This window comes from Macaca mulatta, chromosome 3 (genome assembly GCF_049350105.2).
Source record: "Macaca mulatta isolate MMU2019108-1 chromosome 3, T2T-MMU8v2.0, whole genome shotgun sequence".
Classification (NCBI taxonomy): domain Eukaryota; kingdom Metazoa; phylum Chordata; class Mammalia; order Primates; family Cercopithecidae; genus Macaca; species Macaca mulatta.
In genome coordinates this window covers 118,774,374-118,846,462 of record NC_133408.1, presented here as the reverse complement: position 1 = coordinate 118,846,462, position 72,089 = coordinate 118,774,374, and the positions used below count along the sequence as shown (strand labels likewise).

At 33.7% G+C, this 72,089-nt stretch overlaps 1 pseudogene; it reads left to right on the top strand.

Annotated features, from left to right (window-relative positions):
* The first annotated feature begins 33,707 nt into the window (after window positions 1-33,707).
* Window positions 33,708-34,693, top strand: LOC100426578 (glyceraldehyde-3-phosphate dehydrogenase pseudogene; annotated as a pseudogene).
* The last annotated feature ends 37,396 nt before the right edge of the window (window positions 34,694-72,089 follow it).

Sequence of the window (72,089 nt, the reverse complement as noted above, 5' to 3'; positions counted from 1 at the left end):
AACTAATAACTAATAAATGAATGTAGTTGAGATCTCTTTACGGAATACACTCTGGATCATTTAAATTTGATTTTGAAAATATAAGCAATGTGAAATATTTTATTAATGCAAAGTTTAGTGAGAAATTAATTCCAAATGGTTTTCATAAATGAAGTAGATTAAGAAAACATTGTCCCTGAGAAGCAGATGACACAGTCCCTTACTTTATTTCATTCTGAGTCAGGGAACATGGCCTTTATAAGCACTGTTATCAATGAATTTGAAATGACTCCAAAGTTCAAACATCAGTGAAGCATCACATCGTATGTTCAGATCAGATGACTGTTTAGCTAGGCAAATGCCATTTATATTTCAGAAGACATCCATGTTATAATCAAAAATGAATTAGCAGACATGGAAACTTCAAGCACCATTTGTCATCTGGAACTCATGTGCATTAATATGCCTCATATCTGTGACTCTGAGAAAAGCTAAGTCAATTCCAGAATTACCATAACATTCAAAACTAAACAGTAATGCATTTTAAAGTGAATGTATTGAAAATTGAATGCCAACTGAAAATAAATGATGGCACCTTTTAAAATTAAATTACAAAAGGCTTTTTCTTTGTCCTTTACCCTATTGTCATCCTCAGTTAGCATAACTGTCACATTTCTACCACTTATATCCTATAACAAAAATGGTTTAGAATATAAAATGAGATAAAACACATGCCTAATTCTACTCAAGTGAATCTGTGATAAATATGCTTTGTTTCTTATAAAGGAAAAATTCAACGTTATTCTACTAATTGATTGTGTCTTCTACATAAGATTCTGTTAGTAACTTACCTGAGTTTATTTATATCATTATTACTTTTAATATACAATGTTCTCTGAATATATTTGCACTTCAATAAGGAGAGACAGAAAGAAACAAACCATTAATGTGTTAAAATGTTATATATACTAAAGGATAACATAATATTTATGGTAAAAATAAAGTTATAAAGTATTTTTTGCCCTTCCTAATAAGCCCTAAAAAATGAACCCATAAAATTGAATTACGTTTGAAGCCTAAAAGCAAATACAAATCAAACAAAAGACAGCTGAAGCTTTGTTTTGCTGATAGATTACTCTCTCTTTGTATATGGGTATGTGTATGTGTACTGTTACAATGAACACTCTGCCAGAAAACATGAATCATTCTAATTATCTAGGAGGGAAACTGCAAAACAGAACATAAAATCCTAACCATCAAATACTATTAACTAAAACTAATTTACAGAATTCCTCAATTTTTATGAACTAAATGGATAATATCCAAGCTTCCAAATGCAGTAATTGCAGGAACAATTTAACTATATCAAAACACTTTATTAGAGCACTTCAGTCATAGTACAGCACTATATATATAGTTTTACACATGTACTTTTATTTATTTGTTAATTACAAATTACATATACAAACAAAACATCATTTACAACCAATAAGAACTGAAGCCCCAAGAACTTGAACATAATAGATAAAATTGATAAAAATCATGCATTGATTGATTAAATAATGAAAACAGACATAGTAACCATAATAAGATTAGCAGCCTCATTTTTTAAGTTCATTTGTGTGTAAAATTTTAAAAACCCAACCAATTGAATTTAGAGAATTAAAATATATTTTAAATTATGAATTTATTGGCAGTACTATTTGGCAGTATAATCACAGCTGAAGAGATAGTGAAATGAAAGAGAGGTATGAAACCTTACCCAGAATGAAGTACAGAAAATTAAAGATAATAAGTTAAGACATGTGGATTATAGAGTGAAATGATCCAATAAATGTATATTCAGAATTCAGAAAATTGAGTCTCCAGACAATTGAAGACAAAATGGCTGTAACTTTTTCCATAACTGAAGTAAAAAGATGAATCCACAAATCAAACTTATCGGAAATGTGTGTCTGTATGTATTGTTACATATATATCTGTGTGATGTCTGTGTTGATATATATTATGTACACGTAAATGCATGTTATGGACAGAATGTTTTTGTCCCCCAACATTAACATGTTGCCAATATTAATGTTAACATGTCAACAATGTATGTGATGGTATTAAGAGGTTTAGAGGGTAATACGTCATGGCCATTGGAGTCCTCATAAATAAGATTAGTGCTGCTATAGGAAGAGTCATGAGATCTTGCTCTCTCACTCTCTCTGCTCTTCACGATGTGAGGATACAATGAGAAGATGGCTATCTGTATGTCATTAAGCAGTTCCTCAGCAGTCACTGAATCTGTAAGCACCTTGGTCTTGGACTTTCTAATCTTCAGAACTATGAGAAATATATGTTTAAGTCACACACTCTATAGTAATTTGTTATAGCAGTGCAAACTGACTAAAATGCTGTATGCATAAATTAGGAGATAATTGCATGATGACTTAAAAAAATTACTAGCATTCTAATTTGGTACATGAACACTTTCCAGAAATGATATTGGTTACTATCAAGTACAGTTAGTTCAAAATATTTCAATTGTGAGTATGACATCATAAATTTCGTGAAGAACTAACATTAAGTGTTATGTGGATAAAAGAATAAATTATAAATTTAATGAATATATTTTTAATAAGTTCACATTATCATTTGACTAAAACGTGGCTTATATACCACATAAAATATATTCATTAATTCTAGAAAATTGAATAAATCACTATTTTTTAAAATAGCTGTATCTATTATAAACATTAACCTATCCATTTATTGATTAGTCAATATTCATGACTTGCATACTGTAATATATATGTTTATACATAGATACATACTGTGTGTATATACATGTATGTGTGTGTGTATTTACTCTTACAACCATTGTGATGCCATATCTCATAATATGTTATATGAATATCCTACTTGTTCGAACTTGAACTAGGCTTTCAAAGAGTTATAACTCAAATATTAGTGCAGTTGATTTGATTTTTCAGTAAGTTGCTTTTGATTAATATCTCAGATGAAAATGACATTTGGAGTCTATTACACATTTTTAGGTAAAACACTAGACACTGTTGCAATATCATTGTCATGTCCCTCAACTTGTATTTTAGTGTCCAAACAGTAAAAATTATGTGCCTACACCCACGGTGAGAAAGTTTTAGTAGACAAGTTCATTTTCTCCAATTACTGATGCCACTTTTGTAAAGAAGTTGTATTTGTTTTCAGGTTTCTTTTTTTACACAATTAGTGACATTATTATTTATGATCAAGCATTTTACACTTCAGAGTGCATGACATGTTTGAGAGTAATAGGGTTCCCGCTTTGAGGGGATTCTAATTCATCATCCTTTAATTGCCTGCTTGGAGCAAAGTCAAACCAATTCCCTTCTTGCCTGACCAAAGCAGCATTCCTTTTGGCCTTGAACACCTGACTCTCACTTCTCTTTATAACAAAACTCATGTCAATTTGAGAAACGTTCACCATAAAAAGAGGGTGAGGAAATAAAATATGTTGAAATGATTTTTATTGATGTCATTGTTACCACCATTTTCAGGGTTGTGATATGTGACAAAATAAGACCTCATAGTGTCCTCGGATATCCTTAAAGCCCTGCATGCAGAACTCAAGTTAGAATAGACTTGGGCATGAAATAACGTTCAAGTAATGAATAGCAGAATATAGTACATAGGAAAATAATTTTTCCACGACAAAATTCTACAAGTTTCAACTATGTCACCATTTTTTCTATAGATCAACCATCTTTAATTTTTATGCGCCAAAAATATATATTTTTAAATTTGTTTGTTTTGCTTATAGGATACCTGAAAGAGGACTCTGGTAATTTTAGAGTATTTTGTTTTATCCAAATATATCACTTCATGAAGAGTTGGAGGAATAAAATAAGTGAAATGTAAAATATAATTTTATAGAAAAGTAAAAAGTTGAAGAAATTGTATGCATGTTCATACTCAACAAAGCTGATTCTCTTATGTTATTTGTCTTTTATTCTCCATCTACTTCCTTCCATCCTTCTCCTGTGACTATGCTCCTGCTTAAATAACAAGGATCTATATTAATTTTTCATGGTTCTTAGGAGCTCGCAATCTTATAACATGTCAGTTAGGAGAGCAGCTCTACAATTATCACGATCTCCACTCCAGTGCTCCAAATGTTATTTTACAAATGTAATATTTTACTACACTGTGCAAAACCATTTATCAACTTTTTGCCTTGTGGAATTTGTTAAGTTGATTCAGGTTGGAATACTTTTTACCATTGTAGAAATATATCATGGTATGTTATTTCCATTTTATATATATATTAATTGTTGTGGGTACATAGTACTTGTATATAAAATCAACAAAGAGAAGAGACAATTCACAGAATGGGAGAAAATATTTGTAAACTACCCACCTGACAAGGAATTAATAACCAAATGAGATTTTTCAACTATAACATCTGGATTTCTGCATTTCATAAGGAGTAAGCTGTGTACTAATGTCATTCATTTATTCAAGATTGGCAGACTGTTATATATTTCTGAAGTTATTATATTGGGAATAGCTACGTGAATGTTCCTCAAATCATCTGACATAGATAGTCACATGTCAAGTATATACAGATGTTGGCACTTATTTGAAGTTCTCTCCACAAGCTCTGGTATAGTGTTTCTGTGAAATGTATGGCAATATAAAAAGTAATGCAAAAGATGAGCACTCAGAATGCTAAAGAGTCAGTTCTGGCACATCAGGTTCACTGCTTCTACACATTCGCCCAACCTGTTCTCCAAAGTATTTGCCACGAACAAGGCTGGCTTATAAAACACAAGGTTGGCAAACCACAGTTGACGGGCCAAATCTGGCTTGGGGCTTATGTTTGTAAAGTCTGAAAGATAAAAGATTTTTTTTTAACACTTGTGAAAGGTGGTAAGAAAGAATATAATACGGATAATGTAAGTGACTCAAGAGATTAAAATATTTACTTCCTTGCTCTTTCTTTAGAAAAAATTTTTGCCAAGCCTTGCCTTATAAAATAATAAGATCCAAAACCAAAACCTAAATCAACAGCAATAGATGGAAAACTGATTTATTACATCAGAGCACATCAGATTTTTAATTACACAAAAGACATTTAAACATGAAATATCTTCCTTTTTGATGATACATAACCAACAAGCATTAATCTACTATTATAAACCAACTAATACAAACACACATGGCACTGAAAAGAGCATATTATTTCTTGTTTTGTGCTCAAATATAAAACATAACAGTTAGCATGTCCTCTTGTTACCTATTGTTAATAAAACAAGAGACCCAACATTCTTCATGTTCACCAGAATTTCCTTTATGCCAAATGTATACAGGTGAGTCATGTGTTTATAATAAATCAACACATGTTTTAAACAAGCTTTAAATGTTTGACAAACATTCAATGAATGATAAAGGAATAATAAATCCCTTGCTACTCAGAATAACTTTATTGATATACCTTATAAGTTTATATTTTAATATACAGGTAGATTGTACTTAATAACAGAATGACAGAATAATTTTAGTATTCTGTCTATGAATTTTAGAATTCTGTGCTATGAAAGAGGGACAAGTTAGAGATGCCAGTAAATCAGATAGATTGACCAAGTGACATTTAAATTAAAGTCAGAGATGTCCAAAAAGTAGACCACTTTATAGATGCCTACTATATAGACTTGTTTTGCAGGACATAGGAACTCTACCACTACCACACAACTTAACCTTGTGTAAATAAATGGATGTTGCTGGGTTACAATAAAACTTTATTTACAAAGACAGGTAGCATGCTGAATTTGGCTCTAGGAAAGTAATATGCCAAATCCTGATATGGATTACATCCTGGATCTTCCTAATTTCTAAGTCTCTGTAACTGTAGATCTATAGAAAGTAATCAGAAAAATGAAAAAAAAAAAAAACATATTTAACACACTATCTTCTTTTTTTTTTTTTTTTTTTTTTGAGACGGAGTCTCGCACTGTTGCCCAGGCTAGAGTTCAGTGGCATGATCTTGGCTCACTGCAATCTCTGCCTCCCAGATTCAAGAGATTCTCCTGCCTTAGTCTCCTGAGTAGCTGGGATTACAGGTGCCTGCCACTATGCCTGGCTAATTTTTTGTATTTTTAGTGAAAACGGAGTTTCACCATGTTGGTCAGGCTGGTCTCGAACTCCTGACCTCGTGATTCACCTGCCTCAGTCTCCCAAAGTGCTGGGATTACAGGCGTGAGCCACTGCGCCTGGCCTAATACACTATTTTCTTAGTTATCAAATGAAAATAAATTACCCCTAAAATATCCCCCACATACACATGTAATTTTTAATTGATGAAGTTAAATTCATTCTGCTTATGCCTTACTTTATGATAATGGATTGGTACCATCCACTCAGGAATCTGAAAGAAAAAACATGACATAAACATTCTGAGCAACAGAACAAAAGAATGCTATATTTTTTTTAATAGTCTTCCTTTAAGGGAAAGAGGTGTTGTTATATTCATTGTTGTCTTTGGAAGGGAAATTGACAAAAAGACTCATGGAAATCAATGTTATCATAAAAGCAGGTGCTGTGCGAAGGGAAAGTCGATCCACTCATACTGTTAGCAAAGCTTTCTTTTTGTAGTAACACGTCTTATTAGATGGACTGTCTCAACAGACAGCAAGGATTCAAATACCAAACTTGGCAGAAGTTACATGCTTTCTGTTTCTCTTGCCTTCCTGATGAACAGCATTGCCTAAAAAAATCATAACACCATTAGTTACTTTGTCATTATTTACCTGTTTATTTTTTTTGAAGATGTGAAGGTATTTATCCTCAAACACACTTTATTTTATTTTGTTTTCCCTAGGATACATTCCCAAATCAGATTAAAAATGCATTACATGCTAAAAAATCAAATGGGTCCAATAAGAGATCCAACTCTTTATTCTGATTTTTATTTTTTATTTAATTGTATTTAGAACTTTTGAGGAAATTACCCTGCTGAAATGACAAACTACCTTACATTTGTCTTGTTCATATGTTCATCGGATAAAAAAGGTGGGTTTATTTAGGGCAAGTTGTTATCTATTGATATGAACTCTGTTATTTTCTAGTTCCATGACCTTGAAGAACCTTAATTTCTCATCTGAAAAGTATAAATAATTGGACAACCTAGTTTAGAGAGAAAATCATGATGTCTGTTAAATTAAATAATTACTAAAGTACTTTGTACTCTGTCCCTGTCATTTCACACCTGGAAATAACAATTGTCCTCTAACTAGGTTTGTTTTTACTCTTGTTTCTCATTCAGTCTAGTATCTGAATAGTAAAGAAATTCACTTTTTAAAATGTAGATCAAACTATGTATTCCTCTGCTCAACACTTTCTACTGGCTTGTAATCACACTAAAATAAAATCTGAAGTTCTTACTATTACTTGCCAGCCTATTCATGAACTAATTATTTTCCAAATTTTTCTCCACGTTTTGCCTTTAATCATTCTTTTTTTGTTTCCTAAAACACAATAAACTTTTGTCAACTTCATGGCTTTTGCTCTTTTCTTAGTCATTCATTTGACCCTCTCAAGTCTTTCCAGCTTCTACTCAAATGCCACTTTATCAATAGAAGCTTTCCCTGAATATTCTGTCCAAAACAGCTCAATCCCTGTGCATGCTTTGGTCCCTTTCTCTTCTCTACATGCTCTTCTCATCATATCATTTCCCTCCTCTCCAGCCACGATGACCATCTTTTAGTCCTTTTCACAATTGCTTTCAACCATGGGGTGACATGAGGTCAGTCTGAATTTTAACAGATGATAGGAGGCATGGACCTTGTTTAAAATATGATATCTAGGCCGGGCGCGGTGGCTCAAGCCTGTAATCCCAGCACTTTGGGAGGCCGAGGCGGGCGGATCACAAGGTCAGGAGATCGAGACCACAGTGAAACCCCGTCTCTACTAAAAATACAAAAAATTAGCCGGGCGTGGTGGCGGGCTCCTGTAGTCCCAGCTACTCAGGAGGCTGAGGCAGGAGAATGGCGGGAACCCGGGAGGCGGAGCTTGCAGTGAGCCGAGATCGCGCCACTGCACTCTAGCCTGGGCAACAGCGTGAGACTCCGTCTCAAAAAAAAAAAAAAAAAAAAAAAAGTAAAATATGATATCTAGATACTAAAGAAACATTTTTGAAAACAAAATGTCTGGTACCACTAAATTACCAAAATACCATTGTCAATGATAATGTGACTATATATGTATAGCTTGATTTTTAGACAATTATTTTCCTCTTTCGAATTACTTATTTATCCTTTGTCAGTACCACACTCTTGCAGTTACTGCTATCTTACATGAAGAGCCAGCAAACTTTTTCTGTAAAGAGCCACATAATAAATATTTTATGTTTTGTGGGCCACATATGATCTCTGTTTCATATTCTCCTTTGTTTTATATTATTTAAAATGTAAAACCATTGTTAGCTATTAAGTTGTACAAAAAGAAATCATGGTAGGATTTAAACAGGCTATAGATTTTGGACTTCTGATCTATATTAATAATTAAAATCAAGTAACGTAAGTTCTCCAACTGTGTTCTCATTTAAAATCTGTTTACCTATTTTAAGTACTTTATTTTGTATAAAATTTTAGTATTAGTTTAGCAATACCAAACTGTTCTTGGAATTTTGATTGCAATCGTGTTAAATTTATAGATTAATTTTAGGATGAATGATATCTGTATTGATTCAATTCATATAATTAAATGTATATACCAATTAACTTTATGAATACAAGTGATAACGAAATTTAGTATTCAGGCTACTAAGACAGCCCACTGAGGTAATTTGCTCATTTGATAATGTAATAGTTCAGTTTTTTCTTTATTTATTGGTGTAGAGATTAATGTATGATTCCATAACACTGTAAGGTGAAAAGTGTGAAATTTATCCAGTTCCTATCACCAGTTGGAAGTGGCAAAGAGTCTTGCTCAGATCACGTTTACAAAGAAATTGAAGAAAAGAATCAATAAACTGTGGTTATGATCCATAGCTTTTCAAACTAGAAATGACCAATCTTCTGTAACAACAAATTCAGGAACTTGTTGGCTAATTCTGAACCATAAAATAATTGAATTAAAGCAAAGTCAAATCATTCATTTAAATCTAAGTGATAAAAAAAAAATGGCTAAAGAACTCTGACATCTCAAAAATCCAGAGTGTCTCCTTATATCCAAGTCACTGCACTAGTTTCCCAGCAATAGTTCTGAACTAGGCTAAAATGGCTGAAATGATAGAAATAGAATTCAGAATATTGATAAAAATGAAGATCATCAAGCTTCAGGAAAAAGCTGAAACCCAATCCAAAAATTCTAAGGTACACAGTAAAATAATTTTAACAGAAGTTAAAAGAAAAAAATTTCCACTTTAGGTAAGAACCAAACTGACCTTATAGAAGTGAAAAACTCACTTCAAGGATTTCAGAGTGCAATCACAAATATTAACAGCAGGATCGAACAAAATGAAGAAAGCGCCTCAGAGCTCAAAGAATGGCTCTCCAAAATAACTCAGTCTAACAAAACTAAAGAAAAAATACAAAGAAGATTGAACAACCTCCAAGAAATATAGGATTGTGTAAAGGGACTAAATCTATGACACATTGTCATCCCTGAAAGAGAGAGAGAGAAAGTAAGCAACTTTGAAAACGTATTTAAGTATATCATCCATGAAAATTTCTCTTGAGTGGCCAACATTCAAATCCAGGAAATGAAAAAAAAAAAAAAAAACCCTGTGAAATACTAACAAGAACATCATCCCCAAGACACATAATTGTCAGAGTCTCCAATGTCAAAATGAAGGAAAAAAATGTTAAAGGCAGTTAGAGAGGAAAGGCAGGTCACCTACAAAGGGAAGTATATCAGGCTGATAGCAAATCCTCCAGTAGAAACCCAGAAGCCAGAAGAGATAGGGGGTTTGCATTCAGCATTATAAAAGAAAAGAATTTCCATCCAAAAATTTCATATCCAGCCAAACTAAGCTTCATAAACAAAGGTGAAAGAAAATTGTTTTCAGAAAAGCAAATGCTAAAGGAAATTTTTACCACCAGACCTACTTTATAAAAAGTCCTGAAGAGACTGCGATATATGGAAAGGAACAACTGTTGCTGGCTAGTACAAAAACACACTTACATACATAGAATGGAGACACTATAAAGCATTCACACAAGCAAGTCAGAATAATAAACAGCTAACAACACAATGACAGGATCAAATCTGCACATATCAATACTAACCTTGAATATAAATGAGGTAAATGCCATAATTAAAAGGCACAGAGTAGCAATCTGGATAAAGAAGCAAGAACCAATTGTATGTTATCTTCAAGAGACCCACATCACATGCAATGACACCCATAAACTCAAAGTAAAGAGGTGGAGAAGAATTTATGAAGTAAGCAGAAAACAATGAAAAGTAGAATTTGGTATTAATTTTACACAAAATAGACTTTAAAACAACAAAGATAAAAACAAAGAAGGACATTCTATAATGGTAAAAAGCTCAATTCAACAAGAAGACCTAACTATCCTAAGTATATATGCACTCAACACAGGAGTACCCAGATTCATGAAGTCCTTAGAGACTTATGATGAGACTTAGATAAGCACAGAATAATAACGATAGAATTCAACACACTGCTGAGAGAATTATACAGATTATCAAGACAGAAAAAAAGCAGATATTTGGGACCTGAACCCAAGAGTTGAACAAATGGATGTAATAGACATCTACAGAACTCTATACCCAAAAAAATCAGAGTACATATTCTTTGCATGTGCACATGACACATACTCTAAAATTGATCACACAATCGGGCATAAAATGATCCTCATCAAATTAAAAAAAAAAAAAAACTGAAATCATACCAACCACTCTGTCAGACCGCAGTGCAGTGAAAACACAAATGAATGCTAAGAAAATTGCTCAAAACCATAAAATTATATGGATATGAAACAACCTGCTCCTGAATAACATCTGGATAAATAATTACATTAAGGCATAAATCTAGAAATTTTTGAAACTAATGAGAACAGAGACACAACATACCAGAATCTCTGGGACTAAATCAGTGTTAAGTGGGAAGTTTACAGCACTAAATGCCTACACCAAAAAGTTGGAAAGATTTTACATTAACAACCTAACATTACAACAAGAGAAACTAGAGAAAGAAAAGCAAACCAATCCCAAAGCTAGTAGAAGGTAAGAAATTACTAAAATGAGAGCTAAACAGAAGGAAATTGAGAAACAAAAAACATACAAAATATCAAAAAGTGATCAAAGATAGAAAAACACACAAAAGATCAACAAACCCAGCAATTGGCTTATTGAAAAACTCAATAAGATAGGTAGACTGCTAGCTAGACTAATAAAGACAAAAGAAAGAAGATCCAAATAAACACAGTTAGAAATGATAAAAGGGATATTATCACTGATGCCACAGAAATAAAAAAAAAAACTGTCAAATATAAAGTCAAACTATTCATTTTTGTAGACGATATAATTCTTTTTTTTATATTACTTTAAGTTCTGGGGTACATGTGCAGAATGTACATGTTTGTTACATAGGTATACACGTGCCATGGTGGTTTGCTGCACCCATCAACCCGTCATCTACATTAGGTATTTCTCCTAACGCTATCTCTCCCCTAGCCCCCTGCCCCCAGACAGGCCCCTGTGTGTGATGTTCCCCGCTCTGCATCCATGTGTTCTCATTGTTCAATTCCCACTTATGAGTGAGATAATTCTATACCTCGAAAAGTCAAAAATCTCTGTCCAGAAACTCTTCGATCTCATAAACAACTTTAGCAAAATTTCAGTATACAAATTCCATGTAAAAAAATCAGTAGCATTCCTATACACCAACAACATCTAAGCTGAGAGCAAAATCACAAACAAAATCCCATTCACAATAGCCAAAAATATGAAACACCTAGGAATACAGTTAACCTGGGAAGTGAAAGATCTCTACAATAAGAATTACAAAACACTGCTAAAAGAAATCAAAGATTACACAAGCAAATGAGAAAACATGCCATGCTCATGGATTGGAAGATCAATATTGTTAAAATGGCCATATTGTCCAAAGCAATTTACAGATTCAATGTTATACCTATCAAACTACAAGTGACATTCTTCACAGAATTAGAAAAAAAATATTTTAAAATTTGTGTGAAACTAAAAGGAGCCCACATAGCCAAGGCAATCCTAAGCAAAAAGAATAAACTTGGAGGCATCACATTACCTGACTTCAAACTATACTACAAGGTTATAGTAACCAAAACAACATGGTACCAGTACAAAAACAGACACATAGACCAATAGATCAGAAAAGAGAGAACAGAAGTAATGCTGCACACTTACAGCCATTTGATCTTTGGCAAAATTGACATAAACAAGCAATGGGGAAAATAAACAGTCCTGGGATAACTGGGCAGCCATATGCAGAAGATTGAAAGTAAAACCCTTCCTTTCACCCTATATGAAAATCAATTCAAGATGGATTAAAGACTTAAATGTAAAACCTAAAAATATAAAAACCCTGGAAGATAACCTAAGAATTACTATCCCGGACATAAGACTGCGCAAAGATTTCGTGACAAAGATGCCAAGAGCTGTTGCAACTAAAACAAAAATTGACAAACGGGACCCAACTAAAGACATTCCACTTCACAAAACAATCTATCTTCGGAGTAAACAGACAACTTTCAGAATGGGAGAAAATATTTGCAAACTGTGCTTCCAACAAAGGTCTGATGTCCAGAATCTCTAAGGAAGTTGAACAAATTAACAAGCAAAAAAAACAAACAACTCCATTACAAAGTGGACAAAGGACATGAACAGACATTTTTCAAAAGAAGACATATACACAGCCAAGTATATGAAAAAATGCTCAACATCAGTGCTCATTAGAAAAATGGAAATCAAAATCCCAGTGAAATACTATCTCATACCAGCTGGAATAGCTATTATTAAAAAGTCAAAATATAACAGTTGTTGGCAAGTTTGTGGAGTAAAGGGAATGCTTATGTACTTCTGGTGGTTCTGTAAATTAGTTCCCTCACTGTGGAAAGCAGTTTGGAGATTTCTCAAATAACCAGAATTACTCTGCCACCTAGCAACTCATTATTGAGTATATACTCAGAGGAATATAACTCTTTCTACTGTAAAAACACATGCACGTGTATGTTCATGGCAGTACTATTCATAATAGCAAATATATGAAATCAGCCTTAATGCCCATTCATGGTAGACTGAAGGAAAAAATGTGTTAAATGTACACTGTGGACTACTAAGTATCTATTAAAAAGAATGAGATTATGTCCTTTGCAGCAATGTGGACGAAGCTAGAGGCCATTATCCTAAGCACACTAACACAAGAAGAGAAAATCAAATATGGTATGTTCTCACTTATAAGTGGGAGCTAAATATTGAGTATATATGGACACAAGGAATAGAGCAAGAGACACTTGAGCCTACTTGAGTGTGGAGGGTGGGAGGAGGGAGATGATCTATAAGCTACCCGTGGGATACTATGCTAATTACCTGGGTGACAAAATAGTCTGTACATCAAATCTCCATGACATGCAATTTACCATTATAATAAACTTGCAGCAGTACCACTGAATCTATAATAAAAGTTAAAAAAAGAGAAGTTCAAATAGCCCTATTGATTACATTGTTCTCAATAATATACTAATCTTCTTACTATAGGATACTAAGGAATTCGTAGTTTCAGAAACATATTCTGACTCAGTTATGGCAAAGATTTGAGAGTAACACAGTAGCTAATTAGAAGTTCTCTTTCACTTTGATGTCAAGTCTTTTCACTATTATATTTGTGTTCCAAATTAACACTTAATAATCATTTGATTTGAAGTATTTTTTTTTTTTTTTTTTTTTTTTTTTTTTTTTTTTTTGAGACGGAGTCTCGCTCTGTCGCCCAGGCTGGAGTGCAGTGGCGCGATCTCGGCTCACTGCAAGCTCCGCCTCCCGGGTTCACGCCATTCTCCTGCCTCAGCCTCCCGAGTAGCTGGGACTACAGGCGCCCACAACCGCGCCCGGCTAATTTTTTGTATTTTTAGTAGAGACGGGGTTTCACCGTGGTCTCGATCTCCTGACCTTGTGATCCGCCCGCCTCGGCCTTCCAAAGTGCTGGGATTACAGGCGTGAGCCACCGCGCCCGGCCCTGATTTGAAGTATTAAGATAGCTATTGCCATCCATGACTTCAATTAGAATCTATGCTTACTTTAATTGTGAAAATAGAAGAAATATCTGCCACTTTTATTTTTAAATAATATTAGATGAATGGGAATTCAAGCATTTATATAGAGGGTATAATTTGAACACTAAAATTCAGACAGAAATTTTTGACAGGTAAGTACTTTAGCTACCACAGTGATAGATTGCCTTAGATAATGAGACACATATAATCAGCACATTAATTGTAATCAAAGACGATTCTGGGAAGGTGTCACTATTCAGAGGAATAGGGATACGAGGGTTGCATCAAACTTTCTGTTGTAGTAGAGATTTCCATCTTGGGTTTTGAATGCTATTTCCCTTTGTCCCCATTGTTTACATTCCAGAGATCTCTCTAAATGTTTGTATGTATATAAAGCTTTAAGGTAAAGCTAACTGCCACACATTGAGCTTTTCTTTCTTCTACGCTTTTAGCAATGATTTGTCAATATGGCCTGTGGATCATTATCCATTATTCATCATGAGCAATTTCTGCAGCAATATTTGCCATCATCACTGACTGCTGTTAAGTATGATTTATTTTTCTCTTTTCCAAATGTTTCCCTTCTTATGAAATCTTCTGTAGTGTATGCTATGGCCAATCACTTTACAATTCCATTTCTGAAGTTTAAGTTAAAACAAATCTGATTTATAATTTCATGACTTAGGAAAATAGAACATCCTTTTGTACATTTTTTTTAATTCAATGCTTCATTTTAGAAAACCAATATATTTGACTTCTTAAGAATTATTTGCAGTTGATGCGACCATATAAAATAAACTACATATTTTGTCTATTGCTAGTCCAAATATTTGTGGTTTATGACACTTTTGTAGACCACTGAATTACGTGGTGTTTGATATAGTTAGGCTTTGTGTCCCCACCCAAATCTCATCTTGAATTGTAATCCCCAGATGTTGAGGGAGGGACCTGATGGGTGGTGATTGGATCACGGGGTGGTTACCCCATGCTGTTTCTCCTAATAGTGAGTGAGTTCTCATGAGATCTGATGGTTTTATAAATGTTTGGTAGTTTCTTCTTGCTCTCTTCTCTCTCCCGCCTCTGTGAAGAGGTGATTTCTGCCATGATTGTAAGTTTCCTGAGGCCTCCCAGACCTGCAGAACTGTGAGTCAATTAAAGCTTTTTTATTTTTCTTTTTTTTCTTTGGTTTATAAATTACCCAGTCTCAGGGAATTCTTTACAGCAGTGTGAAATCAAACTATTATGTTGGTGCAAAAGTAAGTGCAGTTTTTGTCATTAAAAGTAATGGCAAAGAAAGTATGGCAAAAAAAACTGTAATTACTATTGCAACAACCTAATAATACAGGAAATTGGTACCAAGAGTGAGGTATTGCTATAAAGAAATGTAAAAATATGGAAACAACCTTGGATTTGGGTAATAGGCAGAGGTTGGAACAGTTTGGAGGGCGCAAAAGAAGACAGGAAGATGTGAGAAGGTTTGGAACTTCCTAGAGACTTGTTGAATGGTTGTGCCCAAAATGCTGATAGTAATAGGGCTAATGAAGTCTAGGCTGAGGTGGTTGCAGATGGATATGAGGAACACCTTGGGAACTAGAGCAAAGGTCAGTCTTGCTCTGCTTTAGCAAAGAGACTACTGGCATTTTGTCCATGCCCTAGAGATCTGTGGAACTTTGAACTTGAGAGATGATCTGAAATTGGAACTTACATTTAAAAGGAAAGTAGAGCATAAAAGTTTGAAAAATGTGCAGCCTGATGATGTGGTAGAAAAGAAAAACCCATTTTCTGGGGAGAAATTTAAGCATGCTCCAAACATTTGCATAAGTAATGAGGAGCATAATGTCACTTTTCAAGACAAAAACAGGGAAAATGTGTCTAGGGCATGTCAGAGATCTTGATAGCAGCCCTTCCCATCACATGCTCAGAGGGCTAGAATGGAAAAATGGTTGTACGGGCTGGGTCCAGGACCCCTCTATACCGTTCAGCCTTGGGATGTAATGCCCTGTGTCCCAGCTGCTCCAGTTCCAGGAGTGGTTAGACGGGGCCAAGGTACAGCTCAAACTGTTGCTTCAGAAGGTCCAAGCCCCAAACCTTGTCAGCTTACATGTGGTGCTGGGTTGCCTGCAGGTACACCGAAAATAATTGAGGTTTAGGGGGAAGGGAAATGTGGGTTCTGAGCCCCCACAAAGAGTCTCCATGGGGACACTGCCTAGTGGAGCTATGAGAAGAGAGTCACTGTCCTTCAGACCCCAGAATGGCAGATCCACACGCTGACAGCTTGCATCGTGCACCTGGAAAAGCCACAGACACTCAATGCTAGCCCATGGAAGCAGCCTGGAGGGGAGCTGTACCCTGCAAAGCCACAGGGATGGAGCTGCGCAAGACCGTGGGGAGCTCACCTCTTGCATCAGTGTGACCTGGAAATGAGACATAGGGTCAAAAGAGACTATTTATCAGCTTTAAGATGTAATGACTGTCCCCACTGGATTTCAGGCTTTCATGGGACCTGTAGCCCTTTGTTTTGGCCAATTTATCTTATTTGGAATGGAAATATTTACCCAATGCCTGTACCCTCATTCTATCTCGGAAGTCACTAACTTGATTTTTTAATACTGTCTTGATTTTTATTTTACAAACTCATAGACAGAAGTGACTTGCCTTGTCTCAGATGAGACATTGGACTGTGGACTTTTGAGTAATGTGAAGTTAGTTAAGACTTTGGGGGACTGGTGGGAAGGTATGACTGGCTTTGAAATGCGAAAATACATGAGATTTTTGAGGGTCCAGGGGCAGAATCATATGGTTAGGCTTTGTGTCCCCACCCAAATCTCATCTTGAATTGTAATCCCCAGATGTTGAAGGAGAGACCTTGTGGGAGGGGATTGAATTATGGGGGCAGTTTCCCTCATGTTGTTCTCATGATAGTGAGTGAGTTCTTTTGTATAATTTTACAAAATTGATAAAGTTGGTAAAATACACATCAAAAAATCTCCTTCAAGATTTCTAAACACATGTACATTAGAATATTTAATATTTTACCATAGGTCTCTGAAGTTCTGCTGAGTTTAATATTTTTTTCTCCATGTTTAGATTAGATAAATTTTATTAATCTTTCATTGTTTTTCTTCTTTATCTAGTCTGTTGATATATCCATCTAATCTATTTATTACTTTAGATATTATGTGATTCAGTACTAAAGTTTTCATTTGGTTCTTTTTTAGGATTTTAGTTTCTCTGATGAAATTCTCTATCTTTTCCACATTAAGGCCATCTTTTCCTCATGTATACATTAACTAATCCCAACAATTATTTTAAATCTCGGTGTTCAATGTTTTACTTTACTGGGAGTTCCACTTTTTGTTTCTTTGCATGTCTCAGTTTTTTGGTATACTATGCTGGAAAGAACTGAACAGATGCTGGTAGATACTATTTATTTTTAGTAAATAATAACCCCTTTTTATAAGTTATTAAATGTGAAGGCCTTACTTCTACAAATTCATCCAGAGTAGAACTTGTTGTGTGCTATGCTGTACCTTTCGCTAATGCTAATTCACTACTTATTTCAAATTATTTAAAGTCAATTTTAGGTCCCCCTGCTTTCCAAAGGGCTACAATAGAAGCATCACTAGATTCTGGAGAGATTCATCTGCTTTCCAGCCCTGCCTTGACTTCCTGTGTACTGTTGTGTTCTTGATGAAAAGCCAGGGAGAACAAATGTGGAAAAGAAGGACTCTGGTCTCTGCTTCTGGATTTCATCAGAATAAAATCTGTCATTCTTGTCTACAGGTTCTCAGAAACATGGCTCATAACTAATTGGTCAATACTGACATAACCACTATTAAATCAAGGTGATATCATGTGCCTTCTGATGTGATGTATTCTAACAAGTTGCTTAACTTGGGTCTAATCATGAGGAAATATCAGCAAAGGTAAATAAAGAAATATTATGCAAAACAAATAAACACCTGGCCTTACTCTTTAAAAATGTCAACATTAAGGAATACACACACACAAAGACAGAGAAACTATTCTGGGGTAAAGAAAAATAAAGGGACATGAAAATTAAAGGCAATACATAGCACGGACTAGGGAAGAAAAATACTGCAAGGAACATTATTAGAAAAACTGACAAAAATCTGAATATGTACTGTGGGTTAGGTAGTATAATTTTATCAAGGTTAACTATAGAATGGCTATTTTGATTTTGATAATTATACTAATTTTGTTGACTAGACTGTGGTTATTTAATGAAATGTTCATATTCTTAAGAAATTCACACTGGATTATTTCAGGTAAATGCCTCTAATTTACTCTAAAATATTTCAGGAAAAAATACATATGTAAATAGATAGATAGATCAGGAGGAGAGAGAGCAGATGATAAAGCAAATGAAGTAAAATATAAACAAAAGATCAATCTAAGGAGAGACAGAAGTTCTTTGTACTATTATCGCAGGTTTTCTTTAAGTTTGAAAATGTATCATACTAAAAATTTAACAAAATAAAAGTTTTTGCATTTCCCCCCTTACTCCTACAAAATCTCTGTCAGATTTATTTCTCTTTCCACCATATCTCCCTAGGGAAATATAAGGCCATTCATTTTTCTCACCTAATAAGGATTGTACTACTTTGGAATTTTGTTCATTTTTGACTTTATTTTTATCTTCAGCTCTGATGAGTTTAAAAATGCTTATTGAATATTTCCTTATTGTTTAGGTGGATGTGACAGTCTCTTGTCCTTTGTCTCAATTTGAAATGGTTAGTTTTCTACACACACTCTACTTAAAATAACGATTAACTTAGAATAAATGCATATGCTAGTCTAACAAATTAATGTCTTTAGGACTGTAATGTGAGAATTTAGGCATATGGACACTCTATGAAAAATAATAATTTTCTCTATGGCTAACTTTTAACATGTATTCTTTCTCATCATCACTGAAGAATTCTTTTTATTACCTAATAATGATCTTGAGATCAATGGCCTAGCATTTTATTCCTCATACAGTTACACTATTCTATTACATTATTCCTAAACGATTAGGAAAAGATTCATAATGATTTTCATCCTAAAGCCAAATTATAGTTAAAGTGTTTTAAGTTGTATATTTATTTTATATAAACTAAATAAATAACTCTGCAGCAATTCTGTGATGCTGCAATGATGTTTAGATGTTATCCTTTAAGTCATGGCTTCAAAAGTAACCAAGTCTCCTTGAATTTCCTAGAACCAGGGACTTTCTATGAATTCCAAACAAAGATAATTCAAAGAAAAAAAGTTATTTTAAATAAAATTAATATATTAAAGAATATTCATAAAGAATGAATAAACTTTTGTTAACTAATTATTTAATGTCTTACTATGTATCAGGCACTGCTGGGCACACAAAATACACCAGTGATCAAAATATTTTGCTTCCTTTATGGGGTTTACATTCTACCATGGTGGAGTAAAACAACACATATTAAAAAAATCAGTAAGTAAATCATATGGTAAGATAAAAATATACTAGGCGTTATGGGGAAAATAAGAAAATAGAGTAGATTAAATAGGTCAGAAATACTGGCTGTGGGTGCAATTTTAAATAGGGTTACCTGAACTGCACAAAAACCCCAAAAATTGGTAAGTAGGACCTAATTAGATTAAAGAGCTTCTGTACAGCAAAAGAAACTATAAACAGTGAACAGATAATCTACAGAATGGAAAAAAAAAATTGCAAACTATACATTTAACAAAAGTCTAGTATCTAGACTCTACAACGAACTTAATTCAACAAAGAAAATCATATCATCCCATTAAAACAGGTCAAAAAATACGAACAGACACTTCTCAAAAGAAGACATATAAGTAGCCAACAAACATGAAAACATGCTCCATGCTCCATCATCTCTAATCATCAGAGAAATGCAAATCAAAACTATAATAAGGTATCATCTCACACTAGTCAGAATGGCTACTATTAAAAAGTCACAAGATATTGGTAAGGCTGCAGAGAAAAGGGTACACTTATACACTGTTGGTGGGAATGAAATTAATACTGCTACTGTGGAGAGCAGTTTGGAGATGTTGCAAAGAACTAAGTATTGTACTACCCTTCAACTCAGCAATCCCATTACTGATTATATACCCCAAATAAATAATTCTACCAAAAGGATACATGCATCTGTATGTTAAACATGGAGTCAACCCAAGTGCCCATCAATGGCGGGTTAGACAAAGAAAAGATGGTCTATATACACCATGGAATACTATACCGCCATAAAAGACAGTGAAATCATGTCATTTGCAGTAACTTATATACAGCTGGAGGCCATTATCTTAAGTGAAATTAGCAGAAACTGAAAACCATGTATGGCATGTTGTTGCTTATAAGTGGGAGATAAACATTGGGTACACATGGACATAAAGATGGGCACAATCGACACTGGAGACCACGAGAGGGGGCAAGTGGGAGGGGACAGACCAAGGGCTGCAAAGCTACCTATTGGGTACTATGCTCATTTCTTGGATGACAGATTTAGTCATACCCCAAAACTCAGTATCACATAATGTACCTTTGTAATGAACTTGCATAGGTACCCTCATTATAAACTAAAAGTTGAAAAAGAAACAATACTAAATAAATAAATAAATAAAACAATAAATAGGATAATCTAGGAAGGCCTACCAAGAAGGTGACAGTTGAGAAAAAATTGAATGCAAAAACTTGCAAAGGTCGTAAAAGAAGAGTCACCTCTAAGAAATAATTCCTATTAATTGTTTTAGCCTAAGTATTCAGTCTTTTTTCTAAAGATATACATATACACAGATGGTTCTCAACTTATGATGAGGTTATATCTTGATAAACCCATTGTAAGTGTAAAATATCTAAAACCAAAAATGTATTTAATACACCTGACCTACCAACATCATAGCTTAGCTTAGCCTACCTTAAATGTGCCCAGAACATTTACATTAGCCTATATTTGAGCAAAATCGTATAACACAAATATTGTTTAATAATAAAATATTATATATATTTTGTAATTCATTGAATACTTTCATGTGTGTTGAGACACACATATCACTTTTGCATAATCATCATAAAGTCAAAAAAGCGCAAATCAAGCTTTCATAAGTTGGGAACTGTCTGTACATGTTTTTGTTGTTTGTAACTTGTGTTTCATTTGTTGAAGTCACATATTTTGAGTAGATACAGACTTATTAAATAGTGTTCTATAACAGCGATTCACCAATAGAGTTTCATCACGCCCCTGGGTTCCATGGAAGTGCTTCATAGTGCTTTGTGGTAGGGAAAAACGAGTGGCATCCTTAGGTAGAGAATTGAGCACTACAGGCAATTTCATAGGGTGGGGGGAATACAGCGGCTAAGAAGTTTGGGAAACTGCTGTCTTTCATAATTTAAAGTTCGTTATTTATGTTTTGTGATTTTTTGAATCAATTCCATGTGTTTGTGCTTTTAGGTTGTTTATAATTTCCCCATTTTATATATAGATAAATATAATTACCCATTATATGCAAATACATACTATATATACATATATATAATTTTCCACACATTATACACACATACACACACACACACACCACACATCTCCCCTCAATGGATATCACAGCAGTTCTATGGTTGCATATGTTCACAATTATTTTACTAAGATACAGTATATATGGAATTATATATGCAAATGCTACATAAAATTCTAGCATGTTTTATTTATTAAATTACCATACAGTAAGACTACTGTGTACATTTCCACAATCTCTGCTTAAAGGTAGCCATTTATCGGAATCTTTGTTTTTACAATATTTTATTTTTATTTATGCATCTAATGCATGTGATATGATTTGGCTGTGTTCCTACCCAAATATTATCTTGAATTGTAGCTCCCATAATTCCTACGTGTTGTGGGAGGGACCCAGTGGGAAATAATTGAATCATAGGAGAGGTATTTCCCATACTGTTCTCATTGTAGTGAATAAGTCTCATGAGATCTGATGATTTAATAAGGGGTTTCCTCTTTCCCTTGACTCTCATTCTTTCTTCTCTGCCACTGTTGAAGACATCCCTTTCACCTTCTGCCATGATTGTAAGGCCCCCCGAGCCACGTGGAACTGTGAGTCCATTAAGCCTCTTTTCCTAACAGATTATCCAGACTTGGGTATGTCTTTATCAACAGCATAAAAATTGACTAATACAGCATGAAAATGGTATTATTGATATTTTTATATTTCTTGGCTCTCTAAGGGTGTTGATTGGATAATTACACGCACAAAAAAATGTCAATTTAAAAAACAGCAAATTCCCTTCCAAAAGTAAAGAGATATAGAGAAGATATTGCTTTGTTTCAATGAGTTAGTATAACACGGGCCTTGAACTTTCTATTCTGCTATACCTACTTCACTTTCTCATCTATCTTTGTAAATAAGTTAAAAGTTTCTGTCAGAGAGATATGCTGGTGTCCTAAGTTCTAGGGCAGATGCTGAGATTTATCTCTGTGCATATACCAGTCGGTCATTTATAAGATAAAGAGAAAGCTTTTCCTGTAGGACCTTCAATGCTTACACATTGCTGTGTGGGCAAGAGTAAGAAGTTGTAGGAAAAAATTGTGTAGCAACAAATCATACACTACACTTAGAAAGTGCTTGTTTTGCCTTATTAACAAAGATAAATCTATAAAAAAATCATTTGGCTGATTTAGTTGGTTGGGGAATTCATTTGTTCCCAGAGAAGTTACATTAGGATTCCATCCAGTTCCTTATAATGTATCCAGATGCAAGAAATTTAATTTATGTTTTAAATATGGTAAATATTCTAGATTAAGGACTGAGTGCCTGCCAAATTTTAAGCTCAGCTGTTTTATTTTTATTTTTTGCTTAAGATATGAAATAATGTCTTGAACTATTTAAAACCAAGTTATTTACTTCCTAATTTTCTGAATGTGCTGATTTGTATCAAATTTTGAAGTGATCTTGCCAGGCTGAGAGCCTATATATTAAAATGTAGCCCAAAGGATTTGTTTTAAAAAATCAGTTTCTGTGAGATTGAAACTTAACTTACTGCCATGTGCATCTCACTTTGTTTTGTAAAATGCCTTCATTAAGCACTTATACTTTTAATTTGCTCTAATGTACAAAAAAATCAGTGTATCTGACAAATGGAGAAAAGTAAGCGTTTCTTTTCTGTTCTAGTATATTTATACATATGATTAATCTTTTAAATAAAGCATATTCAGTATGGGCATTTCTCATAAAATAAATTGTCTGTGTCATGGCTGTTACCCACCATCTTTTTTTCCTTAATTCTACTTATTTCTTAAATATATTCATGAAAATATAGGTTTCACAGCCTTAGGGGATTTGATGATTTTGTGACTGCCCTTTTTCCATGTAGTCTGGGGCTAAGTTGGATAAGAGTGAAGTGTTTAAATGTCCCCTGACTCATTAAGACAAGATGTAAGATCTCTCTACTGACATTTAGGATATACATAGAGATTTCCTATGCCTTTCAAAGCTCCTCACACTAATGAGAAGCAAATGGAAACAAAGAAATAAAAATAGTTATAAAAAGAACAGTTCCTGTTGTTGTTCCTTGGAGGTTGTCTCTTCATCTCCAAGGTTCAAATAGGAGAAAATCGTGAGAATAACTCCAGAAAATGAAAAGCAAACACATTGACAAAAGAAGCTGACTCAGATAAACAGATAATGACCAGTAGTTGATGGTGTTTTATCATACATTAAATTTTAAAAAGAAAGAGTAACCACATTTTCAGAAAAGTAAGAAACCTCTTACTATTCTCTTGTGAAGGTCTGTGTTACTGAAACATCTCTAATGTTTGAGATGAACCTAACTGAAGTAGGGATTTATTAAAGAAAAAAAAAGGCACTCCATCAGGACACCCACTGCAAGGTATGTGGCTGTTTTCTGTGTTACTTTGGTTTGTTTTTTCATTTAGAATTCATTTTTAACTTTGAAGATAGGACACATTTTTATTTATTTATTTATTTTGACTTGTATTTCATTTTATTTATTTTTTTCTAGCTTTATTGAGGTATAACTGATATATAAGAATTGTATATATTCAAGATGTACTATGTAATGTTTTAGTATACATACATATCATGAATAATTACCAAAAACAAATTAATGAGCAAATCTATAAGTACACATAGTTACAACTGTGGGGTGTGTGTGTGAGTGTGTGTGTGTGGGAACACTAAACATCTACTCCCTTAACAAATTTCAAGTAAACAACACAATATTATTAACTATATTCACAATAAACCCACATGCACTGATGGCAGGAATGTAAATTGATATAACCATTATGAGGTGGTTGTTTTTACTCCTTTTTTGTGTTTGTGTATATAACTTTTTATTCAATGAAAGAAAACAATGTATGATGCATTTGAAAGAAAGCATGACTCCATTGGTCCTTAACAGCTGAATTTTTTTTCCTTTTCCATTTTTATTTTATTTTATTAAGTTCTGGGATATATGTGCAGAACGTGCAGGTTTGTTGCATACGTATTCATGTGCCATGGTCGTTTGCTGCACGTATCCACCCATCATCTAGGTTTTAATCCCTGTATGCATTAGATATTTGTCCTAATACTCTCCCTCCCTTGGCCCCGACTCCCCGACAGGTTCCACTGTGTGACGTTCCCCTCCCTGTGTCCATGCGTTCTCATTCTTCAACTCCTGCTTATAAGTGAAAACATGCGGGGTTTGGTTTTCTGTTCCTGTGTTAGTTTACTGAGAATGATCCCTTCTAACAGCTGGATATTTCTATAAGCCAATGAGGGCCCAAGGAAAAAGAAAAATGTTCTCTTAATGTTTTGTAAACTTTTGCTTAGAAATAGACATTTCTCAAAAGAAGACATGCATACAGCCAACAGGCACATGAAAAAATGCTCATCATCACTGGCCATCAGAGAAATGCAAATCAAAACCACAATGAGATACCATCTCACACCAGTTAGAATGGCGATCATTAAAAAGTCAGGAAACAACAGGTGCTGGAGAGGATGTGGAGAAATAGGAACACTTTTACACTGTTGGTGGGATTGTAAACTGGTTCAACCATTGTGGAAAACAGTATAGCGATTCCTCAAGGATCTAGAACTAGAAACACCATATGACTCAGCCATCCTATTACTGGGTATGGATTATATATCATGCTGCTATAAAGACACATGCACACATATGTTTATGGTGGCACTATTCACAATAGCAAAGACTTGGAATCAACCCAAATGTACATCAGTGACAGACTGGATTAAGAAAATGTGGCACATATACACCATGGAATACTATGCAGCCATAAAAAAAGATGAGTTCATGTCCTCTGTAGGGACATGGATGCAGCTGGAAACCATCATTGTCAACAAGCTATCACAAGAACAGAAAAACAAACACCACAAGTTCTCACTTATAGGTGGGAATTAAACAAGAGATCACTTGGACTCTGGAAGGGGAACATCACACACCGGGGCCTATTATAGGGAGGGGGTAGAGGGGAGGGATGGCATTGGGAGTTATACCTGATGTAAATGACAAGTTGATGGGTGCTGACGAGTTGATGGTTGCAGCACACTAACATGGCACAAGTATACATATGTAACAAACCTGCACCTTGTGCACATGTACCCTAGAACTTAAAAGTATATTAAAAAAATAAATAAATAAGAAAGAAACATCAGCCCACACAGATGAGAAAGAACCAGTGCAAGAACTCTGGCAACTCTAAAAGCCAGAGTGCCCCATTTCTTCTAAATGAACCTGAAGCTCTCCAGAAAAGGTCCTTAAACAAACTGAAATGGCTGAAGAGACAGACATAGAATTCAGAATCTAGATGGCAAGCAAGCTTGACATGCAGAAGGTTGCAGTCAAATTCAAGGAAAAAAGTAAAGTGGTCCAAGAGTTAAAAGATAATATAATCATTTTAAGAAAGAACAAAACTGAACTTCTGAAAATGAAAAATTCACTACACGTATTTCAGAATGCATTTGGAAATATTAATAATAGAATCAATCAAGTTGAAGAATAAAACTCGGCCGGGCGCGGTGGCTCAAGCCTGTAATCCCAGCACTTTGGGAGGCCGAGACAGGCAGATCACAAGGTCAGGAGATCGAGACCATCCTGGCTAACATGGTGAAACCCCGTCTCTACTAAAAATACAAAAAACTAGCCGGGCGAGGTGGCGGGCGCCTGTAGTCCCAGCTACTCCGGAGGCTGAGGCAGGAGAATGGCGTGAACCCGGGAGGCGGAGCTTGCAGTGAGCTGAGACCCGGCCACTGCACTCCAGCCTGGGCGACAGAGCGAGACTCCGTCTCAAAAAAAAAAAAAAAAAAAAAAAAAAAAAAAAAAAAAAGAATAAAACTCAGAGCTTGAAGACTGCTCCTTCAAATCAACACAGGCAGAAAAAAAGACTTTTAAGAAATGAACAAAACCTGCAAGAAATATGAAATTATATAAACAGACTAAACATAAAACTAAATGGCATTCCTGAATGAGATGGAGAGACAGCAAACAATGTGGAAAACATATTTAAAGATATTGTCCATGAAGATTTCCCCAACCTCTTAGAGGTTGACCTCGCTAGAGAAGTCAACATACCAATTCAGGAAATTCAGAGAACCCCTGCAAGATACTATACCTCAAGACACATAGTCATGAGATTGACCATCCTCAAGACACATATTCAACGGGTTCTTCAAAGTCAACACAAAAGAAAATGTCTTAAAGGCAGCTAGAGAGAAGGGGGAGGTCATGTACACAGGGAAGACTATCAGACTAACAGCAGACTTCTCAGCAGAAACCTTGCAAGTTGGAAGAGATTGGGGGCCGATATTCACCATCCTCATAAAAGAGAAATTTCAACCAAGAATTTCACATCCAGCCAAACTAAGCTTATTAGCAATGGAGAAATAAAATTATTTCCAAAGAAGCAAAGGCTAAGGGAATTCATTAACACCAGACTTACCTTAAAAGAAGTCCTTAAGGGAGTAGTAAACATGGAAACAAAAGACCATTACCTGTCAACACAAAAACACACCTAAATACATAGCACACTGACACTATAAAGCAACTATATACAATCAAGTCTACAATACAATCAGCTAACAACATGACGATAGGAAGAAATTCTCACTTATCAATACTTACCTTGACTGTAAATGGGCTGAAGGCCCTACTTAAAAGACACAGAGTACCAAGTTTGATGAAGAAGCAACACTCAATTGTATGCTATCTTCAAGAGACCTATCTCACATACAATGACATCCTTAGGCTCAAAGTAAAGGAAGGAAGAAATATCTGTCAAGCAAACAAAAAAGAAAAATGAGCAGGGGGTTCTAATCTTATTTCAGATAAAACAGACATTAAACCAACAACAATGAAAAAGAACAAAGATGGGTATAACATAATGGTAAAGGGTTCAATTCAACAAGAAGACTTAACATCTTAGGATGCTAAATACATATGCACCCAAATTTGAGCAGCCGGATTCATAAAGCAAGATTCATAAAGAAGATTTATAAGGGCTAGTTGAACTTGCTCATGTGAAGCCCTACTGAAACACACACACGAAAAACAATATGGGTTTTGGTTTATCTGTGTTTCTAGTATTCAAACCAGAAACTGATAATAATAAATAGATAAAAATTTTCATAGGTAATAATATAAATATAATTTGCATTTATACTCATTTGCATGTTGAACTTAAATTAATCTGTGATTTCATGAATTTGGAACTGATATCTCTAGCCATCTCTATGGAGAGGAGCAAATTCTTGGATAAAAATGTATCACTTTATGGTTGTTTCCTTTCAGCAGAGTGAGTACCCATTGCAGTTGTGTTTAATACCTTATCCTAACTTATAGTTAATACTCATGTTTTCTCTTCCACAGATTCATGTAAAAAACATCCACAAATATTCTAGCTAGGATGACTCAAGAGGACAAGGTTGGTCTACAGATGAAAAACCATTCCATCTGAATGCTAGCTTTACACATATCTCTTCAAAGATCTGTATCCCCGAAAGACAAGCTAGCCTACCACAGCCTGTTTTAACTTCTTAAATATTCTACATTCCTCTACTTTTCAGAATTCTAGATACTGCCAAGTAGAAATGAGTTGGGTAGATTAGCTAACAAAATATCTACTATCTAGGTATTTACTCTTTTGTTTAGGATGAACAGATTTATAGCACAAGTGAGAGGATTATAACAAAATAAAAATATTTGTGAACTCTGTAAATCATAACCATATCTCCTTTCTCTTTAAAAAGGTTTTAGATAAGTAAAGCTGAAAAAGGTAGTCCTCCATATTTTTTGTTATTGCTTTTAATTTTTACAAATGTTATTAAAATGTCTTTACACATGCATATGTATGTTTATTGCAGCACTATTCACAATAGCAAAGACTTGGAATCAACCCAAATGTCCATCAGTGACAGATTGGATTAAGAAAATGTGGCACATATACACCATGGAATACTATGCAGCCATAAAAAAGGATGAGTTTGTGTCCTTTGTAGGGACATGGATGCAGCTGGAAACCATCATTCTTAGCAAACTATCACAAGAACAGAAAACCAAACACCGCATGTTCTCACTCATAGGTGGGAACTGAACAATGAGATCACTTGGACTCGGGAAGGGGAACATCACACACGGGGCCTATCATGGGGAGGGGGGAGGGGGGAGGGGGGAGGGATTGCATTGGGAGTTATACCTGATGTAAATTATGAGTTGATTGGTGCTGACGAGTTGATGGGTGCAGCACAGCAACATGGCACAAGTATACATATGTAACAAACCTGCACGTTATGCACACGTACCCTAGAACTTAAAGTATAATAATAATAAAAATAAATAAATAAATAAATTTTAAAAAAAGGAGAGATAAAATACATATTTTTTTAATATCACGACAGCTAATAAACTTAGTAAGAAAACAATTTAGATACTAACTGTATCAGTTAAGTATTGCTAAAAATTGCCAAATCACAAACCATGTTCAAACTAAGTACCTGAAAGCAACATTTGTTTCTGCTCACATATCTCCAAGACAGCTGTGGTTCAATTGGTTAAGGTAGGAGAGAAGGATGGAACTGTTTCTCTTTCACAGCCCTCAGAAGGAACCAATCTTGCCATCACTTTAATTTCAGAATTCCAGACACCAGAATTGTAAGAACATAAATATCCATCATTTAAGTCACCCAGCTTATGGCATTTTGTTACTGCAGCCCCAGAAAACTAATACACATGCTCAGACAAAAAGTCAAGAGGCAAGCTATGATGAACTGTAGGGAAAAGTATGGAAGCATGAAAGGGTAAGGTATTGGCACCAATAATCGAATCTATTACACTCCCAAAATTGTTTTAAATAGATCTCACCCACTACACTGCTGAGTCCAAACAAAATAGGGAATGAGAAACCCAAACTAAAATTCTTCACTCCTGAGAAGCATCAGCATCCCAGCCTAAGCTGTAAGAAATTTTTTTATATGTTTAATTCAACTTCATAAGTGAAAATGTTTAAAATATTGTAAAACATTTATTTAAAGTATAGAAACCATTGCTTTTAACTATACTTAGCATATACAAGGGGGAAAAGAGGAATAACTCAAGAGTATTTTCAAGTCATTTTTAAAAGGGAGCTAGCATTATTCAGAAAATTACAAAAACAATTCTGAAAATACTTCTCTGAGTGAACAGTATGTACATTGGGCAAAATTAACCAATGACTTCAATAAAAGTAGAATATCTATTAAAAACTATCTATAAATTGCAACTTGTTATGGATGTTACAGAAATTTCTTTAGAAAATTTCTTTCTAGCTACTTTGTCTATTAAGCTATTCCATCAATATCTATTTCATCCTCTTTGGATATAAACTGCATAATGCCTAATGTGGATACTAGGAAGAAAAAAATGCTTACTTCATACTCTATACTCTATGCATTTAAGAAATTTCACTCTTGAATATATGCATATGTGTGTGTATGTGTGTGTGTGTAAAAAGGATACCTATAAGCAATAATTCTTTATTGTAAAGATATTTTTCTATGTACAATAAAAATATTTAAACAACCAGCAGTAATGTTTTTTATCACAGACTACAGTAAAACTAATAGCTAGAGACCATTATGAACACTTTTCAAATTCAGACCCAGAAAGATTTACCATGAAAGTATAAACCTTAGTTTTTGGACCCGTCAGTTACATCATCCCCTCCCAAGGCCCCGGGAAGGCCCATGTCAATGTGATTACATGATGACATGCATTTATAAGATTTCAAAACTAAAAAATGAACAACAATAACAAAATATTTAGCCATGATAATATAAAACCATTCTCCCTTTGCACTTTGAATGTCTTGCTACCATCTTTCCCTGCTTGAAGAATGGCTGTGGAGTGTTCATGGACATTTTGGAAGACGAAAGCCAAAGGAAAGTTGAGTTGATACATGTTTCTGTTGGATTTACTTGACCGTACAGGCGAGTTGTTGCTGTTTTTCTGCCATTCACTTTCATCTCTAATTTTGTATTTCTATTGTATAAATTTCAACATGAACAACTTAGAGTTTCAACATTTTTTTCTAATTGGCTTACTAAAAATATCAGTCTATCTGACAAATCGTTGTTAATCAAGAAGGAAGAGAAGCTTGTTATTTCCTCTGTTTCTCTTACTGAAATAGATGATATAATCACTTGAACCAATGACAATTTTTTCCCATTTTTCTATCACACTGTTTGGACAACTATTGAAGCCAACTAAAAGCAGAGAGTGTCTTGAAATTAATTAACCTGTTTTCCTTCCAGTTAGCCCATTTATACAATAATTTTCTTTAACACATGCATGGTATTTTGTATAGAAGGCAACTTTAATCCATACCCTAGGGGTACTCATTATTTGAAGACCCTTTGAAATCCACAGCCCAAGCATTGTTATCCTGAACATTTCAAACATTGTTGTCGTCTATACCAGAGGACAACATTTGCCTGTTCTTTGTTTTGTTATCCTTACACAAATGATAAAAATAATTTCTTTAGCAAAGTGAGAGGTGTTCAAAAGCTTTGATTACCCATAGAGACTGTACAGGTACCACCACCTTTACGTCGAGGTATAAAATTTCAACAAGACCAGGAGCATCAGAGAAGTACTTACATTATCTAATAAAATTATCTTGTCCTCTACATTGCTACCTGGTCCAATGCATCTCATTTTGTGAAAGACTTACCTGGTCCATTTTGGCTGATTCTGCCCTCAGAAAATCATAGCATCAACATTGGGGTGCAGCTCTCTGAGGTCTCTGAATAGAGACCGGATAATTCACCAAAGTTACAAAAAGTGGTTTATGAATGAGTGCCAACCACTAATAAACATTTTATAGAACACTGTTACTTTGTACCACCTGATAGCAAAGTGTTATGAGAGGGCAAGCCAGGAGATGCATATCATTAACTGACCTTTAGCTGTGTGAAGCTACTGACATGTGCTATTTTTTATTAAATGTGTTTCAATTTTCACATAACCCATTACACAGTTACTTGAAAAGCAGTCAAGAAGGTGAATGTGTATGTATGAGAGAGAGAAAGACAGAAAGATAGAGAGCTGAACTTAGTTTATTTAACTTTTTACAAAGGAGTGGAGCAGAGGGAGGGAATTGATTATGTTGTTGTACTTCTACCTTCTCAATTGCAATTTTCTTTTTCAACAAACTTAGTAAATAAGAGCAAAAATTTCTCTTTTATTATATGTTCTGTATTGTCAGTGATAGTGGGAATGCTTTTAAATTAATTTTATTTCTATAAGACCTAATACAACGCCTGGTTCATAATAAACACTCAATAAATGTTGTATCAAAAGTAAATGAATGAAATCACACTTTTTAGCTCTGCAAAATTTATAACATCACTTATTTTTCCCCAGTTATCTCTTATATAAGTAACTCTCCATTTTAGCAGAAAACTACAAATAATATTACCATTATACTATTTTAAGACTAACAGAACACCATGTTTAAGCTTTATGCCTCATTTTTTTCATATTTAAGACAGAGCTAATAAGCGTGTTATACATATTATATGCAGGTAAAGAGCATCAATTTGTGCCAACATACAATATGCATTCAATAAATCTTATCAATTAAAATCAATTTTTGTATAAATATGGTATATATTGTCAAATAAATGGTGAAGTTGTAGTTATTAAGGCTGATTTGTTACATAGTGATTCTAATCTCTTATTTATTTAAGTGTACTGCCAAATTTTCTGTCATGTAAAGCTATGCCATGAATGCAAACATATTTAAGCCTACTAACTTATACAATCAGAATAACATAATTTATATTCTTGATTTTATAGCCATATACTCAAATTTGTAATCTATAAGCTGAGGATATTCTTTAATCTCCAGTGTCTGCAGAACATTTACAAAACTGTATTACTTTGCAGAGCACAAAGAAATTCTAAACAAATTTTAAAAGTAGAAATTTAAAAGAGGTCACACTCTACAACCACCGGTCTATAACACTAAAAATTAACATCTTAAAATTTTTAAAAATGGGTAATACAGAACATTTCCTTAAATATTAGGTTTAAAAGGAAATTAAATTGCAATTATAGTCCATTTAGAAAACAATTACAACAAAAACACTGTACTTTATTTTATGGTGTTCAGCCAATATTGTACTTAGTACAAAATGTGGTGTACCTTGAATATTCACAGTTATGCATGCAAAAAAAAATAATTACTGGAGTGAGTGACTAAAGATATCAGAGAAATAGTGCCAAAGAAAACAAAAAAGCAAAAAGTAGGAATTAAAACTCTAGCTATTAGAAAGTAATCAAATAAGAAAAATGGAAGCTTCACTATTTTTTATAAAGAAATTTAAGATTTACTTAGAAGATACTAATATTATCCACATATACCTAGTAAGTGTAGTCAAGTCAAAAAGAAAACTGCAAAGAGATAATATTGGAAATAAGAAAAGTGTTTTTAAATGAAAAACTATTGAAAAAGAGGAGATAAACAATAATTTTTACAAGATATTTAAAATGTGAGGTAATCAACTTCAAGCCTAGAAAAATATTTAAAAACCTAGAAAAAATAGATGATTTTATGTTAAATATAAAGGAACAAAACTGGCCTATAAATTAAAATACCCGAACACCCTCATAAATGCAGAGGACCTTGAAAATTGCATCAGAGTACTGCCTCCAAAAACAGTGTGTTTTCTTTCAAAAGTCAAAGAACCAAATAACTTTTATTATACTTAAGCATTCCAAAGCCTAGAAAAATATGTATTTTTAAAAATTAACATTTTATACTAATATAACTTAATAAAATTAACATAAAATAGCTCAACATGAAAATAACAGGCTCTCTGCTCCTCCAGTTCAGCAGACAGCTGCATCTTCTTGTGCAGCGCCATCGGCATCCCTGAGACACCACGGTGGAAGTAAAGGCCTGAGTCAATGGATTTGGCCGTATGGGGCACCTGGTCACCAGAACTGCTTTTAACTCTGGGAAAGTGAATATTGTCGCCATCAATGACTCCCTCATTGACTTCTACCACATGGTCTACATGTTCCAGTATGATTCTCCCCATGGCAAATTCCATGGCGGCATCAAGAATGGGAAGCTTGTCATCAATGGAAATGCCATCATCATCTTCCAGGATCAAGATCCCACCAAAATCAAACGGGGTGATGCTGTACTGAGTACAGTGGAGTCCACTAGTTTCTTCACCACCATGGAGAAGGCTGGGGCTCACTTGAAGGGGAGAGCCAAAAGGGTCATCATCTCTGCCCCCTCTGCTGATGCCCCCATGTTCATTGTGGTCATGAACCATGAGAAGTAGGATAACAGCCTCAAGGTTGTCAGCAATGCATCCTGTACCACCAACTGCTTAGCGCCTCTGGCCAAGGTCATCCATAATAACTTTGGTATCATGGAAGGACTCATGTCTGCAGTCCTTGCCATCACTGCCATCCAGAAGACTGTAGATGGCCCCTCTGGGAAACTGTGGCATGACGGTTGTGGACTCTCCAGAACATCATCCCTGCATCTACTGGCTCTACCAAAGGTGTAGGCAAGGTCATCCCTGACCTGAATGGGAAGCTTCATGGCATGGCCTTCCACGTCCCCACTGCCAACGTGTCAGTCATGGACCTGACCTGCCATCTGGAAAAACCTGCCAAATATGGTGACACCAAGTAGGTGATGAAGCAGGCATCAGAAGGCTCCCTCAAGGGCATCCTGGGCTACACTGAGCACCAAGTCATCTCCCCTGATTTTAATAGCGACAATCACTCTTCCACCTTTGATTCTGGGGCTGGCATTGCCCCCAACGACCACTTTGTCAAGCTCATTTCCTGATATGACAATAAATTTGGTTACAGCAACAGGGTGGTGAACCTCATAACCCACATGGCCTCCAAGAAGTAAGACCCCCAGACCACCAGCCCCAATGAGAGTGCAAGAAGAAGAGAGAGGCCTTCAGCTGCTGGGGAGTTCCCTGCTGTTCTCAGTCCCCACCACACTGAGAATCTCCCTTCCTCACAATTTCCATGCAGACCCCCTGAAGAGGGAGGGGCCTAGGGAGCCCCACCTTGTCGGTTACCATCAATAAAGTCCCCTGTGCTCACGTAAAAAACAAAAAACAAAAAAACAAAAAAACAAAAAAAAAAAAGAAAAGTATAGCCAATTTCACTTAAAATAAAGAAACAAAAATTAAAAATAACACACTGCCAAAAATTAATGTAAGACTATACTAAAATCACATTTCATTATACATTGGGGTTATTTTTAAAGTGTGAAGCTTGTTTAATGATTAAATATCTTAAATTAGTTTATTATGTGAAAATATTTTTATTGATAACAATAAGGATGTTACCTAAAAATATAAAAGATACTTCTAAAATTTTCATCAATTTCTAAGAATAATTTTTTAGAAGACTAGAAATAATGGATAGTTTCTTAAAATGCTGTTTTAAATTATCTATTAGAATTCAATGGACAACATTTGTCATAATAATAACCTAGAAGGACTCACGTTAATTTTAGAAACACAAATTGCTAACAATGAGAATACATTCTGAGAAATGCATCATTAGGCAATTTTGTCATTCTGAGAAAGTAACAGAGTGTACTTACACAAACCTAGATGATATAGCCTAGGCTAGATGGTACAGCCCATAGCTTCTAGGGTAAAAACCTGTACAGCATGTCACTGTGCTCAATTATGCAGGCAATTATAACACAATGGTCAGTATTTGTGTGTCTAAACATGGAAAAGACACACTCAAAATATAGTATAAAAGATAAAAATGGTACACCTGTACAGGGCATTTACCATGAATAGAGTTAGAAGGACTGGAGTTGCTCAGGGTGAGTCAGTGAATGGTAAGTGAACATGAAGGCCTGTACACTACTATAGAATTTATCACTGTACAATTAGGATACACCAAATATATAAAAATATTTTTCTTTTTTTCAATAATAAATTAATCTTAGTTTACTATAACTTCTTTATAAGCTTTTTTTTTTTAACTTTTTGACTCTACTGTAACAACACTTAGTTTAAAACACAAACTCATTACACAGATGTACAAAAATATTTTCCGTCTTAATATGCTTATTCTATAAGCTTTCTTCTTCTTTTTTTACTCTAAACTTTTTAATTAAAAACTAGGACACAAATACACACATTAGCCTAGGTCCGCACAGGGTCAGGATCATCAGTATCACTGTTATCCACTTCCGCATCTTGTCCCACTACAAGGTCATCACAGACAATAACACACATGGAGCTGTTATCTATGATAACTGTCATCTATGATAACAGTTCCTTCTTCTGGAACACCTCCTGAAGAATCTGCCTGAGCCTATTCTACCACTAATTTTCTTTTAAGATAAATTTTAAAAGTATGCTCTAAAATCGTGATTAAAAGTATAGCGTACTAAATACATAAGCCATTTACAGTCTTTTATTATCATTATCAAGTACTATGTGCTGCACATAAATTGTATGTGTTGTACTGTTATACCACTGGCAATGCAGTGGGTTTGTTTACACCAGTATCACCACAAATATGTGAGTAACATGTTGCACCACGATGTTACGATGGCTATAATGCCACGATGTCACTAAGTCATAGAAATTTTTCAGCTCTGTTATAAACTTACCAAAATGTTGTTATACAGTGTGTGACCGCATACTAAATGTGGTGTCATTTAATATACTATGTGTTCTGGAAAGGGCAATAATTCAGAAGGTAATACAAATTGCAATGTGTAATAATTGAAAAACTAGTGTCAAGATCATTGTTTCTTGCATTTGATATGATTGAAGACTACATAAACATTGTAATAACTCTTAGAATGTATAAATATTAACATTTACTAAGAAGGCTGATTAAAATAACATAAGAATATAAGAATCCTTATTGGAATACTTAGAATACTTTAGTTTGTAATATAAACTGCCGTGTACATCCTCAACCCTGTATTAAAAGACATTAAAATAATTAGAAATAAAATTTGCCAGATAATTTTTAGAGATCTCTAAAAATCTGACTGAAACACATAAAGGACACTAGGCTCATTGAAAAGATCTACTCTGTTACTTGATAGTGTGAACTATGTATATTGTCCCTCTATTAAGTTATAAATGGATATCAATGTTAATTAAAATTCAATTTTGGTGACTTTAAGACGCATGCATTAATATTTAAATTTCCCATGGGAAAGTAAATGTTCTAAAATAACCATCAATATTTTAAAAAGAAAAAAAGGGTGGCACTGGCTATAAATACTTAATAAGTAAAGTCGAAAGAACTGTCAGATTAGTAGATCTATAATGAGAAAAATTTGGTGAATTTTATGGGGGAAAGCCTACATCCATCTTTTTCATTCATTTTTCTTATTTATTTAAGAGTGTAGGTACTAAATAAAAATTTGCTGAATGAATGAATGAACGAAGTCAGGTTTTGAGATAACAGTAGCCCTGGCTACTTGACTGCAGCCTGGGAGACGCTCACAGCTTGAGGACCTACCTAACCTATGCCTGAATTCCTTGCCCACAGAAACTGTGAGACAATGTTGGTGGCTTTCTGTTGCTATGTTTTGCTGTGTTTTTTATACATAAATAGATAAATAATACTCATGGAAAGATGCAAGAATTAAAACAAGTTGAAGAAAATATATGAGAACATTTGTCTTACATTTCCCAATGGAAGGACTTCCACACATAATGATAACTAAAGACAATACAAAGACTGAAGATTTTACGGCATAAACATATCCAATATACAGGTTGTAAAAACATACAAATATATGACAACCATTTGGGAAATGGCTTATGGTAAATACAAAAGGAAGATGTTTAATATTCTTAATAGGTTGGTGCAAAAGGAATTGTGGCTTTTGCCATTACTTTTGTTACCTTTATTAAGAGCTTTTTCAATTAATAAGAAATAATTAAACATCACAATTTAAAAACGGGAAAAAGGAATAAAAAGTCAGTTTAAAAGTTAAGAAAAAATCAAAATAAGGTTTCACCCTTACTAGTCATTAACAAGCCACAAATTAAAAAAAAAAAAAAATCTACAGAGACAACAGAAAAACAACCTATCACTTTTCTCATTGCTGAAAGACTTGTTCTCTGTTTGCTTTGGCATTAAAATTTCTCCCCATACACGTACAGTTTCAGCAGGGTTATGGGAACTTTCAATTTTGTCTTCTTTATTTTGATTGTATGGTGGGTCCACAGACTTGCCTTCGTATATTTACTTACAATATGTACCTCTTTTCTTGTCCATAGTTTCTATTTTAACTATACAATCGAAAGGTTATCTTTTAATTTGTTCTTTTGAAGCTTAAATAATAGTTCTCTTTTCAAATACCAATTTATTATGTTTTCTCAATTTCTGATTGTGTTTGTCTTTGACAGAATAACCTGGCTGTCAACAGCTTCTGTGAACTAACAATTTTTTTTTCTATAATGAAATCTGCTTCCATTTTAAATCTGCACATTCTTCTTACTAATATCATCTCTATTAAAGTGATGATTTGTTTCTCATTTCCACTGTTGTTCAATCCTTTCTACTTTTTGATCCTTAAAGCCTCCTCTTGGTTTTATTTTTTATTTATTTTCTCCCCAAATCAGTCCCCAAAGAAGTACATACCTCATATTACAGAGATAAATATTGATCTCTTTATTTTTATTAATTTTTTGTGTATGTTATATAAGCAAATATGCATCATTCTTTGGGATTATAACTTTCTCAAATATCCTCAGTCTCTCAACTGTGAGCAAAAAACATAAAAAAGAGTCGAAAAAATCCTTGACCTTTATGGCAAGCTTTTGAACTCTCGCGATTTTGTGCTTTGCATCACTCACAATCACATTTCCCTCCTCCTCCAAGAGTTGTTCAAAATGGAGAAAAATAAACACATGTACATATTTAGATATAAACATGAAATACACAATAATAAATGCATAATGCATATGATTAAAAATGCAATGCATATGAAGTTCAAGACCCCTCCTTTCATGGTAAAGAGCTTCTTTTAAAAATCACTGCTAATATTTCTCACCATTAAAAAGATAATTTTAGTCAAAAATTTAAAAGTTTTAAAAGAAAATAAATGAGACTATCTTGAGATACAAAATACGTTTTGTATCTCAAAGGACACCAGAAGAACAAATAATGAAGGCTGATAAATCAAAATATCTTTATGAGGAAATCTGCCAAAAGAATAAACATCATAAAAATAAAGTCAAAAGACACAATGCAGGATGACTGTGACAGACTACCAGTCTTCCTGAGAAACAAAGGACACTGGATAAATTAGAAAAAGACATTGCTTTGGAGAGCTACCAAGAGAACTGGGATTTGAGGAGGTCAGAGCCCACAGATAATGGCAACACACTAAGGTAAGTCTTATATCTGCCCCTCTTTCTCCTAAAAGCATTTTCTAGCAATATGTGGTAGGAAGTTGTTGGCAGGGAGAACTTGAGCAGAGCGTTAAGCAGTCTTCTAGGACCACAAAAATAATACACACACACACACACACACACACACACACACACACACACACACAAATGGAGTGCAGGCACACTCAGTTGGAACTGCCCCAGTAGACATTGCAGGTTTTTAGTTGGGATACCTGAAAGACTATATCCAGGAATAAGAATGAACTGAAAATATATAAGGACTAATAAAAACTGACACTTAGCCTTGAAGAAACTTAATCCATGGTGATTGATTACAATACTGTCAGTCAGAAGCAAGTGAAAATACTCTCTAAAGGAAGAAACGTACTCTAAAACCTCTAAAATTTTTCATACACAATGTATGGAATTAAATAAAAAATTGGAATATGAATAAGAGAAAAAAATTGGAATAAAAAACATTTAAATGACAGTAGAAACAAACTCACAGGTGATTGCTATATAAAGATTATCATTCACCAACTTTAAAATAAATATGATTTATATATTAGGAAAAATATATCAATATAAAATATTTTACTATAGATTTGGAATCTATAAAAGTATATAATTAATTAATATAATTAATTACAAATTCTAGAAAAGAGAAAAATAACTGATTTAAAGCATGCAATAAATGGGTTCAAGAATAGACTAGATACACCTAAAAATATGATGCATTATCTGAAAAATAGATTAGCAGAATATATTCGGGATAAATCACAGAGAAATAATCAACATGAGAAATACAGAATGAATTAAAATTATACAAATAGACACAGAGAGGGATGATTGAAAGAACAGAATACAGGCAATTTTTGAAGACATATAATAAAGAATTTTCCATAATGAATGAAAGACATCAAACTACAGATTTCAAAGCAGTAAAGCTCAAGAACACTAAATGCAAAGATTATCAAACCTGAGCATATCATAATAAAATTACTAAAAGTCAAAAATAAAGAGAAAAATCATAAACAGCCAGAAGAAAAAAGGCATATATTCTCCAAAGAACCCACTAAAACATTTACAATGTTTTCTTCAACAGAAATATAAGAAACCAGAGGTTAATGAAACAGAATGTGTAAAGTTCTACAACCAACTAATATGGAAATAACAAAAAAGTCCCCTGACCAAAACAAAAAATGAGAAAACTCATCTCTAAAAAATAAACTGTATAAAAAATACTAAAAAAGGTTCTATGGGAAGAAGAAATTTGATCTTATATACAAGAATGGGAAGTTTCAAAGGATTGAAGAACGATGGAAATGAGAAACATATCATCATTCAAATAGAAATGGCATTAGTAAAAGGAAGGTTGTGTGTATTTAAAATGCATGCAGATTTCATTGTAGATATCCGTAGAAAGAAATCCTGGATTTCACAATAACTGACAAAGACTTATATCAAGAATGTATAACAATTCTTTTAAATGTAAATATAGGCCGGGCGCGGTGGCTCAAGCCTGTAATCCCAGCACTTTGGGAGGCCGAGACGGGCGGATCACGAGGTCAGGAGATCGAGACCATCCTGGCTAACACGGTGAAACCTCGTCTCTACTAAAAAAAATACAAAAAACTAGCGGGCGAGGTGGCGGGCGCCTGTAGTCCCAGCTACTCGGGAGGCTGAGGCAGGAGAATGGCGTAAACCCGGGAGGTGAAGCTTGCAGTGAGCTGAGATCCGGCCACTGCACTCCAGCCTGGGCGACAGAGCGAGACTCCGTCTCAAAAAAAAAACAAAACAAAAAAACAAACAAAAAAAAGTAAATATAAATACCAAAGATTACAAAATGGTAATTCATTAAAAAAACATAAAAAAAGAAAACACATCTATATATTTTATGACAATATGACATGTATATGATAGCCATAGGATGCTGTCATACATATGTCATGTTGTCATAAAATATATAAATAAGAACTTGAAGTAAAGCAAAGTTTCATGCTCTGATGGTGGGAGTGGAAATGGAAACTACGATTTTTAAATAACGATTTGGTAGTTTTTTAAATGTTTACATATGAGAAAAGAAAACATATACTATAATGTATGCTGCAACACTTTGAAATATCAAAAATACGTATACAAAACAATGTCTCTCTGCATGAGAATGGACAAATAAAATATGGTATATTTATATAATGAAATATTGTAAAGCAGATAAAATGAGAGAGAACTATAAATAAAACAATGGATACATCTTCAAAATATATTTTTAGCCCAAAAATTGTTGCCAGAGGGTATTTCGAGCATAATTTACATAAAAATTGAAGACATACACAATACTCATATATTATAAATACATAAATATATATGTAAGGATTTAAGAGTGTGTCAGACCAGTTTTAATTCTAGAGGGAACAGAGGAAATTGCAATAAGATAAAAATATACCTTCAGGAACTTAGCTGTAATTATAATGTTCTATGTCTTAAAATAAAAAATATTAAGGAAATATAATTTTCCTGAAATGTAAAGCAACTGATGAGTATAGGAGGCATTCTTTTATTTTGTATACTTGTTTCTTATATTTTTGTAGTAATTTTATAATAAAATGCTTTTTTAAAAAGTCTGTTATGATATGAATAGAACCTGAAAGCAGAAAGCTAGAGGATAAGATAATGGTCCAGGTACAAGATGGTTATGGCTTGAACTTAACCATATGGCTTGGACAGTAGTCATCAAGTGACAAGTGGTTGGATTAAGGATAGTTGTTTTAAATTATGGCTAACAAATTTTCCAAGGATAAGAACTGAGAATCATAAACAACTCATATGTTTTTGGCTTCAGCAATATATTTGATGGAGTAATGTTGAACAAGAAATCAATTTGAGAAGGAATTAAACTGGGAGTTTAAAAGGAGCTATGTCTTTAATATTCAAAGCTATGGCATCTATCAGGTGTTCAACAATATATCAAGTAGGCAACTGAATGTATAAGCTAGAGTCAAGAGTGAGGTCAGGTCCGGGAATATAAATTGGGGAGTTAGCACGAAAATGGTACTTAAGGCCAGGCGCAGTGGCTCACGCCTATAATCCCAGCACTTTGAGAGGCCAAGGCGGGTGGATCACGAGGTCAAGAATTGAGGACCAGCCTGGCCAAGATGGTGAAACCCCGTCTCTACTAAAAATACAAAAATTAGCCGGACGTGGTGACAGGAGCCTGTAATCCCCGCTACTCAGGAGGCTGAGGCAGAGAATTGCTTGAACCCGGGAGGCGGAGGTTGCAGTGAGCTGAGATTGTGACACTGCACTCTAGCCTGGGCCACAGAGCCAGACTCCGTCTCAAGAAAGAAAGAAAAAAAAAGATACTTAAAGCAATGATATTACTTATGGACAGAGTGAAGATGGCGAAAAGAGGGAAGTGTTAAAGACTGTTTCTTGGAACCCTACATAATTAATAGTGCCTAAAAAAAGGTCTAAAAATAAAGAGAGGGCAACTAAGTATGTAAGAAAGAATAACCACTGCATCAAGAAACACGCTCAGGGCTGGGCCTGGTGGCTCACACCTGTAATCCCAGAACTTTGGGAGGCAAAGGTGTGCAGATCACTTGAGGTCAGGAGATACAGAACAGCTTGGCAAACACGGTGAAACCCCATCTCTACTAAAAATACAAAAATTAGCTGGACCTGGTGACACACACCTGTAGTCCCAGCTACTCAGGAGGCTGAGACAGGAGGATGGCTTGAACCCGTGAGGTTGCAGTGAGTTGAGACGGCACCACTGCACTCCAGCCTGGGCAACACAGTGAAACTCTTTCTCAAACAAAAACAAAAACAAAAACAAAAAACAAACAAACAAACAAAAAACACCTCGGAAAGTGTGAGATTCAAATATTTAAAAAGGCTGTCATAAACAGACAAACAATGTAAATGCTAAAGATAACTGTTTAAAGTGCGAGCTGTAGATTGAATTAAAGAATTAAGTAAGATGGATGAGAATTCTGTTTAAGTTTGGGACTGTAATAGTTGCTGTATATTCTAATGGGAATTACCCAATAAGAATATATTGGTGATGGAGAATGGGAAAGGGACATAATCTTGAGCAAAAGGCGTGTATGTAGGGGGCATGAGTGAATCAAGTGCACAGTGCAGTAGTTGTCCTTGGCATAGCCATGCACTGCAACAGAAAGGAAGGAAAACCGTTTGGTACACATGCAGACAGTTGTTAGATGTGCAAGTGGAAAGATGATTCAGTTCTCATCTGATTTCCTCTATTTTCTTGGTGAAATAAGAAGTGTTATGTACAAAATTGTGTACCCCACCCAAAACTCATATGTTGAAGCCCTAACCTCCAATGTGACTACATTTGGAGACAGAGTATATAAGGATGTAATCAAGGTTAAATGAAATTATAAGAGTGGGACCCTGATCTAATAGAATTTCTATCATTAAAAGAAGAGACATCAGAAAGCTCCCTACCCCTCAGGTCCCACACACACACACAAATTATCTGAGCGCCCAGCAAAACGACAGCTGCCTCCAACAGAAGAGAATAGGCTTCCAAATGAAAGCTACCTTTGGCCAAGCAGAATAATACAAGAAACAAGATTATCATCTGAAAGTAGAAAAGGAAAGGGATGATGAAAGTTTTAAAGAGAAGAACTGAGATAATGATCTCAGAGAGTGGGATAGTGAATTAGGGAGAGAAATTTACCTCTGGGCCATACTGAGGACTCCGTAAATATTGATGGAGTGACTGAAATAGAGGAAAGGAAAGAAAATAATTCAGAGAAGCATTTGAGAACAGAGTGAGTGTGGAGTTTGAGGGCACATTAGAAGTGGTAGGGTGATAACGATTTGATGTTCAGAGATATGTGGGACTAAATGAGTGGTGACTGGGAACTTGTAAATCCTAGAATTCTGCACAATATGGAGGAAATGAGCCTGCAAGTTATATGAGGATAAGTACTAATGGTCACTTAAGGGGAGATGGGCAATATTTTGAAATGTAATTGTTCAACTTCTCTTGAAGGGATATATTTATATCCCTTTCGGTTTTAAATGCTGGTAGACCACTTGCACTGCTGCTATTTTTTATAAGCTTCCTCTGTTACTTTTTGATGCAGAGAAAAAATGTTAGTCATTTATTTTAGCTCTCACATTATTTAGAGTTCACCGTTCTTTAATAGCTTTACATCTTCTCTTGCCTTATTTGAAAAATGTCAATTATAGAAATATCTACTTATCTAACTCTGGCTCAGGTTTACCTCCCCACATTCAACTCTTCCAAGTTGAGCCCCACCTGTTAAAATCAGAACTCATTTCCTCTTTGTTAGGTCATTGAATGAATCGAGCCTTCCTTGGACATCTCTACATGCTCTTTTATTTTCAACATTCTCTTCACTCTTTCTTCTTGAATTTAACTATCAAAAGTTTCCCTTCAGAGGTCAATTATTTCTTGACCTCTTGACTTCTCTGTGTTCTTACTTTCGTATCAGATCAGACTGAGGGCTGGCTGTGCTTCTGCAATTCCTGCCCTATCAAGCCCTTATGATGCTATATTTTAATTATTTGTTTATATGATTTACTACTTACTATATCATCACCTCCATGAAAGCAAACAATTTGTACCTTTTGCTTATCAGTACATCCTCCAGACTATAAATTTTTAATTCACATTTCTTGAATAAATGTATGTATGCTTCTTCTCACCCAATATATTAGAAATATTTTAACAATCTTAAAATGTCTACTTTTTATATTTTAACTTGAATATGAGTCCCAGACAGTAGCCATACATTCCACCCAAAATAGCAGTGACGATTATGAAATTATTCATTGAAAACTTTATTTCCTGTGTTATACAGATAATTTCCTAACTTTCTGCTACATTTTAATTGCCTGAATTTGAAGGCCAGCAATATAAGGGAAATTTTATTGGTCAGATTACTATGCTGGATTTATTCAATTTTGTTTTACTTAACTGTGGTATAAAGAGTTTCAATTAGCACACTGGCAGCGATAAAATCCTTTGTCAATACATTATAGCAATATTCTAAGCATGAATGAACTTTAGTGGGGACACAAATCATTAGTAATGAAGTGGTCCTTTGACAGATTAAAAAAAAAAAAAAAAAACACCTTAACACAGCAGAACGAGCTTACATGTATTTTGCTTATCAAGTGGAGACTGGGAATGAGTTGCACTGTCAAGTAGGCTGCAGACTATTAAAGTAAGTAGTTGCTCTAAACTTTTCTGAATATGAAAGCTTGAGTTATCTGATGACATTTTTATTCTTCTTCCCTAGTTTATAAAAATTAAATAATTTTTGTTCAGAAGTAATAAATTAAAATTATAGAAAGTTCAATTATGCATTTTTAGTTGATAATCTTATTAGATGTTAAGGCTAAAACTCAGTGAATGAAGTGATATTCCCAAGGTCTTACGCCTTATACCTTATAAATGACACAAATGTACCTAGTATCCAAATGTTCTGACTCAGTGATTTATATCTAGATTGAAGTCCCTGTTTGGATTATTGGTTCCAGAATGTATGTGCCACACTTCCACATAGAAATTTACAAATTTGTCTTCCTGCTTCTCATCTAATTTATATTTTCCTGAAGAAATACCTGTACTCAGACCCCCATTTCTAATATATATAGGATATTAAACTCAATTGAAAACAGGTAGGCATAGATACCAGATTACAGGTTATGCTTCATTAAAACAGAATGGACCCTTGAATTGTCCATTCTCATGCTGCTAATAAAGACATACCTGACACTGGGTAATTTATAAAGAAAAGAAGTTTGACTCACAGTTCAGCATGGCTGGGGAGGCATCAGGAAACTTACAATCATGGAGAAAGGGGAAGCAAACATATCCCTCTTCAGATGGCAGCAGCATGGAGAAGTGCAGAGCAAAGTGGGGCAACAGCCCCTTAGAAAACCATCAGGTCTCGTGAGAACACACTCACTATCATGAGAACAGTGTGGAGATGACCACCTCCATGATGCAATTACCTCCCACAAGATCCCTCCCACGACACATGGGGATTGTGGGAACTACAATTCAAACTGAGATTTGGGTAGGGACAGAGCCAAACCATGCCATTAAATCTTCATAATATGGGGACTATTCTCCTTTAGGGATAAGAATTATTGCATATTAATCTCATTTAGAATATAAAATATTTGTAACTGTTTTTTTCAGAGTTAATAGAAACCTCACATTATGTATTTTTGAGGAAAAAATGTTGTTTATTTTACTAAACATACATAGAGGAATTGAAACAAATGGATAGAAAAATACAAAGTGGAGGTCCTGACGCAGCAGCTATCATGACCAGAAAATTAACTGAGTACTATTTTATTTTAAAACAAGTTGTTGTACTTGAAAATACCCTATTAAATAAGTTAGACATTTCACCTACAAGCTTATTTAAAAGTTAATTTTCTTAGCAATTCCTATAGTTTAAAAATAGTTTAAAGGTAAGTTTTAACAGAGCCCATTTGCAAATCTTCATGAAATCTTATTTTAAATTAATGAGATTTTACTGTAATAAGAAAGAATTTAAAGTCCTTATTTTTTATTATTGTATTTATGTAGCTTAATCTTGTATTCATTTTCCACTTACCTAAGAAGCAACTTTATGTTATAGTTTTTCTACTCTTGTAAACAGCAGATTCATGCTAGAGATTTTCTCTCTAAACTCAAGAATGTTAAACATAAATGATGATCTACTAATTTCTGACTTTACCAGCTATTCTCATTAACAATAAGTTGTTTAAAGGAATGAGAGATGTAACCACAAGGAGATACAAAATCCTTGTGTGGATGGCTAGTTTGATTTTGCTATACCAGTACCTTAGTCCTCCTAAGTATTTTACATTAAATTCCATTTAAATGAATTTTCTTTTGAGATCTGGGAATGACTTTTTAAATTAAGAGAATTATAGTAGATATTTTTCCTTGAGTTGTACAAATGAGAATACAGCATTGTGATTTGAATGTAATCTGTTCCTTAACATTGCAAAGATTCAAATCACAGTTCAGCTATGTGTTAGTTGTGAGATTTCCACCTATTTACTGCATCACCGTTACATTTCTCCAGGTGTGAATAATGATGCTATTAGAATCTCTCAGGATTAAATAAGATAATCAAATAAAGCAGTTAGGACAGTGACTGACACACAGTATGCACTGAACACCTAACTATTAAAGTTTATCAACTCTTACTTATGATTTGAAAATCAATGACTGAGACAATATTGTCCTTTAAAAATTAATTAAGGTACAAAAATTAATCAAAAGAAAAAAAGCCTCAAAATGTAAGTAAAGTAGCTTTGAATAAAGATGATAGATATTTGTAATCTATTTCACCCCTTGAGCATCACTGAACACAACAAAACAAACGCATAATGAAAAGAATCCAACTCCATAGTCAAAGCAGAAGAAAGTTAATTATCAAAATCTTAACCACCAATCAATAAGAATATATACCCAATAGGGAAATTGGAATAAAACAAGAAGTCGAACTCAGAGCTTGGAGCTCCTCAAAAGGACTGGAAAAAAAAAAAAAAAAAAAGAAAAAGAAAAAAAGAAAAAAAAAAAAGAGCTTTCATCATTGAGTGTCCCTATTATGGCAAGACACTCCCTAATTGGGAAATGCCCCCTGCATCCTCCCACTATACCCAGAAAAGAGCAGCAGATTCCCACTGCATCCTGCCGAGCAGCAAGTGAGGTTTTCGAAAACATGCTCACCAGCTCTCTTTGGCTACTACCGTAAGATTTACAAACTGCAGATATGGAAGAATGGAAAAGGGAGAGAAAAATGAGCACATCATGGAGATCCTGAAATTAAAAGGGGTTGACGGAAGGTATATGATAACTTCATGCTGAGGGGGTATACAAGACTGATAGTTGAATGGAAGAGTAGAACGTTCCTCTTTCCACACATGTCTGCTTCTCCACACAATTCTATAACAATATTTGAATAAACAGCTAGGTCACACTCAACAGTATTACTAGAAAGGAAGGTGTTTGGTGACAAGGTATACATAGGGTTAGAGAAAGAGGAAAATACGGGAAGCAAAAAGCAAATGCATACCTGATGCAAAATGGGAAAACATCCTAAAAAGATAGATATTCTTGAGAGTTTCAAATAAATATACAATTAATGTTTCCAATGATGAGGAAGCTTTGCAGCTTGGAATTTATCCTTTTTTTCACCTGCATTCTTAAATGATAGCTTAACTGTGTATAAAATTATACAGTGAACATATTTAAATTTCACACTTGGATGGTAACAATTTATTTTACATCTGACCTCTAAATATTACTGATGAAAAGTCTGCTAAAAGTCGTGCCATCAGTAACTCTACCACAAAGGAACAAAGTTAAATTTATATATTTTAAGATTTTCCTTTGTCTTTCATGTTCTTTGGTTTCACCACCTAGTTTCTCAGTGAGACTAATTAATATCTTCCAAGTAAAAGCTCCCATTTTCTTTCGGTCTCCTTTTCAGTTTCGGTTTTTGAAAACTATGTTGCCCCATTTATTTTTCCATTTTCCTTTTCTATAAATAGTGTTAAATAAATCTTGAAATTTTCCTAATCTTCTCTATCTCTTGCCTTCTCTTTGATATTTTATGCCTCTCTTTTGAGCTATTTCTTTAGATTATCTCTCAATTCACTAATTTTATTTACAACAATATTAATCTCACTACTTACCATATCTGTCCCACACACCATGCTATACTACTTGTTTATAGATGGTACATTACTGCATTTTTCTCATACTTCTTTTTGTTTGTCGTATAACTTCAGTATCTATTAGCTCTGAAAGTTTCAGTTCCATATACTTATTTTTAAATCTCTTAAGATTATTTTATTCTCTAGTACTGGGGGCTTAAATACTCTGAAATGTTGCATCTATTGGTTCTTTCTCTTTGTGTATTTTGCAGTTTCCCACTGTGAATTTATTCTCTGGGATATCATATTCTATGAAATTAGGTGACCTCGGTTTTGGAGTCTTCTCTAAAGATGAATTTTGCCTTGTCTAAATGTGACTTTATAATTTTTCACCTATTATCTAATAGTTTTTATTGTAAATACTCAGCTCAGGCTTCTGTATAAACAGCATACAGTTGTGTAGATCATATACTGAAAAAGAGGACCCAACTAAGGGGATACCCGTGCCAAAAATTCAGTCTTGTGCATTAATCAAGCCATGTATTCTGGTGTGAAAAGGAAATCATCTGGAAAAAGAGACACTTTTCTTTTCACAATTCATGCAGGGGACTATTATGGGCTGTAATCAGTCCTGCTCCTCATCTACCCATGACCCAAGTAGATTTTTAGTTTACTTATCACTTTCCTCAGCTGCTGGATGCTGTGTTTCCTAGCATATTGAACGAGGATAGCCCTTTGTGGCTGCCAATTTTTCACAGAAATCTCAGTTTTAGTTTATGGGTTTCACAGGCCAGATGATCAGCCAATATTGCATGGACATTTCAACCTTAGCATCCAGTTTTAAGGCCTGTATGTAGACTTTGTACTCTGTTGAGCCACTAATTATCAAATACCACTTACCACTCTGTCTCTGTTACCTCTGGCACTTAGGTATTTCACTTTCTTATGATTTTTTGTTTGCTTCTTATGTTTTATCCAGGAGACTTGTTTGGAAAGGAAAAATGCCAGTCCACCAAATCTAGTAGAAACTTAGTACTTTCTTTTTGAATTCCTTAACATTTTCTTCATGGACATCAACATCTCAATGTTACCCTCACTTCACCGGCTGCTCCTTTTAAATCTCTATTCTGAAAACTATTTTTCCTAATTTGGTTGACTCTTCTACCTTGGTTCTAATCCTCGGTTGTGGATTATTCTGTTGTTAATATGATACATTTTTAAATGTGGACAAATAGTAGGATTATTATAATTATTTTAAAAATTCTACATCCTTAATGATATGACAATTCTTAGTGCTCATTTGTTTCCCGGAAAGAGGTTGTATCTCCAAGAGGGAAGGCATGGAGGAAGTTTGGTGATTATCCAGTCCTTTTCTTTTGATCAAATATCTCCCTGGAGACATAACTTCTATTCAAAGTGCATACCAGTAATTTTACTCTTTTCTTCACATTTTAGTATGTAAGTGTTGTAAAAGTAACATGTTCTCATTGTAAAAAAAAAAATGGAAAAAATATAGAAAAGTTTTTTAAAAAATCAGTTCCATAAAAATAAATAAATGTACAACCACAATTTCCAGCACTTGGTTACTAAATGTTACTGATATTTCTTGACTATCATTTCAATAATCTTTCTATATTCATATTGAAATGAATAAAGAGAGGTACATAATTTTATAGTTATTTTAGTTAAATGATTTTTAAATGCTATATTTAATTAAGTTTAATTTGTATTTGAATTTCAAAGAAGAAAAAGAAACGGAAAGATAGATGCCTAATAGACAGCCAGGACCACCCTAAAAGGCTTTCTTCCCACATAATTACCCTTAATGCAAGTGACTGTCAATATTTTCCATATAACCTTTGAAATTTCTTCATAGACAGATGGATAAACTGTATCTTAATAATACTCAGAAAAGAGGATTAGCTGTGATTCTTTATTATCCAAAGACCTGTAACTACCTGAAACTTAAATCTCCAAAATGAAACTCTTGATCTCTGCCAAACCTTTTCTTCCCACCACCTGCAAATCTCTGAAACAGTAAATTTATTCTGCATAGTATTCAGGCTAAAAATTTTTGGCATTTTTTGTCTCCTTACTTTTCCTTGTACCCCAAATCCAATCCTGCCAGTTTTATTTTCTAAATATATCCATAACCCAAACACTTTTCATAGCAACTTAATTATAATCCTGGTCCAAACCACTATGATCATCCATGAGAAACTATTGAAATAGCATATTTACTGCGATAGCATATATTATTAGCATGTTCTATTTTGTCTGCAGAGCTAGCTGTACTGGCTAATCTCATGGTCTACTAGTAGAGCTGATTATATGTACCATGAGTAAAAATTTCTAAGAGATTTCCTGGAAATATGTAAAAGAAGAAATACATCTACAAGAATGTAGATAATTAATTGTCAGTGTACGATGACTAATAACTTTCTCTAATCATATAGTATGAACCAAATGAATTCAGTGAATGATTTCAAAATAAAAAGAAGCAGACAACAGAATCAAGGGCTGGAGAGCAAAAGACAAACTACTCTGAAGATCTGCAGACACCAAACACTAAATCTTGTGACAATGATTCCAGCAGAAATGACCCTAATGTAATGGACCACAATCCAGTGGTATTGAGTTCCTTCAGGAATAATCTGATGAAATGTGAAGCCAGAATACACATGGCAGAGTAACATGAAGAGTGGCAACAGCCTGTGGAAAAGTGTAGTGGAGACTCAACAATTCAAAATAAGGAGATATAGAAAATTGAAGGAAATAACTAAAATATATTAGAAGGCAAAAGCACATTTAAAAAAAAAAGCTTTCTGAAGAACTTATGAGGATCGTAAATGATATGAAAACATGCTTTCCATCATAGAGACATAGTGGAGACATAGTAAACCATATCCTTTCTATGTCTTCAACCATGTCCTTCACTGTGTGGACAGCATGCAAGCAAACAGTGAGATTTCCCAGTTAAAACTGAGTCCCTCAAGCACATACAATTATGTTCAACTTCAGTTGCTAGACACCATTGATTCAGAATGCACTTCCAAAAACAGATACCCTTGTGGCAAGTTTTTATTTCTGTCTAGAAGGTTATTCATGGAATTATATGTGTGTGTGTGTGTGTGTGTGTGTGTGTGTGTGTGTGTGTGTGTGTGTGTCTGTACATACATACATATCTTGGAGTCCTCTCACTTTGCTGAAATGCATGCCTTTAACATATGAGAGTGTTCTATACACATAATACCCAGAGTCAGCTTTCTTTCTGGAGCAATTATACCTACAAAAGCATCTTCACAGCATGCATATGCTCTGGTGAAATTCTTTTTTTCTTTCATAACCCATGGAAGTAAAGACACAGAAGAAGAGAAATAATACAGTAGTCCCACCTTACCTGTGGTTTGGCTTTCTACAGTTTCAATTACCTACAGTCAACTGTGGTCAGAAAATATTAAGTAGAAAATTTCAGACATAATTCATAAGTTGTAAATGTATACAGTGTTCTGAGTAACCTGATGAAATATTGGGCAGTCCCACCCTATTCTGCCCAGAGTATCTGCTCTATAGGTGCTCCCTGCTTGCTAGTCACTTAGGGTTATCAGATTGCCTGTACCAGTATTTCAGTGATTCTGTTCAAGAAACTCTTATTGTATTTCTTAATGACCCCAAAGCACAAGAGTAGTGACGCTAACAATTAGATATACCAAAGAGAAGCCATAGAATGCTTCCTTTAATTTCTTTCAACTTAATAAGGAAAGAAAAAAAAGTGTGTGTGTGTATGTGTATATATATATACACACACACATATATATACACACACACACTAAGCTGGCTAAGATCTACATTGTAAGAACCAACCTTTATCTGTGAAATTGTGAAGAAAGAGAAAGAAATTAATGCATAGCGTACACAGGGTTTGGTACTGTCCTCGGTTTCAGGCATCAACTAGGCATCGTGAAATGTAGTCCCCATTGTTAAGTGCAGGCTACTTATTACTTAATCTACATTATTCTCCACTAGCTCTATATACACAGCTCTATCCTAACAGAATCTGAATCTTGCTGTCTCACAATAGTTCACTCTGGCTATGAAGCTCCTCAAATACTAGTGGATAAAGTAATTTTTACCACCACACACACTCCAAGATGTGTTTTTCTTTAAAAGAGTGGCAGGTTAGATAATGGTGTCTTTGCTGGGTGACTTTCCTCAAGATCTGGTTGGAATGTCATTCTTAATGTGTTTGCATCCAGGATATAACTCTTTGTCAATATATACCAAAAAGCCTTGATGTTTGCAGGCCACCTTCTCTTTGAACATTCATTCACTGCATTTTGAATTCAAATGTACAACTACATCATATTGGATTCCAGCTGATTTAGCTTTTCAAATTCATGGAGCCATAAGATTTTGTTCACTGTTGGTTCTCATAAAGTCTGAACAAATCCACTGAAGGAGAATGTTTTTGTTACCAGAACACATATGGTAAACAATAATTACAAATACATAACAGAATTACAAGAGAAAAATTAACAAACTTCTTTTACAGCTGGTTCACCTGAGTGGTTCCAGTGGCTATGGAAGCCAACAACACAGTACTTCATAGGAAAACTACATTAGCACAGACTTTTCTAGCAACTTCAGTGACACTGTACAGAGTAAATACAAGAACCAATGACATTGTAGCGGGTCTATGACAGTGTAAACAAAATTAAGTATCTGGGTCGGCAGTTCCTCACGTAATCAATGACTACCTCAACAATCCAGTAAGTGATAGGTACATGTGACATTCAGATAATAAGAAAAAATCTATTTTTTTGGTCTCCCAGACATTGAAAAATCATAGCATATAAGCCGAATCTAAGATCAACGCAGCTCATCTTATCCACAAACTGCATTGATAGTATTACCAGAACTACAACATCCAGCTTTAAAAGAAAAATGTATATTCTTTACAAATATGTGTTCATTCTTAGGAGACAAATGAATCTACATGACTGACAATACCCAAGCAGCTCAAGCTTTTCTCATATCTCAGTCACAGCTAACTTAGACATGACAACAAAGGGGCAGTCCATAGATGTTGAATAAAGAATTTCAAGGATCCTCCCCACTGAATTACTGAACGTGGTGTCAGGCATAAGCCAGTGCAGTTACAGTAGCAGCACTGGTGATGCCCCGCTACCTGAGTCAGAATTGACAGCAGCAGAGGAGGTGCGCCTTGAAAATTTAACACACAACCCCTCTGACCTCGGAAGAATGTAAATCATAACTGTGAAATTAGATAAAGAGTAACAAGACACACAAGCTTATAATGCCATTTTATTCATCAACATAGAATAATACACTGAAAAAATAATAACTAAAAAATAAAACAGCATTTTAAAATGATATGTCATTCATTTTTCTCCTGGCTGTGTTGGGTTAGCTTATAGTACAACAATATGCTTGCCACCAAGAACACAAATCAAAGCTATGCAAAATACTAAAAATATCTAGCTGGAGAAATCAAAGAGCTTCAGAGGCAGTCAAGTCTTAAGAGGCCAAGGTCCAAGAGCCAGGAAAACAAATGGAAGTGACCCTTATGCTGAATTTGTAATGGTACTATGATGCTGGAGAGAGAAAAATCAGAATTTGATCTGCCAAGGAAAAAGAGCCCTAAGAAACATCGAAGATGCTCCGGTAAAGTGGAGGTAAACCAGAAGGAGACAAATCTAAAAGGCTGGCTAATTTAAAAAATAAATCATATTATACATGTTTTTCTTTGCATGAGATTGAATATAGTTTCTATTACTCATTAGACAATTACTTATCTTCTTTTATGGATTGTTCATTCATGAACCTTTGAGAATATTGATTCTTTTGTCATATTTCTTATAAAATGTCTTGTCACATTTTCATGCTATCAGCAAATATAACTGTGTCCTTTTTGATAATGAGCTAGTTAGTATACATAATTGTATTAAATTTTTGGCATAATTTCAGAATTTGTATAGTGTCTTTAAATTTGATGTTTATCAACTTCTATATTCCTCATCCATACAACAGATGAGTAACAAAACTCAATAATACTTCATTCTATTTTTCACCCTGCTTTGAGAATATTTTATTATTTCTCATTTTTTTTTTGCATTTTTATTATTTCTCTTTTTCAGGGACGCATGGCTCCTTAAAGGCTTTGTATTATTCATTTATCGACTGTCATTCTTCTGCTCTAAAAATTCAATTTATCAATGATTTTGGTCTAAGGAGGGCCTTTTCTATGTTTTATTGATCTTTTAAAAGATTCTTACTTTCAGTTGCTAAGATATTTCAGATGCTTCAAATTCATTCATGCCCTAGACATAATTTCCTTTAGTGGGAAATGGGTTGAAATCATCTATTTGCCAGGTTTGCATATTAGGATGACCTTGCCTCTAGATTATTTTAGTAAACAAAGTGAGAAATAATATTTTACAAATGAGTATATATCTACATGTCTAATTTGGCTTTAAATTATAGAATTTTCACTGGCTATCTTTGGTTAAATAACTATATATCTCCTTTTGAAAACCTTGACTCTAAACAAAGGAAAAAAAAAAACACTTATTTGCTTTATCCAACAACATAAAATTGAATCTATTAATTTTGTTTTATATCTCTTAATAACTGAATCATGAGTTTCTATATGCAACAAACAATATCAGGAAATTTTGCATCACCTATTTCTGTCATTTTAGTTAATTCCCTCATGTTTTCTAAGAAAAAAAAAAACTTGAATGTTATGCACAAAATTCATTAAGAGAATGACATTGGAGAAAAAAATGCATCCACAAACTGAAATGATGAAAACACCAACTATCTGTAATTCTTAATCTTCGGTTGAGGACCAGGCACACTTGTGAGATATTTGACATTAAAAAAAAAAAAAAAAAAAAAAAAAAAAAAAAAAAAAAAACTATTTTAAATGTGACTTTAATCCCCTTTCGTGGGTTTGGTCCCTCAAGGATTTCCTTGAGTTTATGTTACAGAGAACTCTCAATGAATTTATCAGGGAACAAGCTAGGATTTGAAATTAAATAAGTCTCAGTGGTGCAACATTCACATTCTTGTCTCTGGATTTTGTCTGTCTAAAGTAGCTTAGACTAATATTTTTCAACATGTTATTCTTGAAGGATTAATAAACAATTTCTGGCATCCTCGCAGCAGTCGCCGTCATGCTAGATGTTGCCTTTGTCTATTTTTAAGCCTACATGAAGACTTTCAGGAATGAGGGTTAGAAATTGTGGGGCCTGGACAAGCACTTCACCCAGATGCCTATTCATCATTAACCCTTCTATCAGAGAATAATTCTCGAGGTACTTTCCAAGGAACTGAAAATAACAGGTCAAAAGAATACTTCCAAATCCAGTGAAAACGGAGTGTCTTTCAGAAATCAAATATATCTCCACCTTGAAACAACTGTAAAACATGATAAAATACATGAGACAATGGCTTCAAGAAATTGAGTATCTGACACTGAAAGACAGTGATCCATAAGAAATAGGAAACAAATAAGATAAATTCTACTATTGCTTCGACTTAATGTCCTGAAAAAGTTTCCAGGACGTGGCAAATGTAGAAAGAACTATCCAGCTCAAGAAGTAGGAGAGATACACAACTGAGAATTTGGGAATAAAAGTAGAGTTCAGTTCATAGGGCAGAGTGCCAAAGATGCGAGCTGCACAAAAAGCACCAAAGATCTTCAGATCTTCAGGAGCCATGAGTCCCTAAAGTATCCAAAATATTGATTAGCACAGGTATATGAGGAAACTACCCAAGGTCAAAGTGGGGAGGGGGACAGGGAGCCTCTTCAGAAGTGGCACCTCGATGTAACAATGAGTTGAGAATAGTGTCTCTTCCTGCCAGCTAGCCTAGGAAATTTACAATTCATAAGGCACCAGATAAACTAAGAAGTTTTAAAGTGCCTTGCATTAGTGTGGAATAATTTGGCCTACACTAAACTCCATTCTTATTGATCTTAAGATATCTTATAATGAAAATTCAAAAGAATAAACTATTTGCAAATAATTTAACTTTGTTTCAGAAGAATGCTCCAGATTATTTATAATACAAACAAAATATAGAGCATTAACAATGTAAAATTCACAATTTCTGTCACAATAAAAAAAAATTGCTAGATTGCAAAGAATCAAGGAAATACGACCCATAATTGGAGTGTGGAAGAGAAAATAAATTAAAAACAATCCACAACTAACACAGTAATAGAATTAGCAGACAAGAATATTAAGACATTAATTTAATTAGATTTATGGAAGATTTATTTGTATGTTAAAATGATCAAAATGAAACTTTGAAAATTCTATGATAAATAATATGTATGAGTTTTTTTTTTTTAAAGGACTCTATGAGGTTTATGGCAGCTTCAACAATTAAGAAATTATTTGAGAACTTGAAGACATAGAAAGGCAAACTATTAAAAATGAAACTCAAGGAGAGAGAAAAAATCAAAATAAAAAAAGCATGAGTTGTGAAGTAACTTCAAGTGATCAAATCTAAGCATAATTTGACCTCAAGATAGGTAGGTAGGGAGAAATATTTGAAGCTGTAATAGCCAAATTATTTTCAAATACAATGAAATCAATAAATCCACAGATCTGAAAAAGCTTAACTAACTTCAATAATAAGAAAAATGAAAAATATATATATATATCAAGGCCATTGTAATTACTAAAAATCCGTGATAAAGTGAAAATCTTAAAAGCAGAGAAAAAAGTAGACATACTACTTACAGAGGAAGAAAGACAAAATTAATAGCAAATTTCTCTTCAGAAACAACAAAATAATAGAGTGAAGCAATATATTTAAAAGTACTAGAATAAAAAAAAAACTGTTAACAAGAATTCTGTACTCAGAAATGAAGTAAGTTAATAAAGAAGATACAATTATTATAAACATTTATGTCCCTAAGAAGAGAGCTACAAAATACATGAAGCAAAAACTGATATGACTGTAGAAAGAAACAGACAAATCTACACTTACAATAGTTATTTTAATACTGTAAATAAAAATTTATAAAACAAGTAGACAAAAATTAGCTAGACTATAGAAAGTTAACAACCAACTTTAATATTTTAAGAATATGCCTCCAAACTAAAGCAGAATATGCATGTTTTTCAAGCATACTCAATCACTAACCTAAAAGCACCATATTCTTGGCCATAATATAATTCTCAATGAATTTAAAAAGTGTGAAATTACATAAAGTATTTTCTCTGACTCCATTAAATTAAAAAATATATGACAGAAAAATATGTAAAAAACCCTTAAATATTTGGGAACTGGAAAGCATGCATCTAAAATAATCTATGGGTTAAATAATACATCATAAAAAGAAAATTAAACAGAGTGTTAAATAAAGAAAAATATAAATATAATGTACCAAAGGTTATGTAATTTGTCTAAAGCAACAATTAGGAAATAATTAAAACAGTAAACAATTACATTGCGAAAAAAAATGAAGGTCTAAAAACAATGACATTTTCTTTCATCTTGATAAACTAAAAAAAGAAGGGAAAATAAAATACAAAGCAAGGAGAAAGAAAGAAATGAAAAAAATTAAAGAGATAATAAAGGACCAAAAAAAAAAAAAAAAACAGAAAAAAATAATTTTGAGACAACGAAACTAAGAACAAGTTCTTTGAAAAGATGAATAAACTTAATAAAACTTTTCCAAAATTTTCCAGAAAAAATCACAATATTATGAACAATATATGCGGCATCACTACAGAGTCTGCAAATACTAAAAATATAATAGAAAAATATTAACACCTGTAGGCAAATAACTTTGGTATTTTAGATGAAATGGGCATATTTGTTGAAAGACATAAGCTGCTAAACTCACACACGAAGAAATAGATAATTTTATTATTCTCGGTAAAGAAACTGAATTGGTAGTTAATTCTTACAAGTAGAAAATAAAGCTTAAAGTCTTCGTTAATGATTTCTAGCCAATACTTATGGAAAATATAGCAGTGGTTCTATACAAAAACTTCCAAAATGTTGAATAGGAGGAAATGTGTACTAGATCAGTTTCTGACACTAGCATTGCCCTTTTACAAAAACCATACAATATAATAATAAAATATTAAAGACAAACATCTCTCATGAATTTAGATATAAAACTTGTAAACAAAATCTGAGCAAATATAAAAAAAGTAAATGATACATATTACATACAATATATACATTATATATTTCTATATATTATAAAATGTATATAACTTCTACTCATCATTGTTTTGGAGGTTCTCTCTGGAGCAATAAAACAAGAAAAAGACACGAAAAGCATCCAGAATGGAAAGGGGAAAAATGACTTCATTGACAGACCACATGATCATCTTTGTAGAGAATACATTGGAAACATTTATTTAAAATCTAGAACTGATAAGTCAACGATGGTTAAATGATACATATGCAAAGGCAAGTTCCATTTGTAGATTAGAAATTGAATATTTAAATATCCCGTACAATAGCATAAAACATTTGAAGTATCTAGGGATGAAGCTGATAAAATATGTGCAACACACATACACCGAAAATTACAAAGCATTACTGAGAGTAAAACATTCCTAAATAAATGCAGAGAGAGACTACATTCATGCGTCTGGAGACTCAATACTGTTAAGATGTAAATTCTCTCAAAATTTATCTCTAGATTCAATACAATGTGTATCAAAAGTCAAGCAGGTTTTTTGTTTTGTTGAAAATGACAAGAATCTTCTAAAACACACATAAAAGAACTCATAATATCCAAAATGACTTTGAAAAAGAAGAATTAAGTTGAGCACATAATACTTCATGATCTAAAAAATAATTTCAAAAGCAGTGTCAAGACAGTGTGGTTTTGTCACTGAGACAGACAACTAGATCATAAAACATTATAGAGATTTCAGAAATAACTGAATACAGCTAAGGTTTTTTAATATGTCACACCTGTAACATGATCTACAAAGAAAACAAAAATGTTGGACTTCATCAAGATTACAACTTTTACTCTTAAGACTAAAAATGTAAAAGATACAGTTAAAAGGATGAAAGGACAAGTTACTGAATTACAGTATTTGCATACTATATATTTGGCATATAATTTATACCTATAATATATAAAAATCCTTATAACTCAAAAATAGAAAAATTAAAAACCTGTTTTTAAAAAAATGAGTAAAAAATCTGAATAGTAAACTAAATTAAAAAAATACATGAGTAGCAAATACTCACATTTTTAAAATCCTCAAGATCATTAGTTCTAGGGAAAGCAAATTTAACCCAACAACACATCTACAAACCTATTAGAAAAGCTAAAATTAAAAAGATTTACCATATCGATTTTTGATAAGGATACGGAGCAACTGGAACTGCCATATACTACTGGTGGAAATGTCAAACAGCCCAACTTTTTGAAAACAGTTTTGTAATTTCTAAAAACATTAATGATAAATCTACCATATGACCAAGGTTTTCCACCTCCACATATTTACCCAGAAGAAATAAAACTACATTCAACCCTCTGTATCTGTTCCATATATGTAGTTTCAACAAAACTTGGATCTAAAATATTTAAAATTAAAATAATAGATGAGCGCATCTGCATTGAATGGATAAAGGCTTTTTTTGTTATTATTCCCTAAACAACACAGTAAAACTACTATTTACTTAGCGTTTACATTGTATTAAGTATTATAAGTAATCTCTATATTATTTAAAGTATATGGGCGGCTGTGCACAGTTTATATGTTTCACATGTTTGCATGGTTTATACACAAGCCCTGCACCATTTTATAGCATCCATGGATTTTGGTATCTGCAGGGAGTTCTCAAGCTAATCCCCCATGCATATTGAGGAATGATTGTATATGCATATGAAAATCTGTATGCATATTTACAGCAACTTCATTTTGAATAGCCAACAGCTAGAAACAAACCTAATTTTCATCAAGAGGCAAAGATATTTAAAAGTTATGGGTATATTCATAAAATGGAATACCACCCAGTAATAGAAACAAATAAAGTATTGATACATGCAATAGCACTTAAGAATCTGAAAATAATTATGCTGAATAAAATGGCAGAAACAGAAAAGAACACATTGTTTATGATTCCACTCAAATAAAACTACAAAATGACATTTGATCTACAGTGATGCAAAAAAAAGACCAATATTTTCCTACAATGTAATGATAAGGGCAGTGACAAAGGGAGAGATTTTGCTGGGGCACCAAGAAACTGAGGAAGATAAATATGTTCTTTATCTTGATTACTGTAATGTTTCCTAGATGTATACATAACCATTTATCAAATGTTGCTTTTTAACAATATGTGGTTTATCATATATCAACTATACCCCAATAAAGCTGTTAAAAAATTATATTGGAAACTATTATAATAATTGGCGTTTTCTTTTAACTGCATTCTGAGAGTTTATTTTCTTAATGTACTAGGATTCTGTGTAAAACACCAGAAAGAGCAGGAGAGCTAGAACTGGAAAATGTAAACTTAACTTGTGGTGGTAATTACATTTTAACTTGAGAACTGGAAAACAACAGACGGCAAATAGTCCGTATGCGCATATGAAAATTGTTTATGAATACCATGGTGGAGATTTAGTAAAGTACTATGACTCTCCTAAGAATTTTGTATTTCTGCCAAAGGCTTTTATGAAAACTCTAGAGAAGGTTTAGGTAAAGTAAACCTAGTGAGGGCAATAAATAAAATGGTGTCTCGTTATTCTTTTCAGTTGTGTGATTCTTACTGTCCACTTTCATTGAGCCATGGGCAACTGCTGCACATTGAACCGAGAAGGTTATGTTAATCTGCTAAAGACACAAAGAAATAAAAAAACATACACTTCTTTTCTTTTTCTGACCAAATCCTTTGTTTTTAAAAAAAAAAAAGAGTTGTGCATTTTCTCATCCACTTATTTTCTGGGCAGTCTCCATCTCTAATCTGTAATTTAAGGCTAAAGGATCTATTAAGTCTCAGAATTTGAACCAAGTAATTTTTGTTTTTCATTTCTACTTGAGTGTATTAAAAACTATGACATTAAAAAATCCACTAGCAATAGTGAACAAAGATGTTATTGTAAATCTTTTATGTTTGGTATTTGTAGCTATTGTGGAGCCAATTGTTTATTGTTGCCAAAAATATTTCAATAATGTGCAAAGCACTGGAGAAAAAAATACATGACAAAAAATTAAAAGCCTAAGACTAGAAGGCTAAAGGGTACTCAAAAAGTCATCAAAGATATAATCACCAGTATTTATTTTTATCAAAGATTAAACACAGAGTCCTAAATGACACTACAATTTATAAAGAATATAAATTGCATACCTGAAGACTATTTCCAGGTTCTGAAAATTATTACCTTCTGAAATATATTTCTGAGGCAAAGATAGGTGGCACAGAATCTTATTTGTCTGAGCTGTTTTCAATGTAGCATGCTCAGAAGTCTTGTGGAGAGAATTTTTTTACCATTGTTTGTGTGAAAGCCGGTCAAAATATGACCAAAAAAATGCATACTCATAGCTCATTTATGTGACATTTTATGCTTTTATCTCAGAAAAGGATTTTATAGATAAGGTTAAGAACAAGAGTTCCAGTGTATAACAAAATAAAAGCAAAATATGACAAAGCAACAGTTAACATCACACTGCACAAGGAAAAGTTGAGTTTTTTTTTTTTCTAAGAACTGGAACAAGACAAGAGTACTCACTCTCACCATTTTTATTCAACATAGAACTGAAAGTCCTAGCCAGAGCAATTAGGCAAAAGAAATAAATAAAGGGCATCCAAATTGAAAAGAAGAAAGTCAAATTATCTCTTTTTGCCAACATGACTTTAAATACAGAAAAACCTAGATTTCACCAACAAAACATTTAGAATGGATAGATGAATTCAGTAACGTTGCAGGATACAAAATCAGCATACAAAAATTAGTAGCATTTTTTGTATACCAATAATGAACTAGGTGAAAAAGAATTCAAGAAAGCAATTTCATGTATAATGACTACCCAATAAATAAAATACCTAGGAATAAATTTAACAAAGGAGATGAAAAATGTCCATCAAGGAAACTATAAAACAATGATGAAAGAAATTGAAGAGGATACCCACAAAAATAAAAAGACATCGCATGCCATAAATTGGAAGGAGAAATATTGTTAAAATTACCATGCTACTCAAAGTGATCTACAGAATCAACGCAACCCGTATCAAAATACCAATGGTATTCTTTAGTCCCAGCTACTCAGGAGGCTGAGGCAGGAGAATGGCGTGAACCCGGGAGGTGGAGCTTGCAGTGAGCTGAGATCCGGCCACTGCACTCCAGCCTGGGCAACAGAGGGAGACTCCGTCTCAAAAAAAAATAAATAAATAAAAAATAAAAATATAAATAAAAAATAAAAAATAAATAGAAAAAATACAATCCTAAAATTTGTACAAACCACAAAAGACCCCAAATAGTCAAAGTAATTCTGAGGAAGAAAAACAAAGCTGAAGGCATCACATTACCCATCTTCAAAATATTCTACAAAGCTGTAGTAACCAAAACAGCATAATACTTATAAAAATAGACACATAGGTCAATGAAACAAAACTCCCAAATTAATGTATTTATTTATAGCCAAACAATTTTTGACAAAAGTGCCAAGAACATTTATTGATCTAAATAAATAGCGCTGGAAAAACTGTATATCCATATGTAGAAGAATGAAACTAGACTCCTACCTCTCACCATATACAAAAATCAACCCAAAATGGATAAAGGACTTAAAGACTCGAAACTATGAAATTGCTAAAAGAAAACATACAGAAAATACTTTGAGAGACTGATCTTGGCAAAGAATTTACGGCTAACATCTCAAAAGCCCAGGCAACATAAGTCAAAATAAACAAATGAGATTATATCAAAATAAAAAATATTTCTACACAGCAAAGGAGAGAATCAATAGTGAAGAGACAACCTGCAGACCAGAAGAAATATTTGTAAAGTGTCCATCAGACAAGGAATTAATATCCAGGATATAAAAGAAACTCAACAGTCAAAAAATAGTAGTCCAATTAAAAAAACAGCAAATGATCTGAATAGACAACTCTCAAATGAAGACTTACAAATGTCCAAGTCTATGAAAAAAAATATTAGTCACTAATGATAAGAGAAATGCAAGTCAAAGCCAAAATGTGATATCATCTCATCCCAATTAGAATGGCTACAAAAAAGGCAAAAATTAGCAAGTGCTGTCGAGGATGCAGATAAAAGGAGACTCTTATTAGACACTGTTGGTGGAAGTATAAATTAATACAGCCATTATTTAAAAAAAAAAAAGTAGGGAGTTTCCTCAAAAAGTTAAAAATGTAACTACCATATGACCGGGCAATTCCACTACTGGGTTTTTATCCAAAAGAAAGGAAATCAGTATGTCAAAGAGATATATGTGATATGTTTATTGCAGCATATTCACAGTAGCCAAGATATGGAATCAATTTAAGTGCCCAACAATGGATGAATGAATAAAGAAAATGTGGTATATACATCCAATGGAATAGTATTCGGCTATAAAAAGAATGAAATCCTATAATTCATGACAATATGGGTCAGCTTGGAGGACATTATGTTACATGAATAAGTCAGGCAAAGAAATATAAAATCTTCTCATTCATATATGGAAACTAAAAAGGATGATCTTGTAGAAGTAGAGAGTAGAATAGTGGTTACTAGTGGTTGAAAAACGTATATATAGTTAACTAGTTGGCTATACCTATAGTTAACTTTAGTCTTTGTTTCCACTGTTTTCAGTGTTTATTTGAACATATGTATCCTTTACAACATTTTCCTTTGGATCCTAGAAGAAATATTTCTCTTCTATTTTTCCCATTATTCATTGTTTTCATTCAGTTTAACTGCTTGCAAGGTGATTTTTAATTTTGTTTTTGGGTTTTAAGATTTTAATTTTATTCCTAAATTTAAATATTTTGTTAAATGCTTTTTAAGTAAAAAGGTTGATTATTGCAACAAATACAATAATGTTAAATAAACAATTATCTATCTGTCATCTCTTTTGTATTATGTATGTATCTATTTTGTATTTTTAGTACAGACGGGGTTTCACAATATTGGCCAGGCTGGTCTCAAATTCCTCACGTTAGGTGATTCACCTGCCTTAGCCTCCCAAAGTGCTGGGATTACAGGCATGATCCACTGCGCTCAGCTTAACTTTAATTTTTAAAAATATTCCATCCCAAAATTTATAAGAATAAAACATTGAAAACGCATACACTTTTACCTAAATTTACAAATTGTTAGTACTATTATAATTTTTATGAGCCTGCTGAAATAATTAGTGGGCATCATAACCTCTCACCCCTCAAACTTAGAACAAGAAATCATATTCCCTAATTTTGTAAAACTATTGAATTCCACGAGTTTAAGTTTAATAACATATTTGATATAATTCATATTCAAATGTTTACAATACCTCCAGTCACAATTTATACGATTTTTTTTTTTTTCTGATCCACAATACAGTCCAGGACCATGAATTGCATTTTTTAAAATGTCTTTTAAATTTTCTTTAATCACACACAGTTTGTCCTTCTTAACTTGATTTTTTTTAAAAGAGAACAGGCCAAATGTTTTGGAGAATGCTCCTCAGTTTGTAACTATTAATTATTTTCCCAAGATTAGATTCAAGTCAACTATTTTTGGCAGGAATACCAAAAAAGTGATATCTTCCCAGGGTATCATGTCACACTAATTGTGTCCCATTATTTGTCATGAAAATGTTGATTACTTGGTTACCATAGTGGCTATCAGATTGCTCCACTGTAAAGGCACTTTTTCCTTTCTAATTAATATGTAACTTACTGGGAGACACTTTGAGATTGTATAAGTATCCTATTAAGTCACTGGTTTTAGCATCCGTTGTCTGAATAATTATTATGGAGATAGTTTTCTTTTAATTCTTGACATGCTTTATTCTTCTACTAAGTTTCTTGAAGCAAAGCCTTCCTAAGGCTGATACCTCTGGTCTCTTTCAAAGCCTCTTTAACCTACATTTCAATTCCTCTAGTTCTCAGACATGGTGTCCATATTTCCCCTTTTGCTTTCTCTCTGAGGGTGACATTTACCTGCATCCCCCTCTTGCTCAGACGGGGCTGCATTTTTCTCTTCTCCATTCAGTTTCTGCTTGATATTTTGTTCTGGCATGGCCTCCAGAGCTGACTCTCCAGATCTGAGCTGTGTATTTCTCCACTTGCACATAAACCATTACAGTGTTTTGTTTCAGAGTCACATTACAGGTCTGATGACCATGGGTGGTTTTATACTTCTTTCTTGGATTTTCTGGAAGAGGGAAAAAACAAAAACAAAAAAACAATGTGAAAGAAAGAGAGATAAAGTAACAGAAACTGAGAAGAATAGAGACAGAGAGAGGCAGAGAGACAGTTGTTAAGAGGGATGAGCAAAGCATCAGAAGGAAATAAAAGAGCATGTAATAGAATAAAAATGTTATTGTTATTTTTTGCCCTGTATTAGGTGAGAATTTACTGAACATTTAACTTATCTTACCACTTAATTTGGTAAAAAACATTACCAAGTTAACAAGAGTTATTTCTATAGATTGAAAATGAATTTCCTGTTTTCAGAAGCCATCTTAATACTGCATTTCTTTTTTTTTTTTTTTAAATTATACTTTAAGTTCTAGGGTACATGTGCACAACGTGCAAGTTTGATACATAGGTATACATATGTCATGTTGTCTTGCTGCACCCATCAACTCATCATTTACATTAGGTATTTCTCCTAATGCTATCCCTCCCCCAGGCACCCACCTCCCAACAGGCCCCAATGTGTGATGGTCCCCACCCTGTGTCCAAGTGATCTCATTGTTCGATTCCCATCTATGAGTGAGAATTTACGATGTTTGGTTGTCTGTCCTTGTTAACACTGCATTTTTTTATTTGATAAATTGCACAAAGATCCAGGATTTGAAATTGTTGATGAATGCGAATGTAAAAAGAAAAATATATACAAAATAGTTTATGTTAATGCACCACCAGATATTTTGTTATTTTTTTAAAAAATATGTACCTTTCTCTAAAATGTATATGACACTAATTTGTAATGAACAGAAAAAGAAACAAATCCTTAGTTTGATTTCAAGATGCTTCTCCCTTGCTATATATAACTAAGAAAACTACTAATAGCCAATGTATGGAGTTTTAGGGAATTTTCAAGAGATGCATTCAGGCTTCACTGATGTGTACTCATCCTTACACTCCCACACTTAGGAATTTCTCTGTATGTATTAAACTTAATGTTTTCACCAATGCATAGAATCGGACTTATTTAAATGGTTCAGTGACATAAAAATATTAAGAGTGTATGAGTCAATAGTTCTCTCTAAAAATTTTCTGTCATAAATGAACTGTGGCAATCAAGTTTCCAAATTCTGTTAAGCATAAAATGTAAAGTTTGACTATTTCAACCTAAGAAATACATTCAGGCATTTTTTATTTTACAATAGTGAGAGATGATATCAAAATGGCCCAGTATAATAATACACTTAATTTGCCATGTGAAAAATACATTTAATATTCCTGATGAAAAGCAGCTCTATTAAACTGAATGGCCTATTTCCTATTTTCAAATATCTTAGGTTCTTACAATGAACTTCTTAAAATATCCCAATGCTGCTGAATTGCTAGTGCATTAAGTGAACATTTCGTTTACCATTCTCAGATCAATATACATATAAACTATGTTTTATTTAAGACACTTAGCTGGAGTGTGAATCATAGTTAAATAAAAAATTTAATAACCCAGTTTCAAAAGGTCAGCTTTCTATTTTAATTCCTCAGAATATGTAAATTCTTGACATCACCAGTATTTAATGAAAACTTTATTTCAATATTGTGAATAAATTAAGAATGATCTTGTTAATACATCACATTGAAATGTCGATTATCTCTCATGCAAACTCTAAAATTAGAATCTATATAATGTTAAACAACTCTATATCTTTCGCACTCAAAAGAGATTTTAATGTCTGTTAAAATAACTATTTTGGCCTGGTCTCTTTGTTCGGTCTCTTCTTAATCCAAATCATTCTCCACATTGTTTTAGTTAAGTCAATAATTTGATCACTGTTATGATGAAACTAAAACAAAAAACTCTGACATCCAGCAATTAGCCTGATACTCACAGTGAAGCCATATGTTTCTCCTTTTGGATATAAACAATTTCAGAGAGCATAAACACCAGATAAGGTCATTTTGAGATCATTATAAAGTAACCCAAAACAAAGTCACTACTTAAGCCACAATATACTACACAATTCCTGACTCAGCTAAATGAGTAACTGCTGCTGCTTCTTTACCAATGACAGCGGTATCCCTGCTCCAGTCTACCTAACCTATAAGATTTATTGAGATACCCCATTGTGGAATTGCCCCCTCTTTCTGACAGAACCTAATGTAGAATGAACTCCTCCTTCCCTAGATACTCAAATTGCCTGACAAGAGCCCAACCCTACTATAGTTTTTTCCTAATACCTGTTATCAAGATTATCACCTTTCCCCATGGTGAGTGTTCCCCCTCATTGCAACAGTAAACCCGTCTTGTTAATTATAGGTGTATTCTTTTTGGTTTAACAGCACACTGACATTGCTTCAGTGATTTTCTTTGTCTATATGAGTCCATCCAGTCCTTTGAACATGGCTTGCAAGACCCTGCATGCTTTTCTTCTTCTACTTGGCAGTTCATCAGCTGCTGCTACTTTTTCAAAAGGCAACTTTTTCTTCCAATCAACTTTCCTATTCCCCAAATGCTCCATGCTCAGTGTTGATAACAACTAAGTAACAAGAAGAAATGAGGAGTTTGGAAGAGAAAAGGAAGGTAAAGAGGAAAAAAATGAATCCAAATCGTCCATGTGTTTTTATTTGAAAGAGATTTAAAGTGAATGCATCATGGCCTTGGCATCGGTTCTTTTATAAGGGAATCTGAGGAGAGTGAAGTCAAGCGTCTTACAACGCTGGACACAGAGCTCTCATCAGCTAAGACGTTGTGTGGAAAATAATGTCATTCTATCAGTTAACCGCAGAACATGAAGGCTGTACTCTAGACCAATTAAATCAGAGGCACTGAGGGTGTCTCTTCGGCATCAGTATTTTTGAAGCCCCCAAGATAATTTCAATGTGTAGTCAAGATCGATAGCCACCACTATGAAGAAAAACAAGAGAGTAATAAAAAGAATATTCAGTTGAGTGGTTGCTTCTGGCAAGGGGAGAGAGAGAAATGCATTCAGAAAGGGACTTAAGGTATGTTGGCACATTCTATTGCAAAGGGGGCAATGATGTGTTAGGTTTTACTAATCTTACTGTTATATTAATATGGCTGTTAATAATTCTGCTGACTGTATTTAACATATATTATTTTTTGAATGAAATGGTAATTTAAAAATAATTTATAAAATTCAAGGATGATAGATTTGCCTTTTATTTTCAATAATCCATTTAAGAGAGGTCGTTTCAGTCATCAATGCTAACACATATATAATTACTTAGATGCCATTAACCCAATTACTTACACAGCCTGTAGGTAAACAACAAAGTTCCCCCCCCCCAAAAAAAAATACTTGGTATAACACAACATGAGCTTTCTAAGATAATGTATTGGGTGGAGTTAAATAAATTTCCATAATGAATATCATTGTCTTAAAAACAATAACAACAACAGAAACTTTTTTATGCAGTATCTTTTTCTCTTCTATAAATGAGAAAAAAAAACACTTAGCATTTCAGAAATTCTGCTGTTGCTGAGTGGCTCTAAATCGAACTGGCAAAGGCTCTCTTAGAGCTACGGGAGACCTCACTAAAGAAGAGTTGGCATTTACTCTTTCTTCTACCCACAGGATACCAATATAAGCATTAGGAACACCAATTCCAGGACTCTTCTAGTACTGCCTGGCAAAGTCCTGTTAAAATTCTGCAGCTAAATCTTAATGTTCCCATCCTAACCAGGGGAACACTGAATCACTTTTTATATCTCACAGAAAATATTTTCCATTAAATGGCAGTTGATATTAAGGAAATGTTTCAGGGATTTGCTGATTATGTCAATACTTTGTAAGTAATTGACATAAATCTAGTCACACTGAAGTGATTATACTTGTTCTGACAGTGATGGGAAAGAATATCACTCAAAATAGGTTATTGAAAAGAAGAGCGCATTTGCTGTGTTTGAATACCATTTATTTATTTGTTTAAATTTCCATGTTATTTCAAATTACAGTAAAGCACTTTCAAGATTATCTATAATGACCAAAAGGATGGTATTTCTGTCATTTTATTCTGTTCCATTTTTAATGGGAAAATAATAAGAAGAAAGTAGTAAGGATATAAGTGACATCTAAATCCTATGATTGTCACTCTGGCATTGATTTGATTGATCTGAGTTTGTATGTGCATAGGAATTTGAGTCGGATATCAAAGAGGATAAGATCTTAAGAGATATAAATTCAGATCTATGTTCAAGAGCTTTCATCTATCCATGTCCCAGAAAAACACATACAGACAGCCTCTCAATAGTAATATAAATAAAACAGATGTCAGGTAAATACATGTCTGATAATACAAATTTTAGAAATACTTTCTGATAATTATTATAATAGCAATGTTTTCTGAATATTAGTCTGAGGAAGTATCACTAAGTAGTACACAGGTCTTCACACCACTGTTCATCTGGCATATTACCGAGTTTTGTAAATAAAGTTTTACTTGAACACAGCCATGATTCTTCATTTATGAAGGTCTATTTCTGCATTCATAATTCAGCAGCCTCATTGTCTTGTTGCAACAGAGAACTTTAAAATTGGCGCTTTGAAAATAGTTACTATCTGACCCTTCAGAGAACTTTTATTGACCTTTAAGACACTAGATGGGAGTAAATATTGTACTTGAATTCAGGTTGCCTTACTTGTTACTGTGTAACTTTGGACAAATTACTTACTCTTTCTCTGTCTTAGTTTCTTCTTCCTTAATATTTCTAAGGCATGTAGAGTATCACCTATGGTTCTTCAAATTTGGGTAATGTAGCAAATAATATCTTGTTAAATTTACCAAAATTATTTTAAGAATGAAAAATGCAAAGTATCATTTTTTTAAACCAATGTAACTTTAGTAATAATCATCATATGTATGGGTTTTCAGAAAATATCTGTTTTTGTGGTAAATATCAAAGTTATGGGTCCAGATTATCTAGCCTTCCAGGAAGTTAATTTTCTCAAATCACATTTTATACTTTTATTCTCCTCTCACAAATGTATTATCCCCTTCAGCAAATGAGGTTTTGCCACTCGTAAAGTTAAGTGATTAGAGAAAATTTGTCATTTTACTTTCTTTGATAGTCCACAAAGGTCTAACTACATCTTCCTTAGTATTGTTCGTACTATTTTTTTTTACTTTTTTTCAAAAAGAAGAGCATTAATTTATCAGGGATTATGTTATTTGCCCCTTAGACTTTTATCACTTTGTCCTTCTCTAGGTGGAAAAGCAATATATCCTGTTAGGAATGTTATGGTTTTGATAGCCCACCACAGTGGTGTGCTGGACTGATTATGCTGGCTGAGGTTAATGGCACAAGACTGTCTACACATTCCTTTTCACTGGGTCTATTTTCTATGGCCTTCCTTACTGATAAGGGAACAACATTTGGCAATGACACGGTAAATAGCAAGATTTTAACACTGCCAAGGGACTCTGTGAGTACTTAATGAGCCATTTTACTTTGCTAATGTCTTACCCTTTGCTCTGTGTTATTAGGTCAGTAGGCAAATTCGAACTATAAAGTCGAAGGCTGCCACACACATCGCTGAAATAAAGTCTGGGTTTTGGTTTCTATGTCCTTATTTTGTAAAGCATTTTTGATGGCAGTTTTTAAGAAGCGATATATTGTCCAATCAGAATGGTAAACATTGTCTTATGTTTGGGGATTATGGCACTGAAATACTTTTTTTATTTTACCTTGGATCTGAATCCTGATTATACCTCATACCTCTCAGCTCTAGCATGAATAGTTTGTGGCTTTCCTATGTCAACTAGATGATACTATTAAAACAGATGAGATCCATCTCTATCCTCTGGTCTACAGTAATATTGATCAGATAATAAAAAGTAAAG